Here is a 72,089-nt window from a genome sequence, read left to right on the forward strand (position 1 = left end):
GAAAGAGAAGGATCAAACAAGACACAAAACTAACAGAAAGCAAGATATAAAATGGCAATAGGGAACTCACAAGTATCAATAATTACACTAAATGTAAACGGATTAAACTCACCAATAAAAAGGCACAGAGTAGCAGAATGGATTAAAAAAGAAAATCCAACTGTATGCTGCCTACAGGAAACTCATCTAAGTAACAAGGATAAAAACAAATTCAAAGTGAAAGGCTGGAAAACAATACTCCAAGCAAATAACATCCAAAAAAAAGCAGGCGTAGCAATACCCATATCGGATAATGCTGACTACAAGACAGGAAAAGTACTCAGAGACAAAAATGGCCATTTCATAATGGCTAAGGGGACACTGAATCAAGAAGACATAACAATTCTTAATATATATGCACCAAACCAAGGAGCACCAAAATATATAAGACAGCTACTTATTGATCTTAAAACAAAAACTGACAAAAATACAATCATACTTGGAGACCTCAATACACTGCTGATGGCTCTAGATCAGTCATCCAAACAGAGAATCAACAAAGACATAGTGGCCTTAAACAAAACACTAGAGCACCTGGATATGATAGACATCTACAGGACATTTCATCCCAAAGTGACTGAGTATACATTCTTCTCCAGTGTACATGGATCATTCTCAAGAATTGACCATATGTTGGGCCACAAAAAACAACATCAGCAAATTCAGAAAAATTGAAGTTGTACCAAGCATATTTTCTGATCATAAAACCTTGAAACTAGAATTCAACTGCAAAAAAGAGGAAAAAAATCCCACAAAAATGTGGAAACTAAACAACATACTTTTAAAAAATGAATGGGTCAAAGAAGAAATAAGTGCAGAGATCAAAAGATATATACAGACTAATGAAAATGACAATACGACATATTAGAATCTATGGGATGCAGCAAAAGCAGTGATAAGAGGGAAGTTCATATCGCTTCACGCATATATGAACAAACAAGAGAGAGCCCAAGTGAACCACTTAACTTCCCACCTTAAGGAACTAGAAAAAGAAGAACAAAGACAACCCAAAACCAGCCGAAGAAAGGAGATAATAAAAATCAGAGCAGAAATAAATGAATTAGAGAACAGAAAAACTATAGAAAAAATTAATAGAACAAGGAGCTGGTTCTTTGAAAGATCAAAAAAATTGACAAACCCTTGGCAAGACTCACCAAAGAAAAAAGAGAAAGAACTCATATAAAAAAAATCCAAAATGAAAGAGGAGAAATCACCACGGACACCGTAGATATACAAAGAATTATTGTAGAATACTATGAAAAACTTTATGCCACTAAATTCAACAACCTAGAAGAAATGGATAAATTCCTAGAACAATACAACCTTCCTAGACTGAGTCAAGAAGAAGCAGAAAGCCTAAACAGACCTATCAGTAGAGAAGAAATAGAAAAACCATTAAAAACCTCCCCAAAAATAAAAGTCCAGGCCCTGACAGCTATACCAGCGAATTTTATCAAACATTCAAAGAAGACTTGGTTCCTATTCTACTCAAAGTTTTCCAAAAAATTGAAGAAGAAGCAATACTTCCAAACACATTTTATGAGGCTATCATAACCCTCATACCAAAACCAAGCAAGGATGGCACAAAAAAAGAAAACTACAGACCAATATCTCTAATGAATACAGATGCTAAAATACTAAACAAAATACTAGCAATTCGAATACAACAACATATTAAAAAAATAATACATCATGATCAAGTGAGATTCATCCCAGAATCTCAAGGATGGTTCAACATACGTAAAACAGTTAATGTAATACACCATATCAACAAAACAAAGAACAAAAAGCACATGATCTTATCAATAGACGCAGAAAAGGCTTTCGATAAAATACAACACATTTTTATGTTTAAGACTCTCAACAAAATGGGTATAGAAGGAAAATATCTCAACATGATAAAGGCCATATATGATAAACCATCAGCTAACATCATATTAAATGTCACTAAACTGAAGGCTTTCCCCCTTAAATCAGGAACAAGACAGGGTTGTCCACTCTCTACACTCTGATTTAATGTGGTACTAGAGGTTCTAGCCAGAGCAATCAGACAAGACAAAGAAATAAAAGGCATCCATATTGGAAAAGAAGAAGTAAAGGTATCACTTTTTGCAGATGATATAATCCTATACATCGAAAACCCCAAAGAATCCACAAAAAGACTACTAGAAACAATAAGCCAATACAGTAAGGTCGCAGGATACAAAATTAACATACAGAAGTCAATAGCCTTTCTATATGCCAACAATGAAACAACTGAGAAGGAACTCAAAAGAATAATCCCCTTTACAATTGCAACAAAAAAATAAAATACTTAGGAATAAACATAACAAAGTATGTAAAGGACTTATATAATGAAAACTATAAACCATTGTTAAGGGAAATCGAAAAAGTTATAATGAGATGGAAGAATATACATTGTTCTTGGCTAGGAAGAATAAATATAATCAAGATGGCTATATTACCCAAAGCAATATACAAATTTAATGCAATTCCCATCAAACTTCCAATGACATTTTTTAAAGAAATAGAGCAAAAAATCATCAGATTTATATGGAAATATAAAAAAACCCGAATAGCCAAAGCAATCCTAAAGAAAAAGAATGAAGCTGGGGGCATAACAATACCTGACTTCAAACTCTATTATAGGGCCACGACAATCAAAACAGCATGGTATTGGCAGAAAAATAGACACTCAGACCAATGGAACAGAATAGAAAGTCTAGAAATAAAACCACATATATATAGTCAAATAATTTTTGATAAAGGGGCCAACAACACACAATGGAGAAAAGAAAGCCTCTTCAATAAATGGTGCTGGGAAAACTGGAAAGCCACATGCAAAAGAATGAAACTGGACTACAGTCTCTCCCCCTGTACAAAAGTTAACTCAAAATGGATCAAAGATCTAAACATAAGACCTGAAACAATTAAGTACATAGAAGAAGACATAGGTACTCAACTCATGGACCTGGGTTTTAAAGAGCATTTTATGAATTTGACTCCAATGGCAAGAGAAGTGAAGGCAAAAATTAATGAATGGGACTACATCAGACTAAGTTTTTGCTCAGCAAGAGAAACTGATAACAACATAAACAGAAAGCCAACTAAATGGGAAATGATATTTTCAAACAACAGCTCAGATAAGGGCCTAATATCCAAAATATACAAAGAACTCATAAAACTCAACAACAAACAAACAAACAATCCCATAAAAAAATGGGAAGAGGATATGAACAGACACTTCTCCCAGGAAGAAATACAAATGGCCAACAGATATATGAAAAGATGCTCATCTTCTTTAGCTATTAGAGAAATGCAAATCAAAACGGCAATGAGATACCACCTCACACCTGCTCGATTAGCTGTTATTAGCAAGTCAGGTAATAGCAAATGTTGGAGAGGCCATGGAGAAAAAGGAACCCTCATCCACTGTTGGTGGGAATGTAAAGTAGTACAACCATTATGGAAGAAAGTATGGTGGTTCCTCAAAAAACTGAAAATAGAACTACCTTATGACCCAGCAATCCCTCTACTGGGTATATATCCCCAAAACTCAGAAACATTGATACGTAAAGACACATGCAACCCCATGTTTATTGCAGCATTGTTCACAGTGGCCAGGACATGGAAACAACCAAAAAGCCCATCAATAGATGACTGGATAAAGAAGATGTGGCACATATACACTATGGAATACTACTCAGCCATAAGAAATGATGACATCGGAACATTTACAGCAAAATGGTGGGATCTTGATAACATGATACGAAGCGAAATAAGTAAATCAGAAAAAAACAGGAACTGTATTATTCCATACGTAGGTGGGACATAATAGTGAAACCAAGAGACATTGATAAGAGTGTGGTGGTTACGGGGGGGAGGGGGGTATGGGAGAGGGATAGGGGGTGGGGAAGTGCACAAAGAAAACAAGATAGAAGGTGACAGAGGACAATCTGACTTTGGGTGGTGGGTATGCAACATAATTGAACGACAAGATAACCTGGACTTGTTATCTTTGAATATATGTATCCTGATTTATTGACGTCACCTCATTAATAAAATAAAATTATAAAAAAAAATATTTGTATTTAGTGAGAGAACTAAAATAGAAAAAGACTCTCCAAAAAAATTCAAAAATTCACAATATACTTAGACAGAATCTTTCTAATATGCAAATTCAAAATTGTGTACAGATTATTAATTTTCAGATCACTATATCTAAGCAACTATAATAATTAGAAGCACAATATAATAGAACCTAGAAATAGGACTGGATTATAACAATAAAAAATACTCAGGCAGATAAAATTATAAAAATAAAGATAAATTTCTGGTTAATGTGAGACAATGCTACAATAACAAATGCTAAGAAAAAAGGAACCTTTTTATTGAATTAATTGGGGTAACACTGTTTAACAAAATTATATGTTCCAGGTGCACAATTCTACTACACATCATCTACATACTGTATTTTGTGTTTACTACAACAAGTCAAGTCTAAAAATAGAAATTTGAGGGTCAATATTTTGATTTCCTATTTTTTTTTACTTATTTAGTTGTAAGAATAACTGAAATATATTTTTATTTATAAAAACAAAGCTTACAAAATAGACCCTCCCGGAGCACTATTGATCAAAAAGAATTTTAGGTGGATCCCAATTAAATAAAATATCTATTTACTAAACAGTAAAGTTTAGTCACCTTTCAAAAACTTTCCATGCATTAATTTAGTGCATATTGTATACAACAATTATATGAGTAAATTACTATTCTTATTCTCATTTTGCAGATTAGGAAACAAAAACAGTGTTTAGGTAATATTCCAAAGTTTTATGCCTGATAAATGATATATTAATTGTACTGGAATTTAGGCAACCTTGTTCTAGAACTAGTGACATTAACATCATTTTATTTAATTACACTAATTAAAAAAATAAATAGTTTAAAATGAATGATGGAAATACAATTAAAGAGAATGGGTGGTAAGAACTGAAAGTAGTTACATCTGAAATGTTTCTATTATTTTTGTAAAAATGTTCTTTAGACTTGAATGCAAAATAACTAATATGATTGTTTTAAAGTTGTCCTCCAAGAACAGTTTATCTCTTCCTACTCTTTCTTCCCTTGCTACGTAAAATTCACTCTAAGAGAATCATTTAAGTGTATATTGTTTGAGGACATTATGGGGTAGAATTAGAAAAAGTAGTGGAAATTAATATATAGATTACAGGTAAAAATAGGATGAGAGAAATAAAAATTTTTGAAAACTTTTTTCACATATAAGGAAATATTTAAAAGAAATAAAGGGTACCAAATATTAATGGGAAAAGTTAAGATAATTTTAACAGCTGTTGTTATGGGATGTACACAGTAGTGGTATTTAAATAATTTAACAACTAGTTCTCTGCCCTAATGACCGTTTTAAGTATAAAAAACCAATATACTGAAAGGTAGTTTATTATTTCATGCATTTAATACTTAAATAAGAGCAAGCAAGAGATATGCAAAATTAGATTATAAGAAAGTTTTAAAATATTAATGAAAAATATGAAATATTATGACAAAAAACAATAAAACTGATTTTTAAGATATTTCCATATTGTTTCTTTTAGTTTTCTTTGCTTTTATCAGGGCTTCATCAGCTGTGTGATTTATCCCTAACCATCTTTTCACTGTAGAAGTAAGATCCCATTCATTTAGAGGTAGGCACTTAAAATACACTGTTTTGCAGATGAACATTAAAAAAGAGTAAGGAATGTAAAGTTGTGATTTTCACATTGGGCGGCTGTCCAGGAGCCCACCTTAGAGAGAACCCCGATTATAAGTGCCATTTTAACCATTGGTTACTGAAGTAGTGTGAACTGGCTGAATCCCACCAGTGTACAATCCTCTCACATTTTGTGTATGATTGTGCATATGAAACAAAATAACTTAATTTTCTTTAGTCTATATTGGTGTACTTAATATCTTTGGATGTGACACCTTTTGAGGATACAATTTATAGAACCTAGAGTAACTACTATACATTACAACATGCAAATTAAAGTTCTTTTTAAAATGTTATATCAAACACAGACTAGAAAGGAAGAGAACAGCAGCAATGAAAAAGCTGGAGAAATTTTGAAAACAAAATCAAGATTATAGGAACAACCCTAAACATATCTATCTATAATTACACACATATATGCCTGTGTTATTACATATGTATAATAATGAACTACATATTCTGATCAAAAGGAATTTTCAGAAGGGATAAGTAAAATAAAGCCCACTTATAAAGTCTATGAGAGATAGACTTTAACTATATTATTTTTGAGCACTTTTATTGCAAGCTATGTAAAATTATTTGGAGAATTTTTCATTTAGTCTATGCTCTGATTCAGTTTACAGTCTTAAAACTAGGCAAAAGTACAACCACTATTTATATTATCATCATTACATGTAACAAATAAGATTACATGATAAAGCTCATAAGACAATATAATAGTTTTAGTTTTACTCAATTATATGTTTTATAAAAAAATAAGAAAGGGTCAAAAAAGAAGGGTTCTGCTTTTAGTCATATATTTACTATTTCTTATGCTTTTTGTCCTTTACATGGATTCAGGAAGCCATCTGGTATCCTTTCCCTTTCAGCTTGAACAATTTCCCTTAGTTCTTCTGGTAACATAATCTTCATTTTCTTTTTATCAGAAAATATATTTATTTTGCCTTCAGTCCTGAATTATGTTTTTAATGAAATTATGCTGGATTGACAGATTACTTCTTTAATCAGTTTAAAATGTTTACTGTCTTCTACCTTACAAAAATTTTGAATCAATCATTAACTGGATTGTGGTTTCAATCTACTTATAAGTGATTTTCTTTTGCTGCTATCATATGTGTTATCTCTGACCTGGACTATAGGGTGTCTAGGTGTGGCCTTCTTTGCATTTATTTGCATGTGTTTTATTTGTTTATTTGTTTTTGTTTTTTACATTTAACTAAAAAGTTCTCTCCTAAGTATTTGGGAAATATTTAGCCCTGAAATTTCTAAGTATTTTATGTTTTGCCTTACTCTCTTTCTGTCATTACAGTTCCATACACTTTTAAAATTATGATAGCTTTAATGTGTTCTTAAGACCTCAGTTATTATTTCTATTTGCAATATTGCTTCTTTTTGTTCTTTATCCTGGATAATTTCTGTTCTTCTATAATGATATTTATTTACTCTTTCTTCTCTTAGGTTCATTCTGCTAAGTATACCTAGTGATTTTTTTTTTTTTTTGACAGAGACAGAGAGAGTGAGTTAGAGAGAGAGATAGATAGGAACAGAAGACAGGAAGGGAGAGAGATGAGAAACATCAATTTTTTATTACAGCACTTTAGTTGTTCATTGACTGCTTTCTCATATGTGCCCTGACCATGGGGCTATAGCAGACCGAGTAACCCCTTGCTCAAGCCAGTGACGTTGGGTCCAAGCTAGGGAGCTTTGCTCAAACCAGATGAACCCGCACTCAAGCTGGTGACCTCAGTCAGGGTGTCTGACCTGGGTCCTCTGGGTCCCAGTCCAATGCTCTATCTGCTGTGCCACCACCTGGTCAGGCTACCCAGTGAATTTTTAAATTCAGAAATTCTATATCTCATTTAAAGGGGTTTTATTTAGTTTTCTTTTATTATTTATAGTTGAGAAAAAATATAGAAAGTATTTAATTTGATTCAGGAGAAAAAAAAATATGAATCTTACTTTTCTTATTTTTTTTAAATTAAAGGTCTCCAGAAGAGATTATGAGTATATGTACATTGCTTTTTTTAAAAAAAATAATGGTGAAATAGAAGTCATTTGATATAAAGTCTACATTGCTTTTTTTAAAAAAAATAATGGTGAAATAGAAGTCATTTGATATAAAGTCTAAGCAACTTATGTATTAATTTTTTAATCTAGCTGATTTGAATAGGATATTTGTTAATATACATTCATATTTTCACTCCAGTTATATTTTTTTTCTATAAATCTCCCAATACCATCTCATCAAACATGTAATAAGGGTGGAAAATATGCAATATTTAATGAATCATCATGATCCTAAGAAAACTGTATATTTGAATTCACTGATTTATAAAAATTTTGTCTTTACATAGAACAAAAAATTATTTCATAATTTGAAGAAACATTTTGCTAATAGTTATCACACATATTATATCTGTGGTTTGAAATCATTAAAAATTTCTTTATAGCAGGGCTACCAAAGTTCTAAATAAATAAATATGAATTACTATATTTCTCAAGTTTCACTGATGAAGTATTTTTTTAAGAAAATTTTAATGGATCTTGTATTTATTAAAGCCTCCTTTTGGGGAAAACTCTTTTAAAAACATTTCTCTTCTTACTAATACTGAAAAAGATATAGAACATTCTTGATTCACTTTCTGAAATGCTACAAATGATGTAAAAACAAATCTTTCAATGATAACTGATATTTGTTGTTCTAGTTTGTGGATATCTTACCTCTTTAAAAATTTCTTTTTCTTCTTTTTTTTTTCTAAGTGAGAGGATGAGACAGAAAGAGACAGACTCCCACATGTACCCCAACCAGGATCTACCTGGCAACCCCAGTCTGGGGTCAATGCTCAGCCTATTTGTGGCTATGCTTACAACAGAGCTATTTTTAGCACCTGGGGCCAATGTGCTCAAATCAATTGAGCCATGGCTGCAGGAGGGCAAGAGGGAAAAAGAGAAAGAAAGGGAAAGAGGAGGGAGAAGAAGCGGATGGTCACTTCTTCTGTGTGCCTGGAATGGAATCAAACCTGGGGCATCCACACCTTGGGCCAAGGCCTCTATGAATCTGTTAATACTTAGTTTTAGCTTATATTCTGCAGGCAAAACATCTGACATTTGATAGCTTTTAGAATCTAGAATAAGATAGTCTGTCTTCCAAGATATTTCATGCATGACATTGTGACATTTTTAAAAAGCATTAAAATAATGCCTCTTTGAACTTTTAGACATTGCTTTGTGAGGGCAGGATGTCTGACATTGTTTCACGCTATGTTGTGATAATAAGGGTGTAAGAAGAGGGTAATGAAGATAGAAAGAGGGAGAAAAATGTAAGACAAATTGTAAGGTCTGGTAAATAATGGGGAAAAGTCACGTGGGGAACCCAAACCCGCGAACTTTGGCTAGAACTACCCACAACCAAGCATACCAAAAGAAACTTCCTGAGAGACCTTTGGAAAAAAGCGACCGTCTGTCAGCCAGTGAGATTTCACTACATCATATTAGCTCGACCACCGTAGGGACCCTTTAAATATCTCTCACGCAGGTCACTCCTTGCGACTTCCTTGGCCTCCATCTTTTCTCGGGGCCAGGGAAACTCATCGGGCAGGATATGCACTCTGTGCTCAATAAAGCCTTTTATTATTTCACACTTCATGGCTCCGGCCTCTTCCTTCCTTCTTGGTGGGGAAAAATACCTTACATTTTGGTGCTGAAACCTAGGAGAAGTTAGAAGTCCACAAGTGCGGCTCCTCTCCCCTTCCTGTCCAAGAAAGAACCTGGATCTCCGACCTTCCACCCACTTTGGAGCACGGTGTGCTAAGTCCCCTGACTCCTGCCACCCTTGAGTTCTTTCTGCTGAGACTCCCTGTCCAGAAACCATAGCTATATCAGGGAAGTCTTTCTGTTCTGAGTGCATGTGCTTGTGGAGACGTCCCAAGCACATCCACTTTACCTTATCTGTCCATGGCCAGAGCTTGAGTTTTGGGACGCTGATACTCAAATCTGACCACTCTGAGGACTGAGAGTAAACATGGGGGCACAGGAATCTCCTTCCCTAAGAAGAAGAAACTGTTCTTCTTCTCCACTGTGGCCAGGCCACAGAACCCACTGAATTAGCCTCCTGGAAGGACTTTCATTTTAACACCCTCACCAATTTAACTATCGCCAAAAAAGCTAGGAATTGATTGGAGATCCCTTACATTCAGGGCTTCTAGTTATTTGTGTGCCCGTCCTTAATCTCTTTGCTGCCTGTTCCACAATGCAGGCCCTTTTTTCTGGCCAGAGAAACCTCACCTAAAACCTCCACTCTGATCTTTCCTTCTCCATGGACTCCCAACTCTGTCCCCCTCCTGCCTGACCCCCGGGGGTGCCCCTCTCTCGGGACTTCTCTCTGGTCCCTCTTCGGACCTCTTTTGCTTCAAAAGCCCCCTTCCCTTCACAAAATCCTGTTTCTTATTCACCACTACCATTCTCTCTTTCTCCTACCCTACTGGCCAGGGGCACCTTCTTTCTCCACTGTGTTCTTAAGTCCCTCCTTCGTCAGTCCATTCTCCACCTACTACTGGCTCTTATACTGGTTTGCAGGACCCCAAGTCTCAACCCCAATTTTCTTGCAGGAAGTTCTGGCCCTGTCCTGCCTTTGGCTCCAGCATTTCCTGCTGGATCTGGGTGCCAGGCTCCCCACGATCCCCCCTCCTCTTTTTCTCAACCCCTAAACCCCTATCTGGGACCTGTGAACATGGAATTAAAAGTTTTTAATGGTCCCAACTAGTAGAAACAGGCCCAAGGTTGTTTGTCAGGCCTGCATACAGCAGAAGGTAATGCTTCAAACCCAAACTCTTGTGCCAGCCCTGAGGCCGGCACAGCAAAAGGGCAAGGCACAGATAGTGCCTGACCCAAGTTCAAGCCACAAAGAGAAATTTCACCAGCAGCTTGCTTTAAGTGTGGCAAGCAGGGTTATTGGTCCTGGCAGGGCCCTTGCCCACGGCTGCCCACTGAACTCTGCCCTGACTACAAGCAGCCTGGTCACTGGTGGAGCAATTACCCCTTTAGACAACAGGCTTTTCCTCAGCGCCTCTATGTGGAGGACAAGCCATCTGAATGGGAGGCCAATCCAGTCAGGTGGGCACATTGCTCAAACTCCTAGGACATGGCCTGGACTTGGAGAACCCAGGATATGCTGCAACTAGCGGGTAAGTCCATCTCATTTCTTGTGGACATGGGGCTACCTTCTCTGTTTTGCCATCACACTCTGGACCTCTAGTTTCCTCACAGGTCTCGTTTATGGGAATGAATGAGGGCTTTTCCCTTCCCCTTTTTATGCCACTCCTGACATGCAGTTTTGCCTCAAGCTTGCCTCCATATAGGACCACTGGCAGTCAGAACTACTGGACTCCATCCATCTCCAGCTCACCAAAAGGCTGGGCCCTGCAAATCATCCTATTACTCCTCTTTTATTTTTTTTAAAATCCTTACAGGACCACATCTGCAAAGTTTCTCAACTCACGACCAAACAGATGTTCCTCCTGACACTCCTCAAAACCACCACCTTCTAATGTCCCCTCCCCACAATGCCCTTATTCAGCAGGAAGTAGCCAGATGAATAAATGCTGCCCCTATTTTATTTAACATAAAAGGTCAGAATGTAAGGTCTGGTGGATAATGGGGAAAAGTCACGTGGGGAACCCAAACCCCGCGAACTTTGGCTAGAACTACCCACAACCAAGCATACCAAAAGAAACTTCCTGAGAGACCTTTGGAAAAAAGCGACCGTCTGTCAGCCAGTGAGATTTCACTACATCATATTAGCTCGACCACCGTAGGGACCCTTTAAATATCTCTCACGCAGGTCACTCCTTGCGACTTCTTTGGCCTCCATCTTTTCTTGGGGCCAGGGAAACTCATCGGGCAGGATATGCACTCTGTGCTCAATAAAGCCTTTTATTATTTCACACTTCATGGCTCCGGCCTCTTCCTTCCTTCTTGGTGGGGAAAAATACCTTACACAAATAAAACCTTTTCTTTTCTGTTTCATAAGTAAGGTTAACAGACCAGTATATTACCAGGATTTTTTGCTCAGGGCTGTAGCAAATGTCTAATAACCTTAATATAGGACTCCCATGGCCATATTTCTTTAATTTTCTTTTTGAAAGCTAAGCCACATAATTGTGATATGGGCAGTGACATCTAAATATTATTTTTCAACATTTGTTAACAAAAAAATTTAATTCTAAAAACCAGCTTTAGGGTTTCATACTGCTTCCACTATTAAATTTATGCTTTACTTAAATTCTACATAATAAATACTCTCATGCTTTTATTTTTTCTACTCTTTTTAATCTGCTAAATCCTTTACATAAGTGATATCATCAGCATTATTCTTCACTCACATAGCATATGGTTTGCTGAATTTTTGAAGATTGTCTTTTTATGTCTTTGGATATTTATATATATAATTACTGGATACCATATGTGACTTTTACATTTTGCAGTGTTTAGGTCTTAGACTGCAAGCTTTTCATCCTATCCTAGTAATATTAATAATACATACATTCTTATTCTTATGAAAATTGACAGTTTATTTTTTAACTTGAAATTTTCATATACAGTATTGTCAAAGAAAAATGTATAAAAATTACAATGCTATATTTACTGAAATCATCTCCAGTCTTAGGTTGTCTGGCTCAACATGATGTCCTGCAGGTGAAGTACTCCAGCCCACTGTGAACTACCAGTGTCATGTGGAAAAAACCTACTCAGGACACAAACTTACATCAAGAGGAAGAGGAGGCCCTGGCTGATTGGCTCAGTGGTAGAGCATCAGCCTGGCTTGCAGGAATCTTGGGTTCGATTCCTGGCCAGGGCACGCTGGAGAAGCGCCCATCTGCTTTTCCACCCTCCCCCTCTCCTTCCTCTCTGTTTCTCTCTTCCCCTCCCACAGCCAAGGCTCCATTGAAGCAAAGTTGGCCAGGGCGCTGAGGATGGCTCCATAGGCTCTGCCTCAGGTGCTAGAATGGCCCTGGTTGCAACAGAGCAACGCCCCAGATGGGCAGAGCATTGCCCCCTGGTGGGCATGTCGGGTGGATCCCGGTCAGGCGCATGCAAGAGTCTGTCTGACTGCCTCCCTGTTTCCAACTTCAGAAAAATACAAAAAAAAAAAAGAGGAAGAGGAGGAGGCTTACCTAGGGAGGAAAAAGAAGACCTCCTGAATTTCCTTCTCTCTCAGTTTTTATTGATCAGAATCATAACAAAGACAACAGGATTACAGGGAGGGAGATCAGGAGATAAGGGGAAAGAATGACTAATGGCTGTTTTGCTGACAGGGAGAAAGGGCTAATTTGGGTCAGTACATTCTTTTTCTTTTGCTAATTAACAAGCATAAAGGAAGGGGCAATCTAGAACCTCTAAGCTAACTCTCTAAAGCCCATTCACATGCATTCCTTTGTGTCTACACAAAGGTAATCATTCACACAATTTCTTGGTGTTTGCATTCAAAAGATATTCCTTCAGGGCTTTTAACTAAAGTTCCACAATCCAAGTCATAGAGGGTTCAAGGTTAGATGGATGGTTCCCTACTTGCAGGATTTAATATCTGCATCAGTAGAGCAAATGAATTAATCTCATATTTATTAGTTGGATACAAAATATGAACATTTTAATTAACAAATTATACTTTACAAAAGTCACTTTCCAGTTTTGGAGGGTTTGGAAAATAATTTACAGGTTGGTCTACATAGTATTTACAATAGAGCAGCAGATAATGACACTAAGTATTATGTAATAGGCAGAAGGAGTTTACTCCTTGGAAACAAAAATCAAAATATATAATCAGATTCAGCTAAAAATTTGGAGTTGAGGTTTTTTGTTTTTTGAGTTGTAGTTTTTTTTGAAAAATACGAACTGTTCTTTTACAATGAGAGAATCAAAAAGTTCAATATTTTTTTAATTTTATATATTTAAATGTTAAAAATATTTAAAATAATAAAATGTGGACAATTACCAAAACACAATGAGAACTGTGTCTGTATACTACAGACTTTTCTTTGGCATTTTGTCAGCATAAATTAATTAACTTGTGTTGGGCAGATAAAATGTATTATGCTCACTTTGTTAAAGATGACGCTGCCCACGTGGAGGCCTTTGCACAGGTGATATTAATGTGTGTTGAGAATCCTTGTAGCCTGGGGCTTGGTTTTGGGATTAAGCCTTTCCCACCCTTTTTGATGTGGGGTGGTACAATCCCATCAAGCCCCAGATAAGTGACTTTGTATTAGAGACTTCCCTATTTTGTATATTGGATTAAAGATTTGGATTTCTACACTATAAAATAAGGGCAGAATAGGAGCTTGGGCTCTTGGTTCCTGAGATTATCATTAGAGGAGAGAGCAGAGAGGAGAGCAGAAAGAGGCCATGTGACCAGGAGAAGCAGCCAAGATGGCGGAGTATTGAGTGAGAGGCCAGTTTGTGCAGTTTGATGCTGGAGAAGGAAGGAGATGGGGAACAGAGGTGAATAAGTCTGGTGAGCTAGAAACCTTTGATTCTAGGAAACTTGGATAAGTCAGTAGCTTTGTGAGCACTGAATGTGAGTGGGTTTTGGAGCCCAGTGTGTGTTTTTGCTTGCTTGCCGGGTGCAAGCTAGGATTAAAGACTATGGCCCACCAGTTTTTGGCTCTGTTGTTTCTTTACCGACTGTCCGAATCCAATGCGAACCTGCATGGGCCAGGTTGCTTTGATAGTGGCCGTGGCTTCTGGCTCTACATTTGGCGTAGTCAGCAGGATTCGGTACAGATCAGCAAGGAACCTTTGAGTAGTGGAGTAGAGGACTGGCTGCTGTTATGGTTCCTCATGGCTGTCCTTTTGGGGACCGTAGGCTGGCTGACTTTTACAGCCATGCGTGAGGAAACTGAGAGCTCTGTGGAAGAGGCTGCCTGGGACCTGCCAACCGAGCAGTGGAAGGAGCTGGAGCAAATGTGGGAGGGACAGATGCTGACCCTGGAGCTGGAGGAAGCGCTGGAGGAAGTGCTGGAGGAGGAGGCCAACCAGGTTTGCAAGATTCGCCTGGAAATGGAGCAGCTGCTGGAGGAGGATTCACAGGTTCGTGAGTTGCAAATTGCCCTCGACATTGTGGAGAGCCAGCAGCAGCAGGAAGCCGGAGCTGAGGCTGAAGCTGAGGCTGGGTCCAGAGCTGCAAGGTCTGCAGAGCAGAAGGCGGCAACGGCCCAGGGCTCAAGACCAGCAGCCAGAGCTGTTGTTTTCAGTTCCTCTTTGGAGGATGAGGAGAATTGGGCTGGAGTTGCAATCTGCAGTCTCCAGAAGGTGAAAGCGCAGCTGGAAGGAGCACCTACTAAGGCCCTGGTAGGTCTGTGATTTTGGGACACAGGGCTGGACATTTCTCCAGAGCAGAGATTGAAATGCTGACTGCCATTGCCATGTGCCCCTCTTTAGGACAGTGTAAGACCTGCGAGGATGGCAGGGATGAGGGGGGGTGGCTGACGCCCTATGTGCATGGACTGATTTCCTGGACTTCTACCGGAGTGGGCATTGGCTCCTTTGTTGGATGGACTTACGGATTATGGATTTTGGACAATGTGAAATACCCTGATGGGGGTGGGGGATGGCTTTGCTGGAAGCACTCCCCTGCCCCGGGAAGCTTTTCCCATGACTAGAGAAAAGGCCGAGGACATTTTGTGCTTTTGGCAAAGTACTCAGAGATTGGTGAAATGTACCTTTGTAATTGTTGAAATGGTATGATTTGCCATGTTGTTGTAATTTATGTAATGTGCCTAATTTCCTTGCACAGGGATGCTGGTGATGTAGATTGTGGGTAGTAAAGTGAGCATAGAGGTGGATTGTTGGGCAGATAAAATGTATTATGCTCACTTTGTTAAAGTTGACACTGCCCACGTGGAGGCCTTTGCACAGGTGATATTAATGTGTGTTGAGAATCCTTGTAGCCTGGGGCTTGGTTTTGGGATAAAGCCTTTCCCACCCTTTTTGATATGGGGTGGTACAATACCATCAAGCCCCAGATAAGTGACTTTGTATTAGAGACTTCCCTATTTTGTATATTGGATTAAAGATTTGGATTTCTATACTATAAAATAGGGGCAGAACGGGAGCTTGCGCTCTTGGTTCCTGAGATTACCATTAGAGGAGAGAGCAGAGAGGAGAGCAGAAAGAGGCCATGTGGCCAGGAGAAGCAGCCAAGATGGCGGAGTATTGAGTGAGAGGCCAGTTTGTGCAGTTTGACGCTGGAGAAGGAAGGAGATGGGGAACAGAGGTGAATAAGTCTGGTGAGCTAGAAACCTTTGATTCTAGAAAACTCGGATAAGTCAGTAACTTTGTGAGCACTGAATGTGAGTGGGTTTTGGAGCCCAGTGTGTGTTTTTACTTGCCCGCCGGGTGCAAGCTAGAATTAAAGATGACAGCCCATCAGTTCTTGGCTCCGTTGTTTCTTTACTGACTGTCCGAATCCAACGCGAATCTGCATGTGAATGGCCATGATGGCGGCTCCTGGCTTTACAACTTGCTTTCAAAAAAAATTACAAAAGTGTTAGATTATATTACATTTGAGAAACATGCAAATGAATGTAGTAGGTATAGTGTTCAAATTCAGTTCTTTCTATTTAAGTATTTCAGCTTTTCCTGACCTCTGATATGGTCTTCGAGACTTAATGTTCAGTGTTATTTCTTCAGCTCAGAACCACATACCTTGGTGTGAAAAAATAAAAAAGCTTACTCTGACCAGGTTTTATAATATCTGATCTGTATATATTGGGTCTGAAGAAAAGAGGAACTGCTAACTTATGTCTTAACTAGCCAGTTCTCTGATGCTGTTGTAAGGTACCAAAAAGCTGAAAATTGATATTGGTATTCTGGGAGGAAAGGTCAGGTTTTCCTATCAGGCTTTTCTGTCCCATCCCTCCTTTAGGGAGTAGAGGGAGAATGATGTAGAAGTTTCTGGCTTGCAAGAACAATGAGTCATTCAGTTTCAAATCTAAAATACAGGTTAACCTAGTAACTTCTTCTTATTCAGTAGGAGGCAGAATTCACATACCATCTTGCATTAATTGTAGTTCCTCCCCCTCCCTGGAATCTTCAGGGTAAAATACCTCTAGGCTAGTGAGGAAAAATGAATCCTGAAAGATTTGTAAACATCTGTGATTCTGTTACCTTGAAAGTCTTAATGTCTCTGTGTATCCCCTAAACAAATGTTGCCAGTTGTACTGTGATGTCATGCTCTACCCCGCCCATGTGTGATCAAGAGTATATAAGCAGCCCCTGAACTATCTTTGGGACTGCACGATTTGGGCCTGCAGATGCCCCATGTCAGCTATATGTGGCTGGCATATTTAAAATTTCCTTCTCTAATAAAATTCTTCAAAATTCATCTGGACTGAGTGTCTCCATGTGAACTCGATGAAATGAGGTACAGTGCCTTTCAGAATCTGGGGTGTGGTACTTTATAACAATGCTTTGTATATCACAGAATATCTAAATTCAGGTTTTTCCAAGTCAGAATACAATAAAATTAAAGGTTTTCTGAAGCAAAATCCTTAAGTCATAATCTTCAAAAACAGTTTTTATTTTAGACTTAAAAACATAAAAAAACTTACCAATTATATTTGTACAATATGATTTTGTACAAATGGTTTTGAAAAATACATTCATGCAAACATCACTACAATTATAAGTCACTATAATTAAACTATTTCCATCAAGTTAAAATGTCCATTCTGCTTTTTGCAGTCATGTATTTCCTTCCAATTTTGGCTCCTCACATCGATTTTATATCACAGAGTTTTGTCTTTCCCAGAAAGTCATAAAAATCCAATCAAATAGCATATAATCTTTTGTATCTAAATTATTTCACTTATCATAATGCTTTGAAATTCATCCATGATGTTGCTTGCATCAGTATTTAATTCATTTTTATTACTGAGTAGTACACCATTGAATGAAATAACCACCATTTTATTATCCATTCACTCAGTATTAAACATTTGGTTTATTCCAGAGTTTGGATATTTTAAACAATATTTTAATTAACATTATAATCACCAAGATTATCTAGTCATAGTTTATTTTTTTGATGCTGATGTTTTTCTGCTTATGAGATATTGCTCTATTAGGATAATATTGTTTTCATAAAATGATTTGGGATATAGTTTCACTTTATTTTCTGGAATAATTTTTGTAGGTCTTCTATTATTTATTTTTTTGGGGGTAGAATTTGTTATTCAAGTCTCTGGGTGTGCAGTTTTATTCAAGAAAGGGTGTTAACTATCATAAGGCCAGGGACCGCCACTTCTATCATGGCCATTCACATGTAGGTTTTTATTTAATTTGGACAGATGGTAATGAATCAACAGAGCCAAAAATTGGAGGGTCATTTTAAAATTTCTGCTCACTACTGGCAGATGAGAAAATACACACAGTGCGAATACACTTCCCTTTCCATTCAGTGCTCCCAAAGCCAGTGACTTTCTCCACTTTTTTCCTAGAATCTAGGGGTCCACCAGCCTTATTCACCTCTGTTCCCCATCTCCTTCTCTCTGCACAAACTCTGCACAAACTGGCTTCTCCTATAGCACCCAGCCATCTTGACTGCCTCTTCTCTTCCAACCACAAGGCCTCTCTCCCCTGGAACAACGTGGTCCCTCTTCTCTCTACAACAATGTGGTCTCTCTCCAAAAATGACCTTCTAGCTCCTTCTTTTAAAACTTAATCGTGCGAAAGTCCTCCCCCCCATACACATTAGCATAACCAAGCTCCTCCCCAAACATGAAAGCAATCAGCTGTATCACGTGAAAGCATCATTATGTAAGCAGTAGCCATTCTTAACAATAAGAGTGAGCAAAACCAGAAAATATAGATTTTACAAACTCATTTGCCCAACAACTATCAATCAGTTTCTATAATTAATACAGATATTTGCATAATATTTATTATTTTCCTGATTGATTTTAGGTAGATTCCTTACAAAGTATAATTATACATACTGTTATTTCTTAAGTATCTAGCATGGAGTTAATGGGCCTTTGGAGTGTTATATTTGTTTATTATTTTTTTATAATGCAGAATTTTTGCCATACATTGGGAATCAAATTTCATAACCATGTAAGCATATATTTTTCTGAAATAGACCTGTGTATTTTAGCATAGGCAGAGGGTACTCTGGCTATTAAAGTTCAAAGCGGCTTTTTACATACACCATATCATTATTATAAATTCCATTTATGTTCCTGAACTAATTTTTACAGAAAACATTATATATTACTGCATTTCTTAGAAAATATATTTTCTGTCTTTATTTACTTTTTGATGGTTTTTTTATGGTAACTGTCTTCCATTTTGAGAAAAAAAATTGTTTTTAATAATATCTAACTGGAAGATACCATTTTCTCTTGAATTAATATGGCCCTTTTCTCCTTCTCTGATGCCTAATATAAAGATTCTTATTCCATCTTAACACTATTGTTTATGATATTTTTCAGGTACTTCTTTTTTCTTTTTTTTTTCTGAAGTTGGATACGGGAAGGCAGTCAGACAGACTCCCACATGCGCCCGACCGGGATCCACCCGGCATGCCCACCAGGGGGCGATGCTCTGCCCCATCTGGGGCATCGGTCTGTTGCAACCAGAGTCATTCTAGTGCCTGAGGCAGAAGCCATGGAGCCATCCTCAATGACCGGGCCAACTTTGCTCCAATGGAGCCTTGGCTGCAGGAGGGGAAGAGAGAGACAGAGAGGAAGGAGAGGGGCAGGGGAGGAGAAGCAGATGGGCGCTTCTCCTGTGTGCCCTGATTGGGAATCGAACCCGGGACTCCTGCACGCCAGGCCTATGCTCTACCACTGAGCAAACCGGCCAGGGCCATTTTTCAGGTACTTAAATATATGCTGTGTCAACTGTCAGATTCCTTTAGATCAATTGAACAATTTATCAAATAAGTTTATTTCTTCTACTTTTTGTGAGATCATAAGTTTAAACAGTTGTTAATTTTTTCTGTGTTTTAAGTGGTGTTTAAATTAATGTTATCTTATCTGTGAAATAATTAGCCCACTATTTATATTTTACATCTATTTTCTTCCAGTAATTAATTTTGGGCATTGATAATGAGTATATGTTCAAAATAATTCTAAGAAGCTGAATCACATGAGAGCATCATTATGTGAGCATATTCTATTTCTATATTTCACTTATAGGTATTGCAACATCAATCATTACCATTTGTGTAAGTTAATGGTTTGAGTGCTGACATTCAGAGACTTAGTATTTACAAAATTGTCAGCCATATCTTTGACACACTTTTATGTTATTTACATAACATTTTCAGGGAGTTTTAAATTATAATTATACATCTTTATTGTTATTTTCTGTGTTAATACCTCTGACATTTGATTTGGTTTGTTTTCAATTTTGATATATATTTTCTCATTTTTTTCTATGACAATGTTTTTTTATATATATATTTATGAGAGGAATTTACTTATACTATTTCTACTTTAAAAGTTCTTGTCAAGTTCAATTGTGAATATTATGCTGGCTGTAACAGATGGGCTAGAAAGTATTGTATTTTTTTTTATTCCCTGGATGAATTTGGTATTATTTTTTATTCAGAAGTATAGAAAATTTCACTAGTGAAGAAATCTAGTTCTAATGTTTTGAAAAGGTTTCAAATTAACACTAAAATATTTTTAATCTATGTATAGAAAAATACAGATTTTCTTTTATTTTTAATTTTATTTTTGAATTACAGTTTACATTCAATATTATTTTGTATTAGTTTCAAGTGTATAACATAGTGGTTAGACAATCATATACTTTACAAAATGGTCCTTCTGATATTTCAATTACCCACTTGACACCATACATAGTTATTAAAATATTATTCACTATATTCCCTAAGCTGTACTTTACATATTTGTAATTATTTTAACTAGCAATCATGCACTGTTGGTAGGAATTCAGATTGGTGTAGCAAGTATAAATAACAGTATGGAGTATCCTCAAAAATTTAAAAATGGAATTACTTTATATGCACACCTATGCTTATTGCAGCATTATGGTAGTCAAGATATGGAAGCAATTTAAGTGCTCATCACTTGAATTATAAAGCAGTAATACATGTATACAATGGAATATTACTCGACCATAAAAAATGATGTAATCTTAGTGACAGCATGAATGGACTTGGAGGGTATCATGCTAAGTGAAATAAATCAGAGATATACAAATATCACATAATTTCACTTATATGTTGAATTAAAAGAACAAAATAAACAAACAAAATAGAAACTCTTAGATACAGAGAATGACTGATGATTGCCAGGGGGGGAGGGGGTATAGATTTAAAGATTAAGAAGTACAAATTAGGGCCCTAGCCAATTGGTTCAATGAATAGAGCATTTGCACACCGTATGGACATCCTGGGTTAGATTCCCAATCAGGGCACATAAAAGAAACAACCATCTGCTTCTCTCCACCTCCCTCTCCTCCTTCTCTCCCACTTCACCTCACACAGCAAGTAGCTCCATTGGTTTGAACGTGGGCCCAGGTGCTGAAGATAACTCAGTTGGTTCAGCACATAAGCCCTGGGCACTAAAAATAGTTTGATTGATCAAGCATCAGCCTCGGATGGGGTTGCCAGGTAAATACTGGTAGGGGCAAATGCAGGAGTCTGTCTTACTGTCTTTCCTTCTCTCATTTAAAAAGAATGTAGAGGTTGGGAGAAAACAGATTTTCAATTTCTTTTTGTGTTAGTTTTGGAAAGATATATTCAATTATTATTTAAGTATTGTTTTTTAATCTACATTTTCAAATTTTATCTTACTATTGTTCAAAATATCCCATTTTACCATTGGTTTCATACTTTATAGACATCTTATATCAGGTTTTAATATTCAGAATTCCCTACCCACCAGTCCCTGATTTGTCACTTTTATTCTAAGTCTCAGATCTGCATTTGTTACTTTAGAATTTGCAGGTTCTCTGAAGATGAAAGAGCTGCTTAAAATTAGTAAGTACTTTGAGGGCAAAACAGCCCTGTAGGTCAAATAAGTTTGTAAATATGATATACAATATATGTTTACTCATTTATAGTTTGCATGGTGTGTGGAAGATAGGCTGTAAACTGGCAAAGTCATTATAGCCTAAGGCTTAGTTTTAAGACTAAACCTTTCCCACCCTTCTAATACTAAGATCTTCTCAAAACTAGGCTTATCCCCGCACACTTGATTGTTGCATGCTGTAGGGTGGTGCACTCTTATGAGAAATCTCATTTATGCCTCAGATAAGTGCCTTTGTATCAGAGACTTCTTTATTTGTATATTGGCTTAAAGGCTTTAATTTCTACACTATAAAATGAGGCAGAGTGGGGAGCATGCTAGCTCAGATTCTGCCATCAGCATTACAGAGGAGAGGAAGCCAAGATGGTGGAGTGCTGAAGGAGAAGCCAGTTTGTGCAGTTTGTGCATAGAAAAGGAGATGGGGAACAGAGGTGAATGAGGCTGGTGAGGTAGAAACCTATGATCCTAGGAATACTTGGATGAGACAGTGCCTTTGGGAGCCCAGAATGGAAAGGGAAGTGTTTTCCCACTGTGTGTATTTCTCCTCCACTGGGTGAGAGCTAAGATTAAAGATAATGGGCCACTAGTTCCTAGCTCTGTTGTTTCATTACCATCTGTCCGAATCAAATGCAAACCTGCATGGGTCAGGTGGCTGTGATGGTGGCCTTAGCTACTGGCCTTAAAGGCACCAACATTTGGAATCTTCTTATCTACTTACATTCCTTCTCTGATCTTGATCATGTCAGCATTTTATGCTTTGGTCGATTCTTATTTCCTAACATATATAATTATTTCTGCTTTTTTGTTGTTTCTAGTTATTATTGACGGTTGTCTCAAGTGAGCAAATTCACTATAGTGTCACATATCTTACACTGCGAGGAGAATTATGGATCAATGGGCTTAAACGCTGCAACCTGAACTCATCACTGTAGTGTTTCGAGCATGCTTCCCATGATGGTTCCAACTAATGACCAAGTATAACAGGACAGGAAGGCAGGCTTATTCCTGTGAGCTGTGAGATTTCTCTGACAGATGAGTTTTGCTCATGGATTGTTTTTTTCAGGTGTGGTGGTAAGATTTATTGAAGCTACAGCAAACACAAAGGACTCTCCCAGGTTCAGCTTTGTCCTATGGTTGAAGAAGTCCATCCTTGTAGTCATCAAGCCCAGGGTCTAGAAATCCTGTGCTGTTGGTTTAGTCTGTGCCAAAACTTAGCCCAGTTTAGTCTGTCCTCATCCAGCTAGTTTAGCCTCTGCTCCTGGCTGTGATCTGGCCAGACTTTTTATAGGCCTTCCTCAATTCTCTTAGTACTCCAAAAGTTTCTTTATTTCTTTTCTTCTCCTTAACAGAAATCATATCTTTATTGCTATCTGATAGCTCTGCCAGCCTCCTTAATTTCTCTTGGCCTTTCTCTTATAAGCATTTACCCAATAAACCTTTTGTACCTCTTGAATGTCTAATTCCATCTGACACCTGTTTCTTGTATCACCTAACATAAGTAGTACCGAGAAAGGTATGAGAAAATCGATGTGGTAAGATGGAAATTTGGACTGGCTCACTCTCTGCCTAGTGGATAAAGTAGATGCCATCTCTATTGGTAGGTGAGTCCCAGATTGTTCTTGGCACAAGGTTGTGACTCAGTTGCTCTACCATTTGATGTTAGCTAGTCCTCAATATCCATTATGCCCAAATGGCTCAGTTCTCACATGAATGAACAGCCAAAGTTAGAGCCTACATTTGCTACCAAGTTTGCATTCCCACTCTTAATAGATGATCTAGCTACTGCTGCCTTTGAATGATTAACTTGTCAGCTTCTAATATGGCACTAACTTGTAAAGACACCAAAAAACTACTTGATAGCAAATGGCTATATGGAACTCCTTTTATCCTTAGAGGTTATAGATACCTATCCGGTAATAAGTTTGCTTTCTTAACCTTTCAAGTCTGAGCCAACACCATTCTTTGTGGCTTAAAGCATCAGTCACTGATTGTTCATTCCAACATGGCAGATGCTTTCTACCCTCATTCTACTCTTCCACTCCATTAATGACAAGCTCTCTTCTTGGCATCACTAAAATTGCAGATGCCCATGTCACCTAATCATAAACTTCTAATTGTGCTCAAACTTTATATGCAGATATTAGAAAACCTTCAAATTTTTATGTTGTTAATGCTGCTTATAGAATGTTTGCACAACATTCTATAAGCAGCATTCTACTTTTATTTAACTTTGATTGCACAGTTGTCATGTCTAAAAAAATCAGAAATTCTTAATATATATGTATATATGATACATATGTATATATGTATATATGATATATATATATATATATATATATATATATATATATAGATCATCAGCCTCTTTAAGCATGATTACCCCAGATAGAACTCTTAATAGAAGGAGTTAAGGAAAGTGAAGATAAACTAATATTGGAAATAGTACTTTTGAGTATTGATAGCATCAACCATGAAGGTTGAGATAGATAATTTAGAAATAGTGTCACAATATGCAAGCAAGGTTAATATAAAATAAATCTGGTAGAAAAGTAAAACTAACCATTTATTCATTTGACTTATATTTAATGACTGTCTTCAGAGTATAAAATGTAGAGAATATTTTAATGAATGAAATTTGAAATGATTTACTTAAGAAGGAAGTAACTATTTATTTTAATTGCTTTATCTTCCTCACTATTTTATGTACAGTGACACGAAACACCTATACATAACCAACGAGGGAAAACACGTGCAAGACTAAGTGCAGACATATCACGTGCATCTGCATAATTTCCCCCTCATTCAGGTGCCCTTGTTTCATTTTAAAGACATATTCTCAGCTTGGCTTTTAATACTTTCTTGAGACCTAAATCCAATATTATTTTTTGTTTTTCCACAATGTATAAATATATTTACTAGGTCAGCTATACTTATTTTATCCCATTTTAATTAGATTTATTTCTTGCCTGCAATTTTTCCACAAAGGAAATAAAATTCTGATAATTGTGATGCCATATTATTTTCAGTTTAAGTTTTATATAGACTCACTTAATTTCTAAGCAGTTTACATACCTTGTATTTTATTTGCAGGTAATTACAAACAGCTATACTATTATAAATAAAATGCAGCTTATCTCTTGGCTCAGTATGAGGATGTGGTCCAGTTCTGAGAACAACTTTTTTAAAAACTCAATTCTAACAAAATATCACTAACAAGACTCGACATTTTTCTTGTAAATCACTGTTGCATTATGACAAATTATGCTTTCTAATTTTTCACATTACACAGTGCATTGAACTGCACTACAAGTGTTGGTTTTGAACACTGAAACAGATCCATCAGTGTTGGTAAGCAAGTGGCAATAATCTGTTTTCTTGGAACTGTGTAACAATTTGGTATTGTAAATTGATGTTGCAGTGAATTCAAAATGTTGATTTTGTATTCCAAAAGGAAAGGTGAGTGGGAGGAGGCAAAAGAAAGTAAAAGGAAGGAAACTTGACTTGGAGTGGCAAAAAAAAAAAAAAAGAATATTATTCCTACCTTTTCTTTAGGTAGGTACTTGGGTTTTCTTTTTCTTTTTCTTTTTTTTTATTTATTTTTTTTTAATGGGGTGACATCAGTAAATCAGGATACATATATTCAAAGATAACATGTCCAGGTTATCTTGTCGTTCAATTATGTTGCATACCCATCACCCAAAGTCAGATTGTCCTCTGTCACCTTCTATCTAGTTCTCTTTGTGCCCCTCCCCCTCCCCCCTTCCTTCTCCCTTTCCCCCCTCCTCCGGTAACCACCACACTCTTATCAATGTCTCTTGGTCTCACTTCTATGTCCCATCTACATATGGAATAATGCAGTTGCAGTTCCTGGTTTTTTCTGATTTACTTATTTCACTCCGTATAATGTTATCAAGATCCCACCATTTTGCTGTAAATGGGTACTTGGGTTTTCAAATCTGCAGATGTAGTTCAATATCTGTTGTTTGGCCTTCTTAAATTTTTTTTATAAGTGTTACATTGTTCTATCTGTACCATTGACCTACATTAAGATATATTGAAGGAACGGAATCAAAGAAGGTGAAGGGCTTAACCAAACTCATATATGCATAACATAACATACACACACACACACACACACAACTTAGTAACACTAGCCAGAGGGAAAGGAGGGTTGGAAGTAAGGGCGGTGGGGCAAAGGGGAAGAATTGGGAGTAGAAAGAGACTTTGCATGGGGCATGGGAGGGCATGATGTAGTGTGTAGAGGGTGTTATATTGAGTGGGACACTTCAAGCCATGTCAACAAATAAATTAAAAATAAACATTTAAAAAGAGAAAAAGATGGCTAGACAATGTGATATCTTTCTAGTGTCCAAGTCTTTATTCCAGTCACGGGAAAGATGTGGGCATGCACATCTGATGTTCTAGTTCCTGTTGTATCCAGACACTTGATGAATATCCATGGGCATGCAAGAACCAGACTTCACACCTACATAAATGAACCCATAAAAAACAACTCCCCTTGTGCTGTAATGCTAGTGAATAAACAATGTACATGCCTACAAATGATTCTACAGTCCATACATGAGTTTTTGTCCTGGAATGTTGCAGTTTGTATGGTTTTCTATATGCATGTGTCTATGTTGGGGGAGGCCTAATACTTAATTCTTACCTCTCAATCTTTACTTGTAACATTCATACAAAAAAGTATATTTTGTTACCCTGCATTTGTTTACTTCCTATTATAAATCTTTGAAATCATGGCCCATATGAAATGATCACCAAATTGTAGCATCTTCAAATAAAGTTAGCTTTATCTGCTTATCAAAATCAAGCATTTTCTTTTCAGTGAAAATATTTATATTAAGGAGCTACTTTCATATCTGTCAGACTCAAGGCTTAATATTTTAATCCATTCCTATAAATATTTCTTTTTCCATTTCTTGAACATCAATTCTTTAACAAAATCTGTTATCTTAGGTGTCAATATGTTACAATTTATTATTGTTGGTGCTATTATCATTTGTTTGACTAATTGTTTATATAGCTATTTACTTACTCAAGGAGATTTATTTATTTTGAAAAATATAAAAATATACACTGAAAAGTTTTATATTGAAATAATTTGGGACATACAGAGACTTGTAAAAATAGTAATAGGAGTTTTCACATACCTTTTACCCAACTCCTTTTTTTTTTTAGCATTTTACATATGCATAAAAATGATCAAATTCAAGAAATTTCCTTTGGTATAATTTCATACAGTAAATTAGAGTATTTATTCATATTTCATGATTTTTTACCCAATAATATGCTTTTATGTACTAAGATCCAACCCAGAATCCCCTATTGCACTTACTTATGTTTTATTAGTCTCCTTTATTCTTGAAAGTTTTTAATCTTATCTTATATGACCTTGAGCCTTTTGAAATATACCAGCCAGTTTTTTTTATAAAATGTCTTTTCATTTGGATTTTCCTGATTATTTTCTTATTGTTAAATTAAAGTTGTGCATTATCAAAAAGGGCATAATAAAGGATTTGTTTCCTCGATGCCTCATGTAAAGGGGTACATTATGTTGACATGTATCATATGTCAGAATAAAAATTTACTATTTGTTTCCCTTAGAACTTGTATGTTTTGGGGAAATATTTCAAAACTATGCAGATGTCTTTTTTTTAAAAAAAAAAAATTTACCATCCAAGTTTGTTATTCAATATCACTACAGGGTTTGTCTTAGCATCTTTTTTTTTTCTGATTTTTTACTCTCTTTTTCAAGCAAGATCTTTTATTTTTTACAATATATTAATATTCCCCCCAAGAATATAATACAAATAGTTTCAGAATTGGTTATGCATACACTTTTAAGGAGAATACCAAATGAAGTACAATGTTTTTGTTAACTTTTTTTGTCTTTGGAATTAAATATATTTAATCAAAAGTTATTTTTCAAATTTACATACGCCAGTTCCTGTCTTCTCTACTTCTTTCAGTGTGGTTTTGTGATTCATTTGTAATGAAGTTAGATTTATTTATCATACTCTACATTTTCTTCCACCTTTATCCTAATGTATTTTTTAAACAAATTTACTTGAATAAAATTAACATTTTGTGGTGGACAGTTTATAGATTTTGAAAAGTAAAGATAATAGTTTATTCACAAGAGCATGTTCATAAAAATGTAATATTATCCACAAAATCTCTCATGGTATTCATTTGTATTAAACTCATCTTCCCTCCTCCCCAGATCTTGACAAGAACTAATCTCTTTTCAAATCTCAGTAGTTTTTGCCTTTACTCTGTCATGTAAAAGAATCACAGTTTTTAGTAGTGGCTCAATATTTTTTCATTTATAAAATGTATTATTTATAATTACTATTGCAACAATTGTTAGTTTTCTCCATTTTATTGCTGAGAAATATTCCATTACATAGATGTATATAGTTTTTATATCTATTCCATTGCTGTTCTTTGATCTTTGATTTATGATTTGATATGTGTCATTAATTAGAAGAAATTTGTAGCCATAGTTTTTTCCTCCTAAATATCTCTTTTACCCCATTCATTCTCTCTCTGTTCTTGAATTAAAATTATAGAGATATTAGATGGACTGACACTTTCCAATGACTTTTGGAAAATCTCTTCTGGTATTTTTTCACTCACTTTACTCTTTGAAAAATTTCTGCTGATGAGTGTTCAAGTTCACTGAATCTTTCCTCGACTGTGTTTAGGTTACAGATGAGTACATCAGAAGCATTTCTTATTTCTCTTACTCTCTTTATTATTTCTATCATTTCCATTGTATTTTTTCTATAATTTTTATCTCTGGTGGAATTGACCATTTGAGTTTGTATATTTGCCTCTTTTTGCAATAGAACACAACACATTTTTAATGAGTTATTTTATATTCTTTGTTATACAATTATTTTATCACTTCCAAAATTAAGTATGGTTTTATAGATTTTTCTTTATTTTTACAGTGAGCCTTTTCTTTTCTTTTCATATGCTTTGCAATTTTCTTAAATCCAGACATCCTGTTTAGGACAATAGAAATAAATTTACAAGCTCTTATGTTTAATAACGGGCATGAATTAACTTTTGATACGGCTTTATTTTAGATGTTTAAGGTAACCTTCATGGAAATTATACTATATCTGAGGTTGTGGTTGCTATGGAGACTATGATCATACCCTGGGTGTACTATCTATATATTTTTTATTTTAATCCTTATATGTCAGGTTTTCTTACTAATAAAAGAAAAAAGTGTTTTGTTTGTCAATGATATAGTTAATAGTTGAAGAATTGTTTTTTTTCTTCTTTTTAACAGATTTTAGTAAAGAATTGGTGCTTCAGAAATGAAAAAAAATACTTATATGTGTGGATAAAATTACTGGAAAGAGGGTTCCATGCCTAAGTTTCAGGAAACATATTGCTTTAAATAAGTAAGCACAAACTAAAAGCATTTTTCTCATGGTAGATGTTCACTGCTGTTTAAAATACATTAAAAAGTCCTCATAAAATACACTTAAAAGCAAGAGAAATGGTTAGAACAAACAAAATAGAGAATCTATATTACAGATTTTATTACCTCAAATTATTTGTAAATCTCGATTATATAAACTGTATAAATATTTTACAGTGCTTAGATTGAACATTAAGTATCTAAAATAATATTATGAATTAAAACTCTATTATATAATATCCTTACTTTAAATTGCATAGTTGTATTAAATTATTTTCTTACTTGGTATTAAATAATGATTTTTTAAGTGTACAGTTCTAATATTTATAAACTTCCAGCAAAATGTGTGAAATAAAAAAAAATTCATGTAACAATTATGGAAATTTTACCCACAATTTAACACAAGTGAAGCATACTTCTCATATGCTTTTAAAACTTTGATATTATTAAGTCAACTTGTATTATAACTGACTGCACAACTGGACTGAATTTTCAGAAAAAAAACAAAAGGAATATGCAGGGTATATGATAACTCAGTACAAACAAAATAAAGATATTGGGTTCCTTCCTCTTACCACTATAATATTTAAATGATTAATAAATATAGTTTAATTAATTATAAATTTAGCATTTGATTTAAAATACTAATATATTAAAAACATCTTAAGAATTCTAAATTATATATTTCATTATTTATGGTTTTACAAAAGGCTAATAATTAAACTTGTTCTCTGACATTTTTATTAGTTGTTTATCAATAATTTATAAAATATTTAATCTTGAGAAAAATTTACAAATGTTAAAAATAGAAAAATAAAACTATTTTACATTAAATATTTATAAAATATATGATATTGGCAAACATTTACATTTAATCTTTCTGTGGGTAATACCTGGATACATATAATCTTTGTATCAAACTTTTCTTTTTACGGTAATACAAGTTTTTTTTTATTTTTCTTAATTTTGATTTATTGTGTTAACATGAATTCAAGTGTCTCACTCAATATAACTCCCTCACTCTCACCCTCTTGTTTCCCAAAGCCTCATTCTCCCCCCTCCCCTTTGGGATTTGCTCTCCTGTTATCTGTATCTATGTGTTATGTATATATAATTTTACTAATTCCTTCAGCTTCTCTGATCCCCTCATCTCCCTTTCTTCTGACAGCTGTTCCTCTGCTCCCTGTGATCCCGCCACTGCCTCTATTCCATTCCTCAGTTCACATTGTTCATTTGATTCCACATATAAGTGAGATCATATGATATTTGTCTTTCTCTGCATGGTTTATTTCACTTAGCATAATAATCTCCAAGTTTAACCATTGCATCACAAAAGGTAAGATTTCCATCTTTTTCACAGCCGCATAGTATTCCATTGTGTATCCGTACCATTGCTTTTTAGTCTACTTGTCCACTGGCAGACACTTGGACTATTTCTAGATACTGGCTATTGTAAACAATGCTGCAATAAACTGAATATCCTCTTTTGAATCAGTGATTTGGTATTATTAGGATATATTCCTAAAAGTGGAATATTTGGGTCAAAAGGCAGTTCCATTTTTAATTTTTTGAAGAAACTTCATACTGTTCTCCACAGTAGCTGCACAAGTCTGCATTTCCACCTGCAGAGCAGAAGGGTTCCCTTTTCTCCACACCAGCACATATTGTGTGTTGTTTTGTTAAGGAGTGCCATTCTGACAGGTGTAAGATGGTATATCATGTGGCTTTAATTTACATTTTTCTGATGATTAATGAGATTGAACATTTTTTCATCACATATTGGCCATCTGTATGTCCTTTTTGGAGAAGTATCTATTCAGTTATTTTTCCCATTTTTAATTAGATTATTTATCTTCCTGATGTGTTTTAGAAGTTCTCTATAAATTTTGGTTATTTACCCCTGATCAGATGTATTGGCGAACATGTTCTCCCATTGTGTGGGTTGTCTTTTAATTTTGTTCACGGTGTGATCAAAAGCTTTTTAGTTTGACATAGGCCTATTTGATTATTTCATACTTTATTTCACTTGCCTGTGGAGATAAATTGGCAAAAATATTGCTATAAGATATATCAAAGAGTTTAATGCTTATGTTTTCTTGATATCAGGAAGTGTGATACCTCCCACTTTACTCTTCATTTTCAAGATGACTGAGGATATTCATGTTCTTTTGATTCTATAGAAATTTTTTGAATATTTGTTCTATATCTTTTAATTATGCCACTGTTATTTTAATAGGAATTGCATTGAATATATAGATTTCTTTGGATTATATAGATATTTTAATAATGTTTATTCTTCCTATCCATGAACACAATATATGCTTCCACTTGTTGATATCTTTCTTGATTTATTTTTTTCAATGTCTTATAATTTTCTGAGAACAAATATGTTACCTCAGTTAAATTTACTCCTAGGTATTTTATTTTTTTGTTGTTGTTGCAACAATAAAGGGGACTGTTTTCTTAATTTCTCCTTCAGACAGTTTATTGTTGGTGTATAAAAATGCCACTGATTTCTGAATATTAATTTTATATCATGCCACCTTGTAAAATTCATTTATCAGGTCTAGTAGTTTTTTGACTGAGAATTCAGGGTTTTTTATGTATAGTATCATGTCATCAGCAAGTAATGATAGTTTTACTTCTTCTTTTCCAATTGTGATGCCTTTTATTTCTTTTTCTTGTCTAATTGCTTTGGCGATGAGTTCCAGAACTATGTTGAATAAGACTGGTGAGAGAGGCATCTCTGCCTTGTTTCTGATGTCAAGAGGATTGCTTTTAATTTTTGTCCATTGAGTATGATGTTGGCTGTCAGTTTGTCATAGATGACCTTTATTATGTTAAGGTATGTTCCCAGTTTTCTTATTTTGCTGAGAGTTTTGATCATAAATGGGTGCTGGATTATATCAAATGTTTTTTCTCCATCTATTAATAGAATCATGTGATTTTCATCCTTCCTTTTGTTTATGTGATGAATCACATTGATTAATTTGCAAATATTGTACCAGCCTTGCCTCCCTGGAATAAATTCCATGTTCTCATGATGTATTACTTTTTGAATTTATTGCTGGATCCAGTTTGCTAATATTGTGTTGAAAATTTTAGCATCTATGTTCATCAGGGATATTGGTCTATAGTTTGCTTTCTTTGTAGTGTCTTTACCTGGTTATGGAATGTGGATAATGCTTGCCTCATAAACAAACTTTGGAAGTCTTCTCTACTCTTGAGTTTTTTTGAAATAGCTTGAAAAGAAAAGGGTTTAATTCTTCTTTAAATGTTTGGCAAAATTCACCTGTGAAGCCATCCAGTCCAGGACTTTTGTTTGCTAGGAGTTTTTTAATAACTGGTTAAATTTCATTTGTTTTTATCTGTCTGTTTAGGTTCACTGATTCCTCCAGATTGAGTTTTGGAAGATTGTGTGTTTCTAGAAATTTATTCATTTCACCTAGGTTATCCAATTTTTTGGCATATAGATCTTCACAGTATTATCTTACAATCCTTTGTATTTCTGTGGTGTCAATTGTTACTTCTCTCGTTTCAAGTATAATTTTATTTATTTGAATCCTCTTTTTTCTTAATGAGTTTGATTAAAAGTTTGTCAATCTTGTTTACCTTTTCAAAAAACACAGCTATTGGTTTCATTGATCTTTTGTATTTTTTTTTTTTTTTTTTTTTTTTTTAGTTTTTATGTCATTTATTTCCACTCTAATTTTTATTGTTTTCTTCCTTTTACTTCCTCTGGGCTTTATTTGTTGTCTTATTTCTAGTTCTTTAGATGCAGGATTAAGTTGTTTATTTGAACTTTTTCTTGCTTGAGGTATGCCTGTAATGGTATAAACTTCCCTTTCAGGACTGCTTTTGCTGTGTCTCATAAATTTTGAGTCCCATTTCTCTGTCTTTTCATTTTGTCTGTGCATTAGGTAGCATTGTCTGACTTTGATTTTTTTTTTTTTGGTGTCTTTATGAAGAAGATGGGCTTAGTAGTATTGACCTCCAGGCCACCTGTTTTTCTTATTCTAGGAATGCTTCTTGAGGGTACTTTTTTTCCTCTTACTGTATATAATTATGACATGCAGTTGGTCCTTTCTTGGGTACAGTTATCCCTTCAGGATGGCTGGCTCTAAAGATCAACCTTGATCATATGTATCACACACTGTGCAATGTCTGTCCTGTTGGGTGTGTTTATTCTCCACAGTGTCTGGTGCCTGTTAGACTTTACCTTTGGGTATGCTGCTTATGTAGGTAGCTTAGGCTAGGTTTGGTGCTATCTGACATCCCATAACAGTTTTTTTGGCTCTAAATTTTCTTGGGTTGACATCAGTTGTTTTTGTAACATGCTGTGGGCTACCTGTCTTTAGCTACTGCACTTTCCATGGTTTGTGTCTGCATTTTTTTTGCCTGGGTGCTGTGGGAAGGGCCAACCTTTGTATAAGGATCAGCATCCTCCTGTTTATAGATGACAGCAGCTCCATAAAAGCCCCAAGCTTTGTAAGATTTGTCTTCACTTTCAGCTGCTCCTCCTCCTCTTGCACTGCCTGGTTTTCCCACAGAGTCTTCTGTAGTAAGACTGTAGTGTAGGCTCAGATTGGCCTCTATAGGTTGCCTGCTTGGTGGGTTAGGGCAGCTAAGGTTGTTTATACAATGTTAGTGGGACCCCCTATGTCAGGGGTGTCTTGGTTAGAAGCTCAGTATGGGAAATGTGGCCCCTACTACAGAGCTTAATCCCTCAGCCAGTGCTGGATACTCACATTTTATTGCTCCCCAACAAGGTAAGCAGCAGGTTCGAACTGAGTGTGGCCAACTATCCCCTTTGCAGAAGTTCTTACAGCTGGTGGACCCTGGTCTGAGGGAAAAAGACTAAGAGAGTCATCTCCTAGGAATGACTGTGTCCCACCCCAAAGGTGTCTAAGCCCCTCAATCAGATCCAACAATAGACTCACAGAGACTCACACATTAAATGTTCATACTCCAAGCTCCTCTCTCTTCCCCCTGTGGAATCTAGCCCTGCAGGGCCTTATATCCAGCACCCAGGCTAGCTGACTATGAAGCTCCACCCTATCTAATGCACATGAGCCACTATGCCATTGCTGATCACAGAGAGTGGAACTCACCTTAGGTGAGCCAGATGTGAGAAGCCTTTCCTTAGGATACCACTCTAGCAAGGGTTGTTAGGTCCTGAACCAATGTTTTCCACAGCTGGTCACTGGATGTGCCAGCCCTGGGTCTCTGTGGCAGGAACCTAGTGTAGAGCAGTGGGAGACACTGCCCATGACTGGCCCTCAGCAACTTTCTTGGAGATATAAGAAATCCAGATCTTGTGGCTGCTTCTGCTAGGCCCAGGTGTACATGGAAATACCAAGTTGCACTTCTAGACTGGCTTTTACTTATAGTGGACCTCTTCTAGGCTCTGGGGCCCTAAGCTGGGGCTTTATGCCTGGGGCTTGGGATCCGCACTGCTCAGAGCAACCCTATATGCAGTGGGAGTCCTTTAGGAAGCTCAGCCACTCCACTCCTGGAAGTGGGGCAGCCCTTTCCACGTCTTTGCCCTTCCTACCAGTTTCAGTATGAATTCTTCAATGATCCTTGGTTATGGAGTCCTCTTCTTTTAGTCCAAAGTTGGTTGTTCCAGATGATTGTTCTTAAATTAAGGTGCAATCAAATTTGGTCCTGGGAGGTGGCATTTGGAACATCTGCTTACTCCGTTGCCATCTTGGACTCTTTGTATCAAACATTTTTGTTCAACTAATTTCTTGGTCCAAATTTTTTCAGGATGTAAACAATTAAGAAAAAAGGACCTGTCTGAGAAAAATAAAACAGTAAAATTATCTCAAATGGGCAAACATGTATGTTTACTTGGAAATATAACTCCAGACTTTGCCAAGTAGAATTTAATTTGAAGTTTTAGGAGTAGCATACAAAAATGAAATGAAGAATATTTGTAGAAATTATTAACAGTGAATTATATTCACACAAGAGGATTTGCATAAACACTTTCAATCAGCTATAATTTAAGCAAAACTAGAAAAAGTAATTTTTTTTAATTTTGATTCTACTTCAGCTACTAAAATTCCATGTCATTACAATTAATTTGTCTTCACACTCTATATTAAGTAAAGGTATTATACAATGCAACATATGCTATTCACCTGGGATAGTACCTGCACATTTCAGTTCCCTAGAGTCCCATCAGCTTTGACATGCCACAGTCTAACGGTGCAAAAGTATTTCTACTGGTATTTTCCATAACTAATTTTATTATCTTGTAAGTTTTCACTTTTCCTGGGTGGAAGGGGCTGAATTTTCTTCTTCTTTTTTTTTTCTTTAAGTGAGAAAAAGAGAGATAGAGAGACAGACTCCCTCATGCTCCTAGGCTGCGATCCACCTGGTAACCCCCATCTGGGGTTAATGTTCTGTCCATTTGGAGCCCATGCTCACAACCAAGCTATTTTTACCAGCTAGGTGGAGCACCACGGGTCAGTGGGCTCAAATAAATCAAGCCATGGCTGCAGGAAGGAAAGAGAGAGAGAGAGAGGGGAGGGATACGAGAGCAAAAGCAGATGGCCACTGCTTCTGTGTACCCTGACCAGGAATTGAACCTGAAACTTCCACACACAGGGTTAATGTTCTACCACTGAGCCAACCAGCAATGGCCAAATTTACTTTAATTCATATATACCTGGGTTTTTTTCCCTACAGTTTTGTCATAATTTTAGGAGAGCTTATATATCCAACATGAAACATTTGGGGTTTAAAGTCATTTCTCCTTTTAAATGTCACTGAAAAGTCCAGCAGCCTATCAGCTCTTGGTTATCCATTTATGTGGGAATTTATTCATAAGTCATTTATTATTGTATGTTGATTGTATCCTTCCCTTCTAGAAAATCTGTCTTTCCTTTCTCTGCCATACTATGGGCATGAAAACCTTCCTTCTGCTGTTGTATTTGAAGAAACCTATAAATCACTGCTAAATTTTCTTCCTAGACTTACTCTGTGTCCACTTACTCTCTGAGATATTGCTGTAGCCTGGCTCCAGTGATCAGGATGTAGGGTCCTAATCTTGGAGGCTAAAAACTCTTGTCATCTGCCACTTTTTACTTTTCCATCTCAGCAAAATTAAGTTACTTTAATTCAAGAGTGATTCAGAGTGGTTATTTATTTTTATTGTGAACATGGTTTTGTTTTGTTTCCTCAAATATTTCATTGATACCTGAAAATTTTACCAAGTTATGATTTTCCCTAAAAGCCTCAACTTTGAAAACCAAAGACATGTATGATGAATTATTCATTCCCTAGACTATATGACTACCAGGTTAGGTGATCTCTGGAAATAAGCTAACTGAAAAAAATGTTATTACTTTTGTTGGTTGTGCCATTTATTTTTGGTAATGTTATGACTATTGATCCTTGTTTGGCTTAACATATACCACATTTATCCATGTTTAAGATGCACCATTTTGAAAAATTTTGGTTCTAAAAACTAGGTACGTCTTATACAGTGGTTGTAGATTATTTTACTTGCATTTCCTACTTTTTTGTGCTTGTTGAGGAATTGTATGAATTTTATGATGAATAAAACTTGAGTTCAATAACTTTATGTAATACATTTCCTTTCAAATTTTAAGCCCCCAAATTAAGTTGCATTTCATACATGGGAGCATCATGTACATGGGTATATCCAGAAGAGAGAAAGATTTATTTTGAATTGAAACAAGAAGAACTCTAATATCACATTGAGTCTGCTGAAAATATGTAAAAAAAAATTAATTTACTTTGGAAAACCAAGAGGGAATCATTTTTGAAGGCTTTGCCATCTATTTGCTTTGTAGTAAGACCATTTCATAGAATGTTGGCTTATTTGGCCCATGTCATCATAGTGTTGTTTGTGCTTAGTGGCCACAACAATGTTCACTCTTATTGTATATACACCAGTATAATTTTTTAAGGGCAAAGCCAGGATCTTGACATTATATAGAATTTTCCATGTATAAAATTTTATACTTTCTAATCACAATTTATTTCTGATTAGTTTAGTTTCCATACAGTAAACATTTACCCAATTGATAAACCTAGCCTATAATTTCCCAAAAAATAAACCCTAAGAAAAAGACCTATATGCATATTGTTTTTTGGAATATTCTCTCAAAAAACAAAAGTAAGGGACTCTCAGAGAGTGAGGGAATTAAAAAAATTCGATATTAGGTGTGTTAGTAAGTGCTTTATAAGTGTCACTGGAAAACTGGGGATTAGTGCTGCCTAGAACCATTTCAGGAGGCTGAAGTCTGCTTCTTAGAAGAGTGCATTTGAGTACTGGATCAGAAAAAATCTTATCTATTGGTTTCTGGTACCATTGATGGTTAGCAGAAGTAGTAACACATTTTGGTTGTACTTATCTATGTGCTGAGTAGACTTCCAGTAGTCTACTTCATCATTGAGATTGATTTCATTATGCTTTATATCTTTCTACATAAAGCACAAATTTTTGTATATTTTCCTACCATAGCTATGATTTTTCAGGCCCAGATTAACATAAACATCTGCAGAATCCTGTAAGTTTTCATTGTAGCATTAGGGTTCTGATTGTCTGCATGACTCTTTATAACATTTTTCCTGTTGTTGAAAATTTTCTATATTGCATTGAGGTTTAGAGAAAATCAGGTTTCCCTGTAATGGAAATAATTTATTTGATCTCTTATTCTTCGGTCTCCTTATTTTTAATATGTGGTTAGCAGTAATCCTTAACTCAATGCATTTTGGTAAGAATTAAATATGATAATTTATACCAAGCAGTTAAGATGATATCTTATACAATCGTTTTTAAGACTATAAATAGTGAGTTCTATTTCACTAGTGAGTGATAAAAATTAATTTTCAAAGTGGATAAATAGATTTAAATATAATTTACAGATACTCTTTCATAAGCTTTCTTATGGTATCACCATGCAATGGTTGAAAATACTTTGCTAGTGCAATAAGAATAATACTAATGAATTTTAATTAAAGATTTATTTAATTTATTAAACCTTATTCTTTCTGAAATATATTTAGAAGAGCTAGTGTTTAAACTTTAACAAATTAGCAATCTAGGAAAAAAGTATGTGTAAGTTCTGCATGTGAAATATATAAACATTATTTTGAAATATACTCAAAATTTTTTGTCTGAGAATACAATAAATGATCTCTTCTTTTCACTATTGCTCTCTCTCTCACTCTTTTCTATCTTTCTTTATCAAAATATTTAAGAGATTATAAAATGTATTGCTGACATGATTAATCAATTAAGTGAACACTAATTTATGAAATAACACAAGAAAAATCAAATACATGTCTGAGTTTACAAGTGATAATAACAATATGCAATACCAAATATATCTGGAATAGAGATTACCTGAACTATAAGGTACAACAACTATATTTCAAAGTGAAAAAGAATTGTAAATGAAAATAAGTATATTGTGATAAAAATACTTTGTGAGGAATAAATTTTGTAAATGTCAGAATGACTCTAAATAGAATATGTCATACCTTGTATGAAAGTCATAATACAACAGAAAACATGAATTATAAAATCAAATATATGATATAAGAAACGTTTTGTTGTCATAAAACATTTTGCTTATGAAACAAAATGTTCCAAAGACTAATGTGAAATATTTAGACAGCATAAATCTTCTTTAACTTTTGAGGCAACCTAAGAAATTGAATTTTCCTATTATATAAGTTAAAATTTCTTTTAAAACTTTAAGATTAAATGTCTGATTTTCTGTTCTTTCAGGCAACACTAGAGAAAAACGAACTTATGTGAAGTTACAAAAGTGAAATAATTTCTATGGGTGTCTAATGTGTACCAAGGACTTTGAAGAATATTTTTATCTTTCCTTAAACCAGTACCCTGTCAACTGTTTTCAATTTTAGAAATAGGAAAACTGCCCATCATTATTTTGAATATCACAATCTTTTACATTTAGTTTTTCTTTATTCTATATACCTCCAAATTCAATTTCTCTCCCAAAACATATTGGTTTTATTTTATTTTTCTTGAGTCAGTATACCCCAATGTGTTCCTCTGAAACAAATCTTAGTTTAAATTTCTGTCATACCTTGCCTTAGAGATTGTAATAATGACCTAACTGGTCTGTATGGTATTTTGTGCCACAATCGGTCTTCAAGATCCGTGGAACTTTTATGCTTGTATTGCTAGTTTGTTCGGGGAAGAAAATCAGATGATGTCATCAATACCTACTGCTTAAAATCTTATTTGTTCCAAAACCAAAGGCTATGTTACAAACCCCAGACCTTCTCTGGAATTATCTAGCACAAATCTTTTCTCTGTTTGTTTCAGTCCTCATTCAAGCCTTTGGATATAAAAATTCAACCATGACAATAGTGGTTTCATCTAGCATAAAAGCAGTGAAGTAAAATTAGAGTTAAAGTTCACCAGCATGGTGAATAAAATCATTTGATGTTTACTAATCATATTTCAAGCTTCCAGAAATATTTTTTCTGTATATTTGAAGATTATAATATCATTAGAGTTCTAAAAATACCATGAAATTTGAATAAGGTAACACAAGTAAAATGCCCAAAACAGTGATTGACATAGAGTAAATGCTCATTAAGTGTTCATTATTACATTGTGATTATTGTGAATATCACTGTCTCTGCTCTGACTTAGCATATGCATGGCCAGGATATTTACTAAAATTTCTCATGTTTTAGTGCTTTTAATGTAAGTAAAAGATGAGGATAATTCCCATATCATAGAATTACTTTGAGGGTGAAAATTGTTAATAAACTGGGAATTATAGAGCTGTGTCTTCAATGTTGTAAGCATTATATAAGCATTTTCTATTATTTTAAATTATTATTATTATTAAATAAGTAATATAAGTTTACACTGTTGTTTTCCAATTAACGTTGTAAAACATAATTCCACCTAATGTAAAAGGAACACTTTAGATTTTAATTGCTTAGATGAACAAACAAGGATGATTCTGAATAAACCATTCTTATTCCACTTTAGTTAGTGTGACAAGAAGATGTGTCTTTCTCTCCCTTCAGCTTCAGTCAACAGTTACAGAATTTCTCATGGAGAGACCAGTGTTCAGTATATCTCATCCTTCATGAACTCTGTATAACCAAGTCTAAATTCCAGGTGACAATGGGCAAGAAGTCAAGGATTTCTATTTTCTTCATCAGTGTATCTATGATCCATAAGATGGAGGCTGCATCTTTAGGAAAGCTGACCAAGATTAACTTAGCATCAGTTATTTCTATCTATAGGATGGAATTTATATGTCAGAACAGGTAAACCAACAGGAAGGACAGAATCTCTAGCTAGACCTCTGTTTATAAACAGTGGTTTCATGCTAGAAAATAAGCCGCAGTCCCATAATAAACTCTAGAATAGTGGTTCAGAGATTTTATTCATGGGACAGGAGGACCTGTATGAACAGAGCTCAGAAGCAAAAACTACTGGTATAAAAAATTATCAATTTTAGTTAAATAAATGTAGAGAAATTCATGCCACAAGAAATTGTCAAAAAACATAGAGTAATTGACAACAATTGTTGGAAACTAACGAATGAATGTGATACCATTAGTGGCAGACAGCTTAATAGAGAGATTAAAGAAATAAACAATCAACATGAGTTCTTCTAAAACCACTCTAATCTCAAGGTGACAGTGTACATGACCAAAGTTGTACGTTTTAAACAGTGAACTCAGAAACTGGATCTTGGTCATAATATACTGTGTTAAAATAATGTAACTAAATCACTAAACACATACAGAAACACAATAATAACAAGTCTTGGAGAAGATATAAATCAGTATTCAGATTTGCTGTATTATTTTAAAGTATACATTTAAAAAAATGGAAGTATGAAAAGAATAGAGATTGTGATTCATACATAGGAAAACTAAGACAACAGAAATGACCTTTAGGAGGGTCCAGATGTCAGATAGTTAAGATCTCAAAGCAGCTATTATTAGTATGTTCAAAAAAATAAAAGAAACCACACTTATAGAAGTAAAGAAAGATATGATCACAATGTCTATCAAATAAAATATATTAACAAAGATGTAGAAATTATGAAAAGAAACAAATGAAAATTTTGTAGGTGAAAACTCTAACTGAAGGCAAAAATTCCCTGTAAGAACTCAACAGTAATTCTGAGTTGGCAGTAGAAATAGTCAGTGATCTTGAAGAAAGATTTATAGAGATTATATAATATGAAAACCAGGGGGAAAATAAATAAAATAAAAACAACCATAGAGAAATGTGGATTAATGTTATGTAGGACCATATGTGTATGTATATGTATATGTGTATGTATATATAATATAATAAGAATACATGAAGAATAGAGAGAGAGAAAAAAATCTGAAGAAAACAGAAAACTTTCTAAATTTGATAAAAAAGATTAATTCACATATTCAAAAAATGAATTTCATTCCAAGTAGCATACATGAAAAGACATCCAACAGACACATAAACTATTGAAAGGCAGGGATGGAAAGACAAAATCTCAAAAACAGGAAGACTAAAAATTCAAATAAAAAAGGAACCCCAATAAAAATAATTGCTGACTATTAATACCTACTGGAAGCCAGTAAGACAGTGGTATGACATATCAAAACGCTGAAAGTAAAAGTTTTTAAACAAGGAGCTTATACTCAGTAAAACCATCTTTCATAAATGAAGCAAAATAAAATTTGCAGAGAAAAAATTGAGAGAATTTGATAAAAAGAACCTCCTTAGAGCTTGACCAGGCAGTAATACAGTGAATAGAGCAACAGAGTAGGGCACAAAGGACCCAGGTTCAAAACCCCAAAGTCACCGACTTAAGCACAGCCTCATCTGGCTTGAGCATGGGTTCACTAGCTTGAGCACAGGGTCGCTGACTTGAGCGTGGGATCATATACATGACCCCTTTGTCACTGGCTTGAGCCCAAGGTCACTGGCTTGAGCAAGGGATCACTTGCTCTGCTGAAGCTCACCCCCGAGTCAAAGCACATATGAGAAAGCAATAAATGAGCACCTAAGGTGCCACAACAAAGAATTTATGCTTCTCATCTCTCTCCCTTCCTGTCTGTTTGTACCTGTCTGTCCCTCTCTCTGACTCTCTGTCTTTTTTATTTTTTAAAAAGAACTTCATTAGAAAATATAAAATAAGGTTTGTAAGACTGAAACCAAGTGACTTTATAGAGTAATTCAAATACACACACACACACACACAAAACACACCTTCTGGTGATTGTAATTGTTTATTTATAAATAATATAAAACTACATATTTCTCCTTCTTTTCTTAATGGATTTTAAAAGCAGTTGTATAGATACCAGAAATCAACCTATGTTGATCTTTGACAACAAATGATCGCTGACTTGAAACCCAAGGTTGCTGGTTTGAGTCCAACTTTGCTGGCTTGAGCAAGGGGTCACTTGCTCTACTGTAGCCCCTTGGTCAAGGCACATGTGAGAAAGCAATCAATAATGACTAAAGTGACACAATAAAGAATTGATGCTTCTCATTTCTCTCCCTTTCTGTCTGTCTGTCCCTTTGAATTCCTCTCTCTGTCTCTCTCTCTGTCTTTCTCACTATAAAAACAACAACAAAAACCACACACACATCAAAATATGCAAAAGAATTAAGTCAATATTAAAAATGAGCTCAAAATGAATAAAAGACCTAAATGGAAGACCTAAAAATATAAACTTTTTTACAAAAAAAAAACATACGAAAAATTCAATTATATTGGATTCAACAATGGTTTCTTGAAAACGACATGAAAATGATAGGGAATAAAAGCAAGAAATAGACAAATGAGACTATATGAAATTTTAAAACTTCTGTGCATCAGAGGAAACATTCAACAGAATGAAAAGGCAAGTAGGCAACCCACAGAATGGAAGAAATATTTGAAATTGCTATATATCTAATAAGGGCTAATATATATTTAAAATATATAAATAACTCCTACAACTCACCAACAAAAACCAAATAACCCCATTTTAAAAAGGGCAAATAATTTAAATACACATATCTTCAGAGAAGGCATACAAATAGCTAACAAACTTATGAATACATGCTTAACACCATTAATCATTAGAGAAATGTAAATAAAAATCACAATGCTATATTACCTATACATGAAAGAAAGAAAGAAAGAAAGAAAGAAAGAAAGAAAGAAAGAAAAATAAATAAATAAAAGAAGACCCAGCAATCTCACTTTTGTGTATGTAGTCATAATCATTAAAAACAGAATCTTCAAGAGAATTTTGCACATGCATGAAGACTGTTAGCAAGTCCAGTTAGTTCTACCTCAAAAATACATCTCAGGTTAAACCACTTCTCACCATCTTTACTCCTACCACCATGATCATGTCTCCATCATTTGTGGCATCTACCTCAGCCTCCACTCCACACAGCAGCCTGAGGGATTATTTTATTTTTGTTTTGGTGTAAAGATAGCTGTTAAGTAATCACTAAATATTTCTTGTCAGTAAGTAGCAGTCTTTACTTAAATTTGAAGGTTTTATTTTTATTTAAATGTGTATCACATAAACCTAAAGGAAAATAACAAATAAGACCTTTTTGATGAATTTAGATGCTAAAATTGTCAACAAAGTATTAGCAGACAAGATTCAGCAATAGATTAAAAAGATCAAAACCATGATCAAGTGGGTTTTATCACAAGGATGCAAGGTTGATACAATATATAAAAATCAATAAAAGTAATACACTACAAAACAAAATGAAGCATAAAAATCACATAATAATATGAATAGATGCTGAAAATTTTTGATAAAGCCAGCACCCATTTGTGATAAAAATTTAGCAAAGTGGGACTAGAGAGCACATACCTCAACATAGGAAAGGACATCTGTGACAAATCTACAGCCAACATAATACTGTCAAAAAGTACAAGTTTTCCATTAAGATCAGGGATAAGACAGGGATGTCCACTGTCACCATTCTTATTCAACATAGTACTAAAAGTCTTAGCCTTGGCAATCAGAAAGGAAGAACAAATAAAAATACATCCGTATTGGAAAGGAAGAAGTAAAACTGTCATTATTTGTATACAGAAAACCCTACAGATTCATACAAAGTATCTATTAGAACTGACAAATAATTCAGTTAAGTAGTAGTATACAAAATAAATATCCATATATTAGTTTATTTTTTTTTCCTTTTTTTCTTTTTCTTTTTTTTGTATTTTTCTGAAGCTAGAAATGGGGAGAGACAGTCAGACAGACTCCCGCATGCGCCCGACCGGGATCCACCTAGCACACCCACCAGGGGCGACGCTCTGCCCACCAGGGGGCGATGCTCTGCCCCTCCGGGGCGTCGCTCTGCTGTGACCAGAGCCACTCTAGCACCTGGGGCAGAGGCCAAGGAGCCATCCCCAGTGCCTGGGCCATCTTTGCTCCAATGGAGCCTCGGCTGCGGTAGGGGAAGAGAGAGACAGAGAGGAAGGAGAGGGGGAGGGGTGGAGAAGCAGATGGGCGCTTCTCCTGTGTGCCCTGGCTGGGAATCGAACCCGGGACTTCTGCACGCCAGGCCAACGCTCTACCACTGAGCCAATCGGCCAGGGGCATTAGTTTCATTTTTATACACCAATAATAAACTATCAGAAAGGGAAAGTAAGAAAACAATCTCATTTACAATTTCATCAACAATAAAATACCTTTAAATAAAACTAACCAAATATATAAAGACCTGTAATTGGAAAATTATAAAACATTAAAAAAATTGAAGATGACACATATAAGTGAAAGCATAAATTGTCCATACTACCCAAAGCAATCTATATATTCAACACAATTCCAATGGTATATTTCATAGAACAAAAACAAGTATATCAAAACTTTACATGGAACCAAACAAGACCCTGAATAACAACAGCAATCTTCAAAAGTAAAAGTTAGAAGAATCACGCTGATATTAAACTATACTACAAAGCCATAGTAATCAAAACAGCATGTTACTGGCATAAAAACAAACATAACAATGTAACAAAATAGCGAGCCCAGGAATAAATTCACACATGCATGGTCAATTAATATTCAATAAAGGAGGGAAGAACATACAAGGGGCAAAGGTAGTCTATGCAATGAATGATGTTGGAAATTTGAACAGTTATGTGCAAAAAAATAAATAAATAAAATAAGACTACCTTTTTATACCATACACAAGAAAAAACTCAAAATAGATTACAAACTGTTAAAACTGAAAACATTATATATTTGAGAATAAAACATATATAGTAAAATCTGAGAAATCTTTCACAGAAATAGCAGTAAACTAATTTTACCCCTCCCTGTATTGTTTAAGAAACTCAAAACACTGATTCAAAATAACATATGTAATCCTCTGTTTATTGCAGAGCTATTTACAATAGCCAAGATTTGACAGCAGCTCAAGTGCTCATCAGTAGATGGTTGAATAGAAAAGCTGTAGTACATTTACACAATGGACTACTACTTGGCCATAAAAAAGAAGAAAATCTTGTCTTTCACTACAGCATGGAGGGACCTAGAGAGTATTGAGCCAGACAGTGAAAGACAAATACAACATGATTTCATTTATATGTGGAATCTAATGAATAAAATAAACAAACAAACAAAATAGAAACAGATTCATAGATATAGAAAATAGACTGATGTCTATTAATGGGGAAGGGTTTTGGGGAGCTGGGTGAAAATGTTGAAAGGAAATAAACAAAACTCATAGACACACATAACAGTTACAAAAAGAAAAGGGGGTTGGGAGACCTAGAAGAGCATAAAGGAGTGATAAATAGTGATAGGAGACTTGAATTTGTATGTTGAATACACTATACAATATACAGATGAGGCCCTGGCCAGTTGGCTCAGCGGTAGAGCATCGGCCTGGCATGGAGGAGTCCCGGGTTCGATTTCCGGCCAGGGCACACAGGAGAAGCGCCCATCTGCTTCTCCACCCTCCCCCTCTCCTTCCTCTCTCTCTCTTCCCCTCCCACAGCCAAGGCTCCATTGGAGCAAAAGATGCCCGGGCGCTGAAGATGGCTCTGTGGTCTCTGCCTCAGGCGCTAGAATGGCTCTGGATGCAACAGCAACGCCCCAGAGGGGCAGAGCATCGCCCCCTGGTGGGCATGCCGGGTGGATCCCAGTTGGGCGCATGCGGGAGTCTGTCTGACTGCCTCCCCGTTTCCAGCTTCGGAAAAATGAAAACAAACAAACAACAGAAAAAACCTCAATATACAGATGATGTAGTATAGCAGTGTACTGACACCTACATAGGTTTATTAAACAATGTCATTGCAATAAATTTAATACAAATGTAAAGAATTTTTAATATTACAGTGTTTCTAGTTTATGATGGCACTTTTCTTCTCAAATGCCTTTTGGAAAAACAAAAGAAGATGATAAATTTGAAAGAGAAAATTAATTAACAGCACCATGAAATAAGCACAGTGACAATTAAGCACCAATGACAAATTCCTGGAAGTTAGAAAGCAAGTAAAGCAAGATGAGTAGAAAAAGAGGGAAGCAAGAGTGTTCCTGCCCTGAATGTATATCTGACAAACAGAATTTATATAGCTGCATCTTGTAGGGAGCCAGAAATACCAGGGGACCGTGAGATTAGAATGATACAAAAACACGCATGGCTGTGGCATTACCAAACTGAGTTACTACTGTGATAAATGATTACACTCTCTCTGGTACTTACTCACCTATAATCTCTAGATGACTTTGCACACTTCAAAAGAAAATCGGTAGAGAAAAATAAATTCCAACACTAAACTATTATGGCCTTTGATAATGAGCGCTATATGTGAGGAATGTACTCCAAGAATGAAATTTAATAAAATTTCATGCAAACAGGCAGACTTTTCAAATGATGTCCTATATGCTGAAAGCATACTATAGAGAAGGCTACACGGCACAGTGTCTTTGGGAATCAAAAGGTCCTGGACTTGATTCTTAGCCTCTCTACTTTCTATGTGACATGGAGCACCTTAAATATTGATTTCATTAAAAATAGACTCTCCATTACTTGGTTATTTTGAGAGTAGTGATAGCATAGCATATAACCTGTTTAATGAAAAGGCAATTTTTCACTAGAGCACAGAGTATATAATCACAAAACTTCAGGAATTACTCAAAGTATATAAGGACTTAACTATAATCATGTAATAAGTCTTAACTATAAAGTTTTTAAATAAAGACTATTTACCAAAATGAAATAAATATAAAATGCTCACTGAATTTTCAGGGTAATAGAGGACATAAGAAAAATAAAAACAAATTGCTTATGGAAATAGCCATTTTGATAGAAAAATTAAGGAATAAAATTTAGAATTTTCAAACAATTTTTTTGAAGAGTCACAGAGAAGTCTTGTTTTAAAAAAAAATCATGTCATATTATTCAGATTTACTTTTAGTCACTGCACCATGAATGAAATCTAAGTATGCAAACTGAGAGTCTACAATTTAAATTTCTGTTTTAGGCCCTGGCCTGTTAGCTCAGTTATTTAAGGGTGTTGTCCCAAAATGACAAGTTTGCGGGTTCAATCCCACAGAACACACACAGGAAGCAGCCAATGAATGCACAGCTGAGTGGAACAACAAATCAATGCTTTTTTTTGCTCTCTCCTCTCTCTCCCTTCTTCTCTCTGTCTCTCTAAAAATCAATCAATCAATAAATTAAAAAAAATTAAGCCCAGGCCAGATAGCTCGGTTGGTTGGAGTGTCCCCCCGGAGTACAGAGGTTTATAGTTCGATTCCCTGGTCAGGGCACATAGTGAAACAACTTAATGGCTCTCTCTCTCTCTTTCTCTCTGCCTCTCTTCCCTTAAAAAGTAATTAATTAATTAAATTTAAAAACTTGTTTTGCTGCAAAGAATCATTAAGCATGCTAATAATAAATGAATATAAGCAAAACAAAAAACATTTATCAAATGAAAAATTAGATAAGTAATAAAAAATTAAAACTTAAAGAATATAAAGAAAATGACTAGATATATTTAAGTTTCCTAAATCATTAATAATTGTTTTTGAAAATATATACAAATTGCACAATAATTTAAATTGCTTTTCATTAAAATCACCATCTGATATATTAAGTTATGTGACCGTCCACAAAAATTTGAGGAATAGATTGTATGGTGTGCTAAGTAATGGCATCTAAGAAGAAAAAAAAATCTATAAATAATTACCATTTAAACATTGCATGAGCCAATCAAAAAATGCTCAATTGATCATTCTTGCAATAACTTAATTTTATCAATAACTTAATACCTGAGAAAATGTGATTTGCTTACATAAAAATTTATTTTTAGCAGTAGCAGGCAAAAAAATTTTAATTTTATGTTATTCTCTCTCATCCCAGTCATACATTATGATGGATTATTTGGTCCAGTGACTGCGTGCAGAAGGATATTTTCTTATCACCCTCTCTCTAATTCTGGATCAAGTCACCATCAATATTTCAGAACAGAAACAGAATACTCATTAATTGAAAATATGAGAAATAGATGAAAACAATGGCCTAGCCCCTTTTTATTTTTATTTTTTGGTTCAAGTACCTCTTTTATAAATAAGGCCCAGATAGTTTGCTGTTAAAATATTTGGCACACTCTCAACTATGTCCACATCCTTTTAAGGTGATCATTTGTCTTTAAGGAAGTGAGTCATGTTGATAGTTCAAAAATATATTTAATAGAATGATGCTTCTTATATGCATTGTGTAACAAATAAAAAATTATTTTATCTTGTAAGACTAACCTACAAGACAACAATTTAAAAGTATTATCTTGACTTCTCTAATCATTTTTTCTAATACTCTCATTTACAGTTATAAGGATAATCACTGTACTGGAGTGAGCAAATGTAGGTTTACAGTTTTTTATATGGAAAAAAAACCCAGATACTTTTTTCACAGCCCCTCAAAGGCAGTTAGCTGCTTAAGGATGAAGATAAACATCTTTCCCAGCCACTGGCTGTCATAAACACATTAAAATGGACAATGAACACAAACTTCGTACCATTTATGAGAAGCATATGACCTCACAAGTTGCTGCTGACACTCAAGGTAAAAAAAAATAAAAGGGTTATATGGTTTGGATCAGTAGTGGGAATGACAAACAAGGTTTTACCATGAAGCAGGGTGTCTTGACCTATTGCCATGTCTGCCTGCTGCTGAGTAAGGGTCACTCCTGTTATAGTCCGAGTAGGACTGGAGAGAGAAGGCACAGATCTATTCGGGGTTGCACTGTAAATGCCAGTCTCAGTGTTCTCAACTTGGTCAATGGGGAAAAGAAAAAGAGAAGAGAGATATTCCTGGTCTCATGGATACTACTGTGCCCCTTGCCTGGGACTCAAAAGAGCTAGTTGAATCTGCAAATTTGTCAGTCTTTCTAAAGATGGCATCTACCAGTTGTGAGAAAGCCCCTACACAAAGAAGGTAGAAAACATAGCGCCAAAAAACCCAAATTCAGCATCTTGTTACTCCATGTGTCCTGATACACAAACGTGGGTATATTGCTCTGAAGAATCAAGTACCAAAAAAAATAAGAAAGGGGCTGTAAATATGCTAAACTGTTGGCTAAGAGAATAAAGTGGGGAAATAAATAAATAAATAAACAAACAAACAAACAAACAAAAAAAAAAAAAGAAAAAACCCATCAGGAACGGATTGTCAAAAGACATAGGCTGTCCTCTATGAGAGCTTCTACTTCTAAGTCTGAGTCTAGTCAAGAGTGAGATTGTCTAATCATAACAAACAAATAAGAACAAACATAAAAAATACAATTAATAATACAATAATAAATAAAACAACTCAACTGTAAACCAACTTTTTCCCACCCCTGTATTTTTTAATTGATTTTTAGAGGAGAGGAAGAAAGAGAGAGATCAGTTTGTTGTTCTGCTTCTTTGTGCCATCATTGGTTGATTCGTGTATGTATCCTGACTGAGGATCAAATCTGCAAAGTCAACATGTCAGGGAGACTCTCTAACCAACTGAGCTACCAGGCCAGGGTTTACCCCTGTATTTTGTATACTGCTTTTGTTTATTTAATGTCAAAACAAGTTTTTAAGATTTTGTTTTTGCTTAATTTCTAGTATGTATTTTTTATACCTATTAGAGGTCAAAACTCACTTATTATTTTAATTCTGTTTAGTTTTGATATATGTATCTGAATTATAAAGAGATTTTTTAAAAGCTTGCAAACCAATCTTATAAATTATCTTGTATATTCTCAGCTACCCTCCTGAAAGTCCTAAGTTATTGAACAATTATTTTTAAATCTTGATATTTCTCATTCTTATGAGTGTGAATGGTAAAAAAAAATCTTACAGATGATGGTACTTGATATTAAAATTACTTTTTAAAAAATATTTTGAAAAAGAAATTATTCATTTGAAAATTAAGAATATGAACTACTGTGAAAGTTTTTTATATATGTTTTTAATTAATAATTATTCTTATTTTTATGCATTTCTAAATTGTTAAGGGTTATTACAAAAGCATTTCTCTATTAGTCACATCTTTCCCCTGTAGTTCTGAAAATATGCTACAGATACACAACTAAGGGACAGCTTTGATAACAGAAGGTTGAACAGATGGCCATTTTCAGTTTTATTTTTCCAGAAAATTAAAGAGCTTTATTTGTTGCTAACATGTAAAGTTGACTCAAGAAGATGCTTACCATGACAGACAAAAAAAAAGAAAAGAAATATTAGCTACTCAAGAAGCTTTGGGTTTTGTGACAAAAGTTTTCTTTCTTTGCTTGAATCAAGAGCAAAAGGAAACCAACTTTATATAAATTTTCAGAAATCTGTCTTGGACTTAGAAGAGAGTTTTTTTTTCACTATAGCACTGAAAGAAAAGCATACACAAGAATAGAAAAATAAAGATATTTGGAAAAGGGAAGACAAAAAATGATGTAGTCTGGGATTAAGAAATATTAGTTTTAGTTTCTTTTTTCAATATGTAGTGATTTATGAAAAAATACATTTTCCAGAAGAATATATAATTTATATTTGCTCTAATTAAGGTTTTCTACGATGGGAAAGTAAGCATTATAAATGCAGTCTTTTGAAGCTCATTCAGCTGCATAAGAACGGCACTTGGGCCTGGAACACTTTTTTTAGGAAGAGATAAAGAGCTGTCACTGCTTATATCACTTTTGTGGGAATATCTTTCTCTATTTCAGGCTCAGTAAATGCTTTTGACTCTGCTTGAAGCATGTGCATCATATAGCACATGTTATATGTGTCCTGGAGCAAGGGGCAGGGTCATTCTGCTTCAGCACAAGAAAGATGTGCAAAGATAAACTGCCCTGTGTGGCCTGCAGGTGAGACACTCTGACCAGGGGTGATTGACACCTACTACTAATTTTTTTTTTCTGCTCTACCTCTTTCTTACATGAGCAAAACATTGACTACTTTGCATTTTCCTTGGTGACTTCTATATTAAGATGGAATGGGTAGAAGTGTTTAATCTTCCTATGGGATTGATAACCAATGCACGATACTCTGCTCAACATGTACACTTTAACTTTACTGTTTTTCTCTTTTTTAGGTATGTTTAACCAGTATTTTTTTAAAATCAGAATTTAACATGCATAGATTTTATTCCCAAAGAATGTTGTAGAGTTTCATTTCATTTCTTTGCTTATGATAAATAAAATGTAATAAAATAGAAGCATGATATTTGGGGTCAGAACTTGCCTATAAACAAACTGCATAAAGGAGACTGAGTTTAGAAGCATATAACAGGGTGACTATAAATGATATTCTGAGTCAGACATAATTCAGTGGCAGAGTGAGAACAATACTATTACGTAGAAGGAAAGAATCAGGTTGTTAAGACCCAGGCAACAATGAGAAAGAACTGCAAAGCTACGTTAGGCTCTGTATTTGTGCAATGACCAGGGTAAGAGGCATTGTGGTATGGTGTCTAATACCATGGTTTCTTGATTTGGGTTAAAGTCCAAATCCTGACTCTCCTCAATGGTTATAAGGGTTTGAGTCAGCAGTTAACTTAATAGTATCTACCCTGTGAGATTTTTCTAGAATTAAAGAGGAAAAAAGTCACCTAAGGTATTTGCCTGCTATTCTGGCAACGAAATGAGAGCTCAGTACATACAAGCAGTTATCATAATGTTATTTTCATCAATAATATTATCCAATTTAAAAAATTGAACAGTATTGCATCCAAAATATAAGCAGGGAGAAAAAAGGCTAGGAGAGATTAGGTGAGTTGAAGAAAATTATTATTCCCTTATTGTGTGTTATTCTAAATAAGTGGAAAACATTTAATGGAATTGGTCTATTTTTTAACAGCTATATTGAACGGAGGCCTAATTTTGTTGTTGAATTAACACAAACACAGGGGAAAATTCACAGTGTGGGTTGAGATTTTTAGCAGTCAGTTTAAAGGCATATTAAATTTCCAAGTAAGAGTAGTCAGTATTATTCTTACTACATGATGGGAGGTGCCAAATATCTCTCAGTTCTACACCTGCATACATAGGGGTGGTCCTATGTTTCTTCCTAACACTGGAGCAGGAACACTGAAAGTTAAATTTTCCAGATTCCATGTCCTGTATTCTTTCAGTAGAATTACTTGTTGTAGGATGAAGGGCAAGAAGCTATAAAAGCCATTTTCAGAACAAAAAGTGCTATACTTACAGGGCAGTACAAGTCACAATGGCAAGCACAGAGGCCAGCAAATACTGCCAGCCTGAGTGTAATAACAGCTCTAGCAGTGTCTACTTGTTGAGTATATCTTTCCCTTTTTTCCCCTAGAACTTTAATCACAATTCCTCCAAGGATACAATAGATTTACAATTTTAATTTTCCTTTCCTCAAATGGCTTGTTTTTATTTTAAGAAACTGTTTATTAGTCATCACATTTACAGATTATGGCCATTATCAGTAACAGATATATAATACAAGAAATTTGGATAGAATCTGACATTTAAATAAGAACTTAATAATTGTTACTTGAATGAATGAATTGCTGCCATTCATTATCAGCTGGTTTATCTAATATAATTGCTATAAATTGGCAATAATAAATTCTTATGGTAGTAGTAAACTTACATTATAGTGTACATACCAATATAAGTCAGAATCATGCTAAAATCATTTCAAGGTTCATTGCAAGTTAAAATTTCTAAGTTGCAATAATAAATAATTCATTTGGTCTTTTAATTGTTAAAATATAAGGGAACCAGGATTGCTAAATATAAAACTATGTGATTTGAGTAAATCTTATTAGTCATAAGGGGCACTCTTTCTCCAACAGAAATATTATTAAAGCTGATAGAAAAAAAGTTTGTTAGGTATTTTGTAAAATGTATTCAGATACTTTACATATTTCAAAATAACTGTCACATTTTATATTATTAAATATTATCATTTTTCATAGAATAAACAAGAAGGAATTTTAATCAACTGAACATGCATAAACTATTCATTTATTTCATATTGAAAAAATATATTTATGTATACACATATACGTATATATTTGTCATACCTAAGAATGCACAGAAAAAGAATGCTTTATTGCACCAGCTTTGTCTAGTTCCAAAATTTATTTTTTGTTGAATTTATTGGGATGACATTGGTTCACAAACCATACAAGTTTCAAGTGCACAACTCAACAAAATATCTGCACACAGCATTGTGTGCCCATTGCCCAAGGCCCCTTATCCTCCTCATTCATCCTCCCTTTGCCCATCTATACCTTCCCTCATCCCCTTTCCTTCTTACTATCACAACACTGTTGTCTATGTCTATATATTGTACAGTATACAAAAATCCTTCACCTTCTTCCATCTAGTCCTCAACCTCCCTTTCCTCTGACAGCTCTCAATCTGTTTCATGTTTTTATGCTTCTGTTTTTATTTAGTTTATTACTTTTTTTTTTGTTCATTCGATTCCACATTTAAGCAAAATAAAATGGTATTTGCCTTTTTCTGAGGGCCTTATTTCACTTAGCATAATACTCTCCAGGTTTGTCCATGCTATGGCAAAGTAAAGATTTTCTTCTTTTTATGGTTGAGTAGTATTCCATTGTATAAATGTATCACTCTATTTCTATAATTAAAAAAAAAACGCTGGAGAAGCTTTTTATTTACCTATTTAAGACAGTAGAGAGCCTATTGGTCAAGATGCAGCATAAGTAAATGCAATACTCACATCTTTCTACAACCAGTCAGAATTACAGCTAAACTACAGAATAACCATAATTCAGAACTGCTTAAAGCCTAGTTGAGTCCTATAACTAGAGATATAAAAAAGAAACCACAGCAAGAATGGTAGAATGGGCTGAGACACTGTATGGGTTATTGCCACATTCCAGTGTGGCAGTTAAAATTGGAAGGGATAGTTCCACTGCTGAAGGTCTCACTTGAGAAGCAAGGAGTCCCAACCCCATATTAGGCAACCCAGCTCAGAGTTCCATTGCCAAGAAGAGAAATCCTTATTACTTCTGGCTGTGAAAACCAGAGAGGATTATGGCTCAATGAGATGAAGGGCTTCTCAAATCCCAGGCATTCCTCTTAAAAGACCTCTGCTGGACTAACCCAGACTCACCTGCTCTGAGCTCCAATGCTGGGGCAGCAGCTGGAAAGGTGCCAGCAACATACTTTGAGAAACTAAAATATCTAGCTTAGGGTCAAAGGTCAGAGGGGCTGCTTTATCCCAAACAAAAGTAATAGCTAGGACCATGGTTTCTTTGCTGAGCACTCTCCATACCAAGCCAGCAGGTAGGCACGGTATCTGAGTCTTTATCCACCTGGCTAACACTAACTGCTCTCGTGATAAGACTACCTTACTCAATTCATGGGCTCACACAAGTTGTTTTGCATGGTGTTTTCATACAAATGGCCTGTCTTGTCCCTTGCTGTGAATTTTTCTAAAATCTTTCAAAGGTTCACAACACCAAACAAGCAGCATCTTGCCTCTTGCTAAGTGGTTCTAGGCCTGGCATAGCAGCAGCCTACTTTTCTTAATTTTTTTTTTTTTGTATTTTTCTGAAGCTGGAAAAGGGGAGAGACAGTCACACAGACTCCCGCATGCGCCCGGCTGGGATCCACCCGGTATGCCCACCAGGGGCGACGCTCTGCCCACCAGGGGGCGATGCTCTGCCCCTCCAGGGGGTCGCTCTGCTGAGACCAGAGCCACTCTAGCGCCTGGGGCAGAGGCCAAGGAGCCATCCCCAGCGCCCGGGCCATGTTTGCTCCAATGGAGCCTTGGCTGCGGGAGGGGGAAGAGAGAGACACAGAGGAAGGAGGGGGGTGGAGAAGCAAATGGGCGCTTCTCCTATGTGCCCTGGCCGGGAATCGAACCTGGGTCTCCCGCACGCCAGGCCGACGCTCTACCGCTGAGCCAACTGGCCGGGCCGCAGCAGCCTACTTTGCTTCACAACTTGACCCTCCCAGATACCTCCAGGCCCAGTAAAAGTACAGATTGCTTAGTACCTCATGCCAGGTGATCCTGAGCAGAGCACTTGCACTGGTTGAACTTGGCCTAAATCTCCTGAGATTCCCTAGACCCAGCACACTCAGTTGACAGTTTCAGACCACACTGGAGTACCATCCAATCACCTCCTCAAATAACATACTCAATGGGTGAACTCATTGGACACTAGAATCCAACCAAAACAAGTTCTGCTCTATGGAGCCAGCCCCTGCACAGAAGATCCTTCTCTGTGGTCATGGAAAGTTCTTGAAACCCATCAACCTGCCAGTATATTCTTCCCATTGACAGTCCAACTGCAATCAAGGCTCAACTATGAAAGGAGGGTGCATACAGCCCACACAGGAGGGCACAGCTGAAGCCCCTAGATTAGATGACGATGGAGGCTTCACCACAAGGTTTTATAGAACTCTTACTTCAATGGAACACTCTACTAAACTTGAAGATATAGCAGTTCTACCTAATACATAGGAACAAACACAAGGAGGCAGCCAAAATGAAGATACAAAGAAATGTCCCAAATAAGAGAACAGAACAAAGCTCCAGAAAAATAAATAAATAAAATGAATACAAGCAAGCTACCAGATACAGAGTTTAAAACACTAGATATAAGGATGGTTAATAAAGTTAGGGGAAAAAAACTTCAACAGAGAAATAAAAAACATAAAAATGGAGAAAGAAAACATAAGAAAGAAAAAGTCATAAATGAAAAATAAAATAACTTCTGTGAAGAATACAAGAAATAATAGAGTAGAAGAAACAGAGGCGTAAATCAGTGATTCAAAAGGAAAGGGAAGAGAGCACAGAATTAAAAACTTACTAAAAGAATAATGACAAAAACTTCTCTGCTGTGTAAAGGAAGTAGACATACAAGTCCAGGAAGTGCAGAATGTCAAACAAGATGAACCCAAAAAGGCCCGCACCAAGCAACACCATAATGACAAAGGTTAAAAACAAAGAGAGAAGCTTAAAAACAGCATGAGAAAATCAGTTAGTTACCTATAAGGGAGCTATTATAAGACTTTTTGCTGATTTCTCAACAGAAACTTTACACACCAGAAGGATTGACATGAAATGTTCAAAGTGATGAAAAGCAAGGACTTCCAAACTAAATCACTCTACTCAACAAAGTTATCATTTAGAACCAAAGGTCAGCTAAAGAGCTTCCCAGATAAGAAAAAAGGTAAAGGTAAAGGGATCTATCACCACCAAACCAGTGTAACAAGAATTGTTAAAGATTATTCCTTAAGAAGAAGAAAATAAAAAAAAAATATGTATAATAAAATGGCAATCAATACAAATCTGGCAACAATCACCTTAAATGCAAATAAATTAGATGCTCCAATCTAAAGATATATAGTCGCTGAATGGATAACAAAACAAGACTCTTACATATGCTGTCCATAAGACTCACTTTCGATTGAAAGACACATGCAGAATGAAAGTAAAGGGATAGAAAAAGCTATTTCATGAATATGAAAACAAAAAACCCCAAAAAGCTAGAGTAATGATACTTATATCAAACAAAATAGACTAAAACAAAGGCTTTAACAAGAAACAACAAAGGACCCAACAATTCTATCTCTGGGTGTTTACTTAAGAAACTCGAAACACTGAATTAAAAAGGCACATACATTCATTTGTTCTTTGCAGCATTATTTACTATAGCCAAGATATAGAACCAATCTAAGTATCCATCAATAGATGGACGGATAAAGAAGAGCTGCATATATACAATGTATTGTGATTCAGTCATAAAAAATAGAAATAAATCTTGCCATCTACAACAACATGGATGGACCTAGAAAATATTGTAATGAGTAAAATAAGTTAGACAGAGAAAGACAAACACTATACCATTTCACTTACATGTGGAATCTAAGTAAGTAAGTAAGTAAGTATGGAAGTAAATAAATAAAATAAATACTTATGGATTGGTCATGGTACATCAAAAAGCTAGGTTTTAGAATGAAAGACAGGAAATATTTCTTAACACCATTTCTTTTCCATTATATATTGAGAAGTACTTAGTTCAAAGCTATTTAATATAAAACACAATCTAAACAGAAAAAGTATGATGTAATAAGGTGCATAAAGTATGGTAAAATGTAATTAAAAATTACATTTAGGTAAAAAGTATAATTAAAAATAAATACACACATCGCTTCTCAGCCTTTTGGCTAAGGTCAAGTGTAGTAAAAATAAATACATATATTGTAAAGGTTATACATAGAACTATATCATCTATATATTGTATAATAATGACAACTAATATGTAAAAAAATTACTCCAAATTCAGAATAGTTATTGAATTTCATGTTTCTGTGAAGGAGAAGGCAAGAAGAAGTATCATGAAATAGATTGCTACTCTATTGGTAATAGTTCTTTTTTTTTTTTTTTTTTTTTTTTGAGAGAGGAGAGGGAGAGACAGAGAGAGAGAAGGGGGTGAGGAGCTGGAAGCATCAACTCCCATATGTGCCTTGACCAGGCAAGCCAGGGTTTCGAACCGGCGACCTCAGCATTTCCAGGTCGATGCTTTATCCACTGCGCCACCACAGGTCAGGCCGGTAATAGTTCTTAAATTTGGTGGCGGGTACATGAAGGCTTATTACACTTTCCTGTGCATTTTTTTTATAGTTTAAAATAATTAATTTTTCTTAAAAAGAAAAAAAATTCTTTTTTAACTCTCACAAAATTTTGTTTAAATTTTATGAAATCATTCATATGTTCAGCACATTACAAATGACATTTATTGGTGGTGATACATAGTTTGTATTTGGCTATTTAAGATAATAATAGAAATTTTCTGGAAACTTTCATTATTGTTTTATATTTTCAAAATACCAGAATATGAGTATTAAATCATAAACTTCTTAGTTTATTTGATCAATGATTAGACTTCAGTGATTTGTGCACCATTATAAATTGTATTCATATAACTGTATCTTCATACTAACATTACTTAACAGAAAATACTCAAAGTAATAATAAAATATTCCTGGACTCAGTTTGGGTAGATATAATGCTAATTTTTTTAAATATAGAAATTTGAAAAATAATCCCTGTCTATATAAAACATAATAACAGAAAATTCCATATTTCACAAAGCATATAATAGCAGAGAATTGTGTATTTCTTTATGTTATGTAGTACATAATGGTTAAAGTTGGTTACATTACTTCTACTTTGTCATCACCACATTTATTCAGTAAATAAGCTAATAAATAGGAGTGCAGTTGTTTATTGGTTTGATAATATAGGCTTTGTCCACTTAATGTATAAGGCTCTATCTCAGATAGAACTTATAGTAAAATGCCTCAGAAGTGTGCTTCCTCTTAACAGAAGAATCCATAAATAAGATACAATAGGCAATTGCATTCCAACTGATTATCACAGTTTGATTCAGTGGCTATATTTGATTTTAATGGTTTAGCTGCCAGATGTGCTCAAAACAGCCATAACGTACTCTGCTTCACTGAATGCTGAAGATGTTTTAATTCTTGAAATGTAATAGAGTAGTTTTTAAAAGGCAAAACAGAATAGAATAGTAGTCATTCAGTAAATTGAAAATATTTTGCAAGCAGGGATATCATGGCCTTATATTGCCTATACTTAGCATACCTCGTTTCACATTCTAGTTAAATAGATATCAAAAAATAAAAGCATAAATTTTAACTTAAGTAAATAATTCAATTTAACATCTTTGTTTAACTTTTATTATTATTAAGTCTATATCCTTGAGATACCTAATGTTTGTATTTTTTATTTGTTAAGAATATTATAAATAATTTTTTGTACTTTAACTTAATTTGATCTAATTGCATGAATGATAGGTCTTACTGCTTGCATTTAATTTCAAGGAATTGGACTGATTTACCAAGCTATATTTTAGAGAAAAAAATCATAATAATGTTTTTTAAATCAAGATTGCATGATTATTGTTTTTCAATTATAATATAGTTAAATTTTTCAATTATCTCAATATATTAATTAACCAAAAATCTGAAAGTTAAAGGTACATTTTTTTCTTTCTTTTTTAAATTAATTAATTTATTTTTTATTTTGAAATGAAATTTAATGGATGACATTGATCAACAAGAATACATAGGGTTTCGGTGAACATCTTTATGCTGACTGTACTGTGTGCCCACCGTCCAAAGTCAAATCACTTTCCATTTCCGTATATTTATCCCTCTTTTCTTCCCTCCCTACACCACTTCTCCCAGGTAACCGTTCACTTTTATCTATGTCCATGAGTCTCAGTTTATTTAAACTCATATTGCATATGTTATGAAATAAGAAAACATTTATTTATTGACACACCTATATTTAAATACATGTATTGAATAGACAAAATATGATGTTACTACAAGTGGTATCAATGTTATGCTTGTAAAATAAATCTTATTTCTCTGAAGACCATCTAGTAGAAAATATTATATATCATATATGTTATAAATAACATAAAAATCTATTTCCAATGGGACCTAGTCACCAGGATCTCTAAAATATATATAGAATAATATATACAAATGTTGGAAAACAATGTGTAAATTCCTATTATTAAGAGATGTTTCAAATAAATTGGATAGGCAAGAGGTAATGAGGTGAATTGTTTTCAAAAATGGTCCTATGTATGCTGCTTTGCAATGTGATTTGTCTGCTCTTCTCATCAATGGTAGAGATTATTTCCTCACCTCTGTATTCTGGATTGGCCTTGTGACTTGTATCATGTCATTGAAATGTGGAAGACGTGAGGTTTTGTAAGTTTAAAGCCTGAGCATCAAGAAGCTCTTGAGTTTCCTATTCTCTTGGGATACAATTTTTATGTGCCCATTTAAAGAAATACAGTCTAACCTACTGAAGGATTTTAGGTTAATGGAGAACTGAGGTTGGCAAGCCAACAGACAATGACACTTCCAAACATGTGAGACCATCTTAGATTATCAAGATCAAGTCTCATGAAACCATTTGGATGAATGCTTATGAGTGATTTCAGGGATGAATACATTCAGAGAAGCAGAGGTAATACCCAGATAAACCAAGTTTAAATTGCCAACTCACTAAATGACCAACAATTTGTTTTAATACAGTAACTATGAGTTCAATTTGTTATATAGCGGTAGGTAATTAATACAGAGGGTTTTCTGAGAATGAAATTCTTCTAAATTTAGCAATAGTGACAAAGTAGTGTGGAATGTTACTAAGGACAGAGGGAAGAACAGAGCTCTCATAGATGCTGTGGGTTATATGTTGGAAGCTGCAAGTACTTTATTAATTCTGGAGCAAGGTCAGGTTTATGAAGAGGTGTGGACCAAGAGTTTGACAGAGACTTTATATGATTTGCAACATTTAGAATTTTATAGAGGAGTAAATAAGCAAAATTAAAATATATTAAAGCATGGATGTAACCTTATTTTACTCTTTAATTGATCACTCCAGGAACTAAGCTTGCATATGTATTAAAAAAAAATAATGGCCAGTGGGCCAACTTGTTCACAGATTTAGCAAGCGGTGATAGAGGACTAAAATAAAGTTGAATAATAAGTTGTTGAAAAAGAAGAGAACTTTAAAATTTAACTAAGGATTAGTTTAGTTAGTATTAAAGACATTTCATATGTGAGATATTATTACAAATATGAACTGCATAAAATTGCACAATATTTGTATTTAAAAAGAAAAGTTTAAAAAAACAGTGACCATATCACATATCTTATAGAAAATAAAGTAATAAATTAAAATAAGATCATCAAAAGCATACAATAAATTTAATTTGCTAATATTTGGAATACAGATAACTGAGTAAAAAGAAATATATATAATATTATATCAAACTAATAATCTGTAAATTATAATTTGTAGACTCAGTTTGTAGACATTGTCTTTTCAGGAAAACAATACATGGCATAGAGAAAAGAACTCAAAATCACTAGGAGGAACAGCAAGTAGATATTGAATTTTTTTCTATTAAACAGAGCTCTGTGCAATTTTTATTTATAAAGAACTGGAATAGGAACGTACAATGTGATCATCTTTCTCCATAAACAAATGTAATATAAAGAATGCCAAGATCCATTGGAAAGGATTGAGAATTACACTGCATTATAGATAAATGAAAAAATCTGGACTCTATGGTGTTTGTCATACATATTTGTAATATCTAACATTGAATCTGTGTTATCACTACCTGAATTGGGAAAAAATTGTTTACTTTTCGATACTTTCCAGTACATATTCTAAAATGCATTGCCCTTTCTATTTCCTTGCATTCACTCAAGTAAGATCAAGGAATAAAAATAATTATTCTCACTTGACAGGGCAGTGGTGCAGTGGATAGGGCATCAAACTGGGATGCACAGGACTCAGGTTCAAAACCCCAAGGTTGCCAGCTTGAGTGCGGGCTCATCTGGTTTGAGCAAGGCTCACCAGCTTGAGTCCAAGATCGCTGACTTGAGCAAGGCATCACTTGTTCTGCTGAAGCCCCCTGGTCAAGGCACATATAAGAAAGCAATCAAAGAACAACTAAGGTGCCGCGACAAAAGAGTTAGTTCTTCTCATCTCTCCTGCCTGTCTGTCCCTCTCTGTCCCTCTTTCTGTCTTTCTCTGTCTCCATAACAAAAAAAAAAATATTCTCCAAAGTGGGTTTTTATTCTGTGTTGGATTTGTTGTACTGGGTCTTTGCTTGTCAGAATATTGGGAGGTATTGAGTATGGCTGATATATCCTGTATGGAGTATACATGAATCTTTAAACAAGCAGCTACCATTTTTTGATGTGATCCAACATATTTAAACAATGAGAAACTAATTATGAATAAAAATTTTTTATTCATAACAGAAAATATAAAATATGTTATCTTATAGCAGGGGTTGGGAACTTATGGCTCACAAGCCAGATGTGGCTCTTTTGATGGCTGCATCTGGCTCGCAGACAAATCTTTAATAAAATAAAATATCGTTAAAAATATAAAACATTCTCACGTATTACCATCCATTCATTTCTTACCACTCATGTTCATGGTTGCGGGTGGCTGGAGCCAAACACAGCTGTCCTCTGGGACAGCACCAAATTTTTATTGAATAAAGCATAATGTACATGGGTCGTTGTATGGCTCTCATGGAATTACATTTTAAAAAATCTGGTGTTCATGGCTCTCTCAGCCAAAATGTTTCCCGACCCCTGTCTTATAGTGTTGAATTTTATCATAACATTTTATTTCAAAACAAAATAAAATTTTAGAATGAGTTTTCTTCAAATAATAAATCAGCTTTTTCTTATCTTGATTTCTCAGTTTGGCTATATAAACCTAAGAGAAAATGATTTATACAAGTGAGAATGTTCTTTATAAAAAGTCTAGATAACAGAAAATTCTTGCCAAAATAAAAACACAAAACACAAAACCCACAGGTATAAGCTATATGTATTCTTTTAGCTCACATACTTTTACTCTGAATCCCTGATAATATGAATAAGAAAACAAACTTCCTTACTGACAAAGAAACAGCCATCATGAAAAAGTGACCTTCAATTTTGAACTAGATTTTAGAATATCTGCATTGTCTTCTTGACTCCAACTTGGTAAGACATTGAACAGGTCACTTAATTATTTAAATTGTAAGCTTCCTTTGAGATAAACATATTCAAACTACCTATGTGATATGTTTTCAGGGACAGAAAGAAATACAACTTCTTTTAATGAACAAGTCTATACTGGTGCTACCTCAGTGATTGAAAACCACCTTATGGATAAAATGTTGTGAAAGGCCAACACCAGCACAAATTACCAGTGAGTAAAACATTTCTTCTAATACTTGCTCTATTTTGCTAGCCATAGTTATAAGTATTAAGGTAAACCCTTTGCAAAAATTCCTGAGTTTAGCAAATAAAGAGATTCATGGAATGAAACAGTGACTGTATACATGGAACTACTAGAGTTAGAATAGGTGTGTGTGTGTGTGTGTGTGTGTGTGTGTGTGTGTGTGTGTATAAAAATAGAGTGAAAAAAATTACAGCAAACACACTCAGTTTTACATATTAGGTCTTTATAACTTAAAAACAGAATAATTGAAACTCTCTCTGTATTCATTGTTTTCCTAATGTCTGCTCTAAGATTTGTTTTCTCTTTCCATCTCCTTAAACTTACACACAGAAACACACACACACATTGTAATTTGACTAGGTAAATCTAGAAAAAGATCCAAAATATAAGTACCAATTAAATAAAAATAAAATAGTTTTATTGATTTATGTGTCAGGAAGTAAAAAAAAAATTAGTACTATTTCTCTAAATCACAAATCTATGTGTCCAGATATAACCATTAATCTCCTAATAATAGATATTGTTCAATAAATATTTCTTAAAATAGAAATCTTTTTAAAGTATACTTAATATGTTATTACTATGCATTCTTTTTATACTTTCATATTAATTTCTTTAATATTATATTAGTGTAACAATAAGAGTTACTTCATGAAGATAATGAAATATTGCCTTCCATGATATTTCTCAATATCAGTGTTAGATAATAACTGATGTTAACATGTGCCTACTATGTGATTTATATTATTGCAATAACCTTACGAACATTGACTACTTTGATCTTCATGATAAACCTTTAATTTATTATAAAACTTTTAAAGACAAAAGAACTCATCATTTACATAAGGACCTAAAGCAATGAAAGCAATAACTATTTCAAAAAGTTACCTGGATTAAGTAGTAAAACTGGGGCCATAGTCTCCCAACTGGAATTTTATGAGCCACTCTATACTACATAATATGCTAGCACACAGATTATAGGATTTGATTACTGAAAATATTAGCAATCTGTTTTACACCTAGCTAAACTTTCAATTTGCTGTCATAAATATCTTGTATTAATTTTTCAAAAATGACATCATTTTTATAAAATTTCATTGACCAGGTGTTTTATGATGTATATTCAAAGATAGAAAATTATTTCATAATGATACTTGCTTTATCTTAGTTACAGCAGATGGCTACAAACTCAGAGGAGAACATTTATTATGCAGCTATCTAAATACTGCCTTTAATAGTCTGAATTACTGTCTTTAATGTGGATTTATTTTAGATGGAGTTGTAAGTACAATGTACTCTTTTCTCCTAACGTATTAAATGTAATCCCTGGGTCAAGTTGTACCATTAATAAGCTGAATACTTGGATAAAGTTATTTGCCCCTTTATAAAATCTATTCATATGACTTGCTCTAAAATGTTTTTTCCCCCTAAAGTGAATCATTAAGACCTACTTCATGCTCTAATTTTCCCTAAAATGATCCTTAAGAATTGAAGGCAAAGAAAATTATTTTACCCAAACCAATCTTATTTCATTCTCGTTATTTGACAGAAATTGTATGAATTTTATGGTCTTACCTTTTCTGTAGTTTACTTTCCCTTTTTCTCCCTTTAACCTGTTTTCGTCTTTCATTTTTAATTTGTTGCATTACATGTAATTTGTTGAATTATGCATATCATTATTCACTTTAAGATATTTATAAAAGATAAACATTTATAAATATATTTGTAAATAATTTTGTGTGATAAAGAAGTATATAGGTAAATATTGTTATAATACTTCAAATATTAGTGTGTAATTTTCATTTAGAAGGACTTTTTCATTATATGATATAATTTGAATACATGTAACATTGACCATCTGAATCTACCATCAAAAATCTGTACTGTTAATAGTTCCTGACCAGTGAAACGTCATTCTGACTTCATAACATTCACTTTTCATAGAAATGTAACTTCAGATTATCTGACAGTGGCAAGCAAAGTTTATTTCTATTGGCTAATACTGCTTGTAGCCTCTCTTATCAACAGTATTTATTCTGAATCTCATCAATATTCTTCAAAATACTCATCAGCTCCTGTCTTCAATCAATGAGGTAACTAATAGCTACTATAGATTTACTATATATTTCACAGAACTAATTCCAAACATTCTAAACTTCTATTTGGCATGAAAACAAATATTCCCTAAGAATTTCCCATCAAACCTGATAGTAGAACCATCTCTCAAGGGGGATAGGTGCTCAAACCTCATAATATAGAAAAGTTGTCTTTTGTCATCAACCAAATCCTCTTGCCTCGCCACAGGAAACATTCTTTCATGAAGTAAACACTTTGATCAGTGTAATGGCATGGGGATAAGCCTCTCCTAAGACCATGTTTAATTAAAATAGTTATTCAATATTCTGTTAGGTATTGGCTTAGTTTTGAAAGGTGGATTACCTTAAACCAAGAAGAACATTACATTTCCTGATAGTAGTGAACATTTATAGTCTGTTGGAGAGAGAAGAGAAATGTTATGGGTTGGTGAAAATACAACTGAGATTTTCAAAAACGTTTTATAACAGACAGTACATTTAATTTTTGCTTTGGTGTATACCACTGTTTTGTGTCTCTATGAGATCTTCATTATTTCTCTATGTCTATTTTGAGGTACATGACCAAATACTGAATATGACTTCAATATGGGAACAGAACACTAACAAGACTGCTGTTTTATATATGTCTAACACGGCTGTACAGTTTTTTCCTGAATATGAAGATAGTCTCATGTTCTTTCGCAAATGTTTCCTCCTGAAACTCAAAATACACAAGCATGTAACATTTAAAAATTGATGAGGCGCCCTGGCCGGTTGGCTCAGCGGTAGAGCGTCGGCCTAGCGTGCGGAGGACCCGGGTTCAATTCCCGGCCAGGGCACACAGGAGAAGCGCCCATTTGCTTCTCCACCCCTCCGCCGCGCTTTCCTCTCTGTCTCTCTCGTCCCCTCCCGCAGCCAAGGCTCCATTGGAGCAAAGATGGCCCGGGCGCTGGGGATGGCTCTGTGGCCTCTGCTTCAGGCGCTAGAGTAGCTCTGGTCGCAACATGGCGACGCCCCGGAGGGGCAGAGCATCGCCCCCTGGTGGGCAGAGCGTCGCCCCTGGTGGGCGTGCCGGGTGGATCCCGGTTGGGCGCATGCGGGAGTCTGTCTGACTGTCTCTCCCTGTTTCCAGCTTCAGAAAAATGAAAAAAAAAAAAAAAAAAAAGTGATGAGGCTTAGTATGCAAGAAAAATGTTGTCACTTACTCATATTTCAATATCTATTTTCTATAGTTGCAATTAATAGATCATATTTCTTAAACCTTATGCCCAAACTATATCATGTTCTATTTATAAATAAAATAAGCATTTTTTAAGAATTACAGTCATTTAAATCTTCACTTGTTCTTTGGTTTATGCTCAACTGACTTATAAATATTGCTGATTAAGTTTGTCTAATCATCTAACACCATTTATAAACTTCACTAAATTTTCATGACACATTGGAGTACAATTACAAATTTCATATATCTAATTATTTCAAGCACTTCAAAATACTCAGTAAGTGAGACATTAAAGCACAGTGTGCAATTTGCCAAATTCCACCCACCTTTTAAGGAGACCACTATTGTGCCACAAAGTTAAGAATCTTTTAGTTTAATATCCTAAGTAGGGATGAAAAAAAGTAAAGCTTGACAGAACATGAGGCGAATTATTCTCCATAGTGCCATTGTTAATGTTATGACTGACTTTATGACGAATGGCAAGAGGATACTTGTAAGACTGATCCCATCTTTCTTTTGATGAATTTCTAAAGATAACTCATACACAAAAATAATGACAAATAGGACTATATCTACTCACATACAGAAATGATAGGCTATTACCAATAATTAACAAATGTCTATTTTGATGTTATATTTACATCTTCAATTGTTCTCTCTCTCTCTCTCTCTCTCTCTCTCTCTTAAATTCCAATAAGCTTTCTACTACTGGATAAAAATGTCAGAGTTATCAAGATAATAATGTCCAGACTTTGAATATTTAGCGTTATATATCTTTATCTGAAATCTTTGTACCAATGTTAACTGTTAAAATAATTGTATAGTTTCTGCAATTGTTGCTCTATCAAGTTATTTTCTCAGGGTTCTGTTACTTATATAGACTGAATTGGAAAAATAACTAATAGTATTTTATGCAAACAGATGGCATATGTAGAAAGCATAATCATTGTATTTGAAATATTAAATAATTCATTTGTAATAATGGCTTAATAATACATACACACATGTACATTTATAAATAGCACAATTTGACATGTTTAAAATTTTTATGTTGGAATATCTGTTTTTATAAAATTGAATTATTTTATTATTAATAATGATGGCATGAGATTGCTACACATCTTTAAATATTCACATTACTTAGCATAATGCATTTAATTATATTTTCTTAATTTCAAATGTTTCCTTCATAAGTTTTTCCCCATAGGAAGGGTTATATGGATAAAATGAATTGTTCCTCTTACTTTCTTCAATGTGTCTAAATTCAGATTTTTTTTCCTACATTGGCGTTCTGGATACTCTGTCCAGGATTCCTGGACTCCCACAAAGGTAATTTCTTCCATGAATAATGCTCAAAATTGATGTTCTTTGGGGTTAGTTGGTAGAAAATTTCTATTTTACAATTTAGCTGATGTCACTTTGTACATATGTGTGTTTCTCTCTTTTTTACATCCTGCTTGTATGCTCAGTAGATATATTTAGTGCTTTTTTCTAAGACCCTATATGTGTACATGCTAAATTTATTGTTTTTTATTTCTAATTTAAATATTTATCTCATAATTAATTTACCCCTTAAGTTTGTTACATTGTAAACTTTTAATATAGTGAGTAAATTAATGATTGAATGAATCATCTAATATACTGAGTTATTATGGTGCAGATATCTTAGAATGTTTATCACATTTGTGTTAATTATTCATAGAATTATATATATATATAATCTTAAGAATATATAATGCAATATATAAATACACATGGATCTTAAGAATCCCACAAATATCATTCAGAATTACATTACCTTTACCTAAGACCTAAGAGAGTGAGAGTGCCTGGTACATAAAACCTACCTAATAAATATTGGTTGAGTTAGATTTTTTATCTTTTTATTTATTTATATTTTAATATCATAGGTAATGGCAAAATAATGCATATAGTTTACTAATCATATCCTCATATGCTTTTCTCTTACTGAGTTATATTGTTTATATTAATGGTTCTATTAACATAGCACTTTCTTTTATTTTTTTTTTTTTTTAGTATTTTTCTGAAGCTGGAAACGGGGAGAGACAGTCAGACAGACTCTCGCATGCGCCCAACCGGGATCCACCTGGCACACCCACCAGGGGCGACGCTCTGCCCACCAGGGGGCGATGTTCAGCCCCTCCGGGGCGTCGCTCTGCTGCGACCAGAGCCACTCTAGCACCTGGGACAGAGGCCAAGGAGCCATCCCCAGGGCCCAGGTCATCTTTGCTCCAATGGAGCCTTGGCTGCAGGAGGGGAAGAGAGAGACAGAGAGGAAGGAGGGGGGGGGGTGAAGAAGCAAATGGGCGCTTCTCCTATGTGTCCTGGCCGGGAATCAAACCCGGGTCCCCCGCACGCCAGGCCGACGCTCTACCACTGAGCCAACTGGCCAGGGCCTAACATAGCACTTTCGATATGTACTCACTGATGCATAATTGCTAGCAATTTATTGTTTTACCATAAATTTTATTCGTCTAATAGCTATTCAATTTTAAGCCTAACAAATTTCTTTCTTTGCTTTTCTTATTAGAAAATCCATGTCATGCCCACTCCCCATCTTAGTCATGGATGTGCAATCAAGAGTTTTTTCCATCAATGTCAACCTCAAGCACAGATACCTAATATTGCAGTTGTATTATGATTCTGTTCATCCACCTGATAGCTTTGCCCTAGTAACCTGCTTTCTAATGGCAAAAATTGTGAGAACATACCCTATATACATGTATATTCATTTGTATATTATATACCTTTTAATCCATTCATAAAATATACATATATTTTTTTAAATATTTGTAAAAAATATTTTAGTTACAAGTAAATATAACTGAAAGTAAAATTATTTATTTGGCTATTTTTGTTTTCACTTTGGATATGCAAACACTTGTTGATCATCAGAGTTACATTGATTTTTGTCTTTCTTGAGATCTGACTTATAGTTAGTCCTTTATTTGTTAAAATTAATAATATTTCTATAAATTTTTATTTTTTTAAATTAATATTTTCTAATTATCATATTAAGATTTAGTTATTATGACTTAAGAAAAAATAATAAAAACAATAAATAATATAAAGTTATAAACTAAAAACACAATTTGTATTAAAGCATGCAGAAAAGATAACCTTAAGGATATGTGTGGTGTTAGGTCTGGAGAAAAAGCCTGACATTCCTATTAACCATCATAGACATATTCTAAGGGTCTGAGGAATGTTGGACCATAACTAAAGACAACTGGTTCTTCATGCATTAGAAAATTTAAGAGAAGAACTGTGTGCCTTGATAGCACTTATTAATTGCTTATAAATTGTTATGTCATTCTATTACACATTGCTTCTGGTCAGAAACATCACACTCAGTAAAATGGGGGAAAAAAGCAAGAAAATTTATTTATTTTTTTAAATATATTTGATTATAGCAATATTTTGGGAGGTAGTGCTTTTTCTTTTTTTAAAAAAATGCCTCATTTTCTAAAGGATTGTAATGTAAAACTGACCTAGTTTTATCAGTTTTCTCAATTTTGCTTTAGCCAGGTTTATTTAACTTACATTTATTTATAAACAAGAATAATTTATTAACCGTAAAAATATATGCAGGACTGATCCTTCTGCAGCTTAAGGTCCAGGAGTTTATATTTTAAATGATTTTAGGTACCACCTAAATCTTTTATAAAATTAATCCTCATCTACTTCTCTGTTACAAAATGTTGTGAATTATTAAAATAGCATGTCTTTGATCAGCATTTTTGGAATCATTTATAATTTTATATTTTGATCATTATAACATGTGTTCTCTTTTCAGAAGATTATCAAAATTTTATATAAGATTCTTGGAAAAAATAATATGTATAGTTGATATAGTTCAGAGGCTCCTTGAAGTAATTAAAAATTTGTTCTGTTAAATTTCATAAAAACAATGACATATATGTACTGTTCATATTGCTAGCAGTTTTATAACAAGATAAAATGATAAGCATCTGTTATTTTAAGTATCAGTCATTTATAGAAACACATAAATTGTAACTTCCATTTCCTTGGTATCTATTTAAATTTTGAATATTTCAAATACCTCAGCACTGTCTTTTTTGTTGAAGAATTGATTTTAATAATATGTACTTAGCTTTATCACTAGTTATTGAATTAATTTTGTTGCCCATCAAGTTAATTTCCTGTCTATGGACTCAAATATTCTGAATACAGGAACAAAGTGTACCCAATTTGCAAGCTGAGCTCATTTTTTTTTGTAATTCTATTTCTTATCCACTTTTGATTAGTCACAGTTCTATGTAGATTATAAAAACTCTCTACTTAACTCGATCACATGATTTATTTTTAGAACTTTATATGCTCTGAAGTAAAAATTATTCTCAAAACATGTGGATTTCTATTAAATGTGCTCTATAATGAAAATAGAACAATATACCTTTGGCCAGTGTGCTTCATTTATTTTAGTTTACTAATAACTTCTAATGACCAAATGACAAAATTTTTTTTGTTTTCAAAAATGATCATCTTATTTCCTAGTATTTCCCTCTGTATTCAATTCCCTTCTGCCAATTATTTTTGTTCAATTTTGTTTCATTAAACTTTTTTTTTGGATTTCCACTTGCTTACCAAATACAAATTTTTAAACAAATGAAAATAATACAATAAAAATTGAGTTTAATCTTCAATTTTTTAAGTCAGTAGTCATTACTTTAAAATTGTATTTGATCACCTTTATAACTGTTTCTTATGGATGTGATGTCATATCGTAGTTTGGGGAAGATTATAATTAAACACAATGAGGTCAAGTAGAAAAGTCTGATAAAATATAAATAATAATAATAATAATAATAAAAACTTTGAAGAGAGCTGCTACAGTGATCTGAACTTGAGGGGACAAAATTTTAAAGAAGAAGAATCAATAAACTACAATAGCTTATTTGTTTTTTGCATTTAGGTATAGAAAAAAAGAACTTGTCGGAGTCTATACTTTAAGAAGCAGAAATATGAACAGATATGTAGGCAATCTTTTGGGGGCTGGACAGACTCAAATCATATTCGTGAAGGTCTAGTATCCAGATTAGAAGTAAACATTGGAAAAGTGAATCACGCATTCAGCCAGATATTCCCTCAGGATATTTTCCTGTATTTTAAATCAGTATGGGCA

The 72,089-nt window shown here is 34.4% G+C and overlaps 1 pseudogene; it reads left to right on the top strand.

Annotated features, from left to right (window-relative positions):
• Positions 1-14,782: 14,782 nt before the first annotated feature.
• LOC136309300 (small ribosomal subunit protein eS6-like) lies at positions 14,783-50,077 on the top strand (annotated as a pseudogene).
• Positions 50,078-72,089: the final 22,012 nt, after the last annotated feature.

Source organism: Saccopteryx bilineata, chromosome 6, assembly GCF_036850765.1.
Source record: "Saccopteryx bilineata isolate mSacBil1 chromosome 6, mSacBil1_pri_phased_curated, whole genome shotgun sequence".
Classification (NCBI taxonomy): Eukaryota; Metazoa; Chordata; class Mammalia; order Chiroptera; family Emballonuridae; genus Saccopteryx; species Saccopteryx bilineata.